The sequence below is a fragment of the Neltuma alba genome, unplaced genomic scaffold (assembly GCF_004799145.2).
Source record: "Neltuma alba isolate B1F8T4 unplaced genomic scaffold, ASM479914v2 tig00010241_pilon, whole genome shotgun sequence".
In the NCBI taxonomy this organism is placed as follows: Eukaryota; Viridiplantae; Streptophyta; class Magnoliopsida; order Fabales; family Fabaceae; genus Neltuma; species Neltuma alba.
The window spans coordinates 1-72,089 of NW_021635170.1; the positions used below are offsets into that span (position 1 = coordinate 1).

At 32.7% G+C, this 72,089-nt stretch overlaps 4 protein-coding genes across 4 annotated transcripts; 1 reads left to right on the forward strand and 3 right to left on the reverse strand.

Moving 5' to 3' along the window:
- Nucleotides 1–14,912: 14,912 nt before the first annotated feature.
- Nucleotides 14,913–18,579, forward strand: LOC114755231 (receptor-like protein EIX2). Its single transcript, XM_028944095.1, has 3 exons — nt 14,913–15,144; nt 16,744–17,572; nt 18,513–18,579. Exons 1-3 carry the CDS (start codon nt 14,913–14,915, stop codon nt 18,577–18,579), a joined length of 1,128 nt encoding a protein of 375 aa, XP_028799928.1.
- A 1,902-nt stretch (nt 18,580–20,481) lies between these two features.
- Nucleotides 20,482–35,382, reverse strand: LOC114755232 (receptor-like protein 34). Its single transcript, XM_028944096.1, has 3 exons — nt 35,204–35,382; nt 32,105–34,174; nt 20,482–20,662 (listed from the first exon to the last, which is right to left on the reverse strand). Exons 1-3 carry the CDS (start codon nt 35,380–35,382, stop codon nt 20,482–20,484), a joined length of 2,430 nt encoding a protein of 809 aa, XP_028799929.1.
- A 5,997-nt stretch (nt 35,383–41,379) lies between these two features.
- On the reverse strand, nt 41,380–44,665 carry LOC114755233 (LRR receptor-like serine/threonine-protein kinase GSO1). Its single transcript, XM_028944097.1, has 2 exons — nt 43,006–44,665; nt 41,380–41,984 (listed from the first exon to the last, which is right to left on the reverse strand). The coding sequence occupies exons 1-2, from the start codon at nt 44,663–44,665 to the stop codon at nt 41,380–41,382; spliced, it is 2,265 nt and encodes a 754-aa protein (XP_028799930.1).
- Nucleotides 44,666–55,783: 11,118 nt separating this feature from the next.
- On the reverse strand, nt 55,784–59,139 carry LOC114755234 (receptor-like protein EIX2). The gene is made up of 2 exons (XM_028944098.1): nt 58,087–59,139; nt 55,784–57,184 (listed from the first exon to the last, which is right to left on the reverse strand). Exons 1-2 carry the CDS (start codon nt 59,137–59,139, stop codon nt 55,784–55,786), a joined length of 2,454 nt encoding a protein of 817 aa, XP_028799931.1.
- Between the last annotated feature and the right edge of the window lie 12,950 nt (nt 59,140–72,089).

Sequence of the window (72,089 nt, forward strand, 5' to 3'; positions counted from 1 at the left end):
TTTATAAAATATAAATCTGAGATGTGAAATGGATAAAAATCGAGGGAAAGGAATGCGGAGAAACCCTTTCCCTTTGCTTCTTGATGTGCTGAACCAGTTCCCCTCATGGATTCGTTGGTTTCACTTTTCAAACTCCTCGTTGATAGCATCCAATAGTAATGGGTAGTCTTTTAAGGGTGTTTGGCTCAATAGAAGGGAAGGAAGGAGAGGAGAGGGATTTTAATAGAAGCAAACACTACAAAAAAAACATGCTTTTAGCCATGGAATTAGTGACGGATTAGCGACGAAAACGGATTAGTGACGGAATTGTTCCGTCGCTAATTCCTTTGTCGCTAATTGATTAGCGACGGAATTGAAATTCCGTTGCTAATCTTGACAAAAATTTCCGTTGCTAATCCGCCGCTAACTTGATTTTTTTAAAAATAAAATAAATACCACATAGTACCTCTACCAATTGTCACGTTATCATTGGGGACCACTTCCACGTGTCGCTGCCACCTCATCTCTACCTGGCACGTGGCGCCACATGTCACTACCACATAATTCCCTCCTCAAAGTGACTTCTCCATGGCTTGAACCCAGGACCTCCTTCGTGCGCACGTGCGGTTTTACCAGTTGAGCTGCAATGAACCTGTTGACTTATTATGTAAAATTAAAGATATATATATTATTTTACACAAATAATTATATAGACATATATATAAAAAACTAAAAATATACTATATGATAATTTTAATCATAACTATTTTAATGAAAAAATAATTTTAAAATTTTTTTTACTATTTTTATAATGTTTTATTTTTTTAAAATATTTTTAATATAATTTTAATTTCTAACGACACTAATTTTGAATTTTAAATCATAAATAATTTTTTATAAATATTTTTTAATTTATTTTTTAATTAATATTGATAAGATAACAATTTAATTATATATATTATATTATATATATTATGTATATGTGTTTATATACTTGAAGAAAATCATTTACAATTAGTCAAAAAAAATCTTGTTATTCAAAAAAAAAACTATTATAATAAAATCTAATAAATTATTCTATATAAAAAATTAAATGATTTAAATAGATTATGATAAATAGTATTCTTCTACTTGTATATATATCCTATGTAATTTATTTTCTTAAAATTTGCAACGGAAACAAATTCCGTCGCTAATTTCTGACGGAATTGGGACGGAAATTCTGTCGCTAATTTTTTTGACGGATTAGCGACGGAATCTTTTTCCGTCAAAAGATTCCATCACTAAATATTTATTGACGGATTTTCTGACAGATTAGTGACGGAATTTAGCGACGGACAAAAATTCGTTGCTAATCCGTCGCTAATATTAGCGATGGAAAAATTCCAACACTAATCCGTCGAAAAAATTAGCGACGGAATTTTTTCCGTCGCAAATTCTGTCGCTAATTAGTGTTTTTTTTATAGTGAAAGGAGATGAAAAAAAAAGGGAGGGATTTTAATATTACCTTATTTGAATTAATACGAGGGGAGGAGAGGGGAGAAATTTTAATGTTACCTTATTTGGTTTTGGAAGGGAGGGGAGGCAACATATTTTGTGTGGACAACTTTACCCTTATATTATTTAAGTTGATTTTTACAAACTTATAGAGTAATTAATAAAATTTAGTATAAATAACATTTTTTTTTTGGTGAAAAGTATAAATAACATTTAATATATGAGATCAACTTTTTATAATTAGCAAAATTAAATAAATATAATGATAATACATAACTAATAGCTACTATATATCCAATATATCCAAAATTTAGTCTAATGAAGTAAATATGTTAAATTGAATATTTTTTCCACCTTTCATTTTTCTCTGTGTTGTTGATACAAGCAGTTAAATAACTTTTTTAAAGACAACATAGATAACTTATTTGTATGTTTTTGTTTTGAATGTTTGATTTGTGTTTGGAAATTAAAATATATTTGATAGCACATAAATAAGGAAAGAGAGGCATGATTGAATCCATAAATAAACCAAATCACATACAATTCGGCAGTAAAAGGTAACATGAGATTATTAGAAAATAATATAAACATATTAGTCAATACAAATCAAAATATTACTATTTCGCTCCAAATTCTCCTAGTTTTGGAGAAAAGGCTTTTGAGGGGAGGGAAGAAAAATGTTAAAAAAATTTCCCTCTCCTCCTAAAATTTTTATCTTTTCAAACAAGAGAAATGATTAAAATTCCTCCTCCTCCTTCTTCTTCCCTCTAAACTCTCGTGCCAAACGCAATACAAGTCATTATGTGCGGATTTCCATTTCCCAGTACAATTCAAAGTCGCCGTTTGTAATATCCCCAGTCTTCATTAAGAGAGGCATCGGTGAATGAGCATGGTTAGTCGACTATATATTCAACTCTTTTTTTCCCTCTAAAATTCAAATTTCAAATCAAGGTGACGACTTTTTTCCCGGCAAATATTAATTTACCGTGAGCCACCCTTTCTCTCCCTCCATTGTTCTCTCCCTCTTCTTTGATGCCTTCCTCACCAAATTTACTTTGCTTGCCATGGACCTTCTATGTTCAGGTCATTAAGGTTGCTCAACTTTTTTTTTGGGAAAAAAAGACAAAAAAAAAAGCTAGAAATTGTAAAATTCAAATTCAGTTAGGTAAAACTTTAAAATCCTAAGAAAAAAAGTGGTGCCTGATATAGTGTTTTGCAATTATAGTTAAATAACTTAAATATCCTTATTTTAAACTTATTACTGCTAATATATTTTTTGTTATTTTTATTTAACACTTGTCATTGTTAGTTTAAAACTTGTTAATAAATAATTTATCATTATTAGTATATTTTTTGTCATTTGCTATTTAACACTTTTATTATTAGTTTATAATCTATCAATAAACTTTTTGAAATAAGGGCATTTTAGTCATTTAATTATATTTACAAATTAAAACACCAGATCAAATACCACTTCCTTCCTGGGATTTTGATGTGCTAGCTATCTAAGTTGGAATTTCACAATTTCCAACTTTTTTTTTTTGGGTCATTTTCCTGTTTTTTTCCAAGTGATTTTGTGTTTGACGTTTTAGAATTCACTAATCATGTTGTTTGATTTATCACGGTTTCATTTGTGGTAAGAAATCTACTTATATTATCGAATCCAGTCTTCCTCAACCGAGTCACTGAAGATGCATCGCAGCCGTTGCTGCTCCACCGCCGCCAGCAAGAAGATGAAGGGCTGAAGTGGCGGCGGCTCCGATCTTGGCTGCGATTCGATTCGAATGGGTTAGAGGGAAGCACGAACTGAACACTGTTTTACGGTAAGTCTTGAAACATCACATTCTTCTATTCTTATTGTAATCTCATGAGCGAGAAAAAGTTCGGGTTTTTAGTAGAGTTTGAATTTGAATATGTGGTGTCTTTTTCCCTGCCCATGAATCTCAAGCGTAGCCTATCGTTGTTTACGGTTGTTGGTTCAGTGCAAGATTTAACAAGTGTGAGAGGAGGGATTTTGTTCATTAATTTTGTATTTTTTTTCATTCTTAAGTGGGGGAAAAAACTTTTGGTTTTTATTAGGGTTTTTTTCCCCTTGTTTAAGAGGACGAAAAATTGGAAAAATTTTCCAAAAATTTCAAAAAAATTGAATGTCTTTACACTAGTGAGAGCATATTTGGGCCTTGTTTTAATCTTTCGGTGTGTTTGATGATGACTTTATAACGTTGTTTTGATTCTTAATTGGGATTATTCATTTTCTTTTAATAAATAGCTAAATGTTGAATCTTTTTTATGCATATGCTGCGCTTATAGCTACTTAATTGCCTGCGAAATTCTTAAGCGCACTACGAGTGCCACCTCACTTGTACATTGACCAATGATATCATGGCATTTTAGGTATTGTTATCCCATGTGTCACTCTTCACTCTCTCTATTATTTGACTTATCTGCTTAGAAATATGTATATTTTAATTAAGGACAAAGTCACAAATTTATCCATTATAATGGTAAAAATAAGTACCAGGCACCATAAAAAAATATTAGATTCAAGAATACCCATAAACTTTTTAAAATAGGGCAAAAATATCAAATTTATTAAATCCAACAGATATCCGTTACTTTTTCTGTTCATGGTGCCCACTTTGTTGGGTGTTAACTTCTAATCTCTTCTCATAGTCAACTCTTTGATCCTTCTTCTCTCTTTGTCTTCTCTCTTCCCTTTTAATATTGCAATGAATAAATTTGATTCTTCTTAATTATTACATTATATTCTCTCTTATTTGTAATTACAAAGTAAAAAAAAATTCATCCTCCGTCTCAATCTCAATCACATACTCGCGCTTCGTCTTTACCTCTCTCCGCCTCTATCTAGTACCCCCACCCGTGCTCTTTCTTGTCCCTTCCTTTCTCCCATTCTCATTATTCTTGTATTCTAAAATTTTCAATTTCTTCTCACCCAAAAAAATTTCAATTTCAATTATTCTTCTTATGTTACATGACATTATAAGTTAATAAAATGTTCTACAAAATATGTTATAATTGAAATGTGAGTATAGTATGTACTTCACCATAAAAGGGGCGCAATATATTTTTTCTATTTTAGAATATCATTTTTCGAAAATATTTTCACTTAAATGTCTTTTAAAAATTTGAAGTTTCACGACGTAATTAGTATTGAGATTTTTATTTTACTTTTATTTACTACAATAACTTCAATTTATTAAACACATTAGCAAGAAGCAAGTTTTTGGCAATAAAATTGATATTTTGATGTTTAATTAGATCTTTTAATCAGTGTTTAAATCTTAATGGACTTCCACTTTCACTTTTTTATATAAGTAAAGACCTCCCTCCTTTTATTTACAATACAAAAGTTTTTTTCTTCCCAACTTAACTTACTCAAAATATAAATACAGTATGATAAAATTTAAAGCATTTGATACTTTGAAATTTTACCCTATTATATAATTAAAATTAAAAAAAACTCATATTTGAAGTAGAAAAATATGTTATGATTCATTTTCACCATGAAACATACACTACAAAATACATCTCATTACTGACAGAATTAACAAAAAAAATTATTTTGTCACTAATTATCAATGAAAATTTTGTCGTTAATATTAATTAGTGATGGATTAGCCATGGAAAATTAGTGAGAAAGGGAGAGAGTGTGTGAGCGTAGATAACATTACTACAAAAGACAATTTTTACTTTTGTTTTAGAGGGCTTTTCACGTCTGTTTCAAGGGGAAATTAAAAGAGGAGACGTAGAAAGTCTACCGGATGTCATCTCTGTTTGTAACAGACGTCTGTTTCAAGGACAATTAATGCTACCTTATCCTTGAATTTTGCTTGCAGGTTCTTGGAAGATTCAAAAAGAAAAAAAAAAGAAAAAAAAAATAAATTAAAAGGAAAAAAAAAATAGGGAAAATGACATTGAGGTCCCACAGAACCAAAAATACAGCAAAAAGGTCCCCTGAAATCCCATAATTTTTCTGAAGTCCCAAAGGGACTTAGATGCAATTTTCAGAATATGGAAATTACCCTCTTGCCCTTGCTTATGAGATTCGAAAATGTTGAAAGGAGATTAGAGCCTCTGTTTTTTGTTTGACCGGAAGAAAACTGAAACCCTGTTGTGCTTTTGTGCTGCTGGAAATCTGGTGAAAACCCATCGCGATGCTCAAATTCCCCTCACAACCCATCGAAAATCGTGAGCCTTCGTGCTGGTTGGTGTGTGTTGTGATTTAAGTTGGGTGTGTAGAATGATAATGGGTGCTCTGTTTTTGGGTTGTTTTTGGGTGGTTTTCCTCTGTTCTGACGTTGGTTTAGTGGCAAAGGAAGAAAAAGATGAAGGTTAGTGAGGGTAGAAACCCTTAGCATGAAATGGGACTGTGTTGTCAATCAGGCCGCGATTGTTGTCAATGTGTGCCGCTACACTTGTCAATGTAGCTCTTTAAGTTGTCAATGACAGTTGCGTGCTTCTTGATGCAGGTTTAAGTTACTGATGGTTTTTCAAAGCTTTTGTTTTTGGTTTAGGATTCAGAAGTTAATGAATGGAAAAGCTGTGTTTTTGGTTGGTGTGTGTTGTGATTTAAGTTGGGTGTGTAGAATGATAATGGATGCTCTGTTTTTGGGTGGTTTTCCTCTGTTTTGAAGTTAGTTTAGTGGCAAAAGAAGAAAAAGATGAAGGTTAGTGAGGCTAGAAACCCTTAGCACGAAATGGGATTGTGTTGTCAATCAGGCCGCGATTGTTGTCAATGTGTGCCGCTACACTTGTCAATGTAGCTCCTTAAGTTGTCAATGACAGTTGCGTGATTCTTGATGCAGGTTTAAGTTACTGATGGCAAGTACGTCTGGAAAACATCTATTTTGCTTTGTTCACATAAGGGGAAAGTTTATAAATGATGGAGAAGATAATATGAGATATGTGGGAGGTAGTGTAAGAACAACCAATGTAAAGGAGGGCACAAGTTATGAAGAATTGAAGGAAATTATATCATCAATTGTTGGAAAAGAAAGCAACTCATTTCTTCTGAAATTCTCAGTTGTGTTTGATAAAAAAACTTTTGTGGAGTTGGTAGATGATGATGGGGTGGAACATTTGATAAAGTTCAATGAAGAAAGTGGTCATGTGTATGTCGAAGAAAATGAAAATGAGGACCACATAGAAGCAACAAGGGATAATATATACAATGGAGGAGCAAGATGTGTAAGTATAGTTGAACAAAACTGTAAATGGGTGTGAAGGGAATTTTTGTAAATGGATACACACCAATAGTTAGTTTCTCGTAATTACATGCAACCCCTGTGTTTTTTTGGAATGGGTTGTGAAATAGGTGTAGTTTCATGTATATGAAGGTGTAAATGAAAGTTGACTATGAATTGGCATGTTAGATTCTGCTGTCATTTAAGTTGTCATACCTGCACTCTGTATTGTCATTAGACCTGTTATGACTTATCAATAGAGCACTGTCACTTGTCAATTAATTTGCTGATGTAAGTTGTCAACAATATGAATTCAAGTTACATAACTTGTTTTAGTAACATATGATATTTTCAATCACTCTGTCATATTATATTTTTGGTTATTTGTCATATATAATCATTATTAATGAAGTGTCAATGGTGGCACTGTGACTTGTCAATGGTGGCATAGTGACTTGTCAATCATGTCCTTAAGACTTGTTAATGGTGGCGCTGTGACTTGTCAATGGTGGCACTGTGACTTGTCGTTGGTGGCACTGTGACTTGTCGTTGGTGGCACTATGACTTGCCAATGGTGGCACACTGACTTGTCGTTGGTGGCACTATGACTTGTCAATGGTGGCACACGGACTTGTCATTGGTGGCAATTTGACTTGTCAATCGTCGCACCGTGACTTATCAATGGTGGCACTGTGACTTGCCACTAGAGCACTGTGACTTGTTACTGGTAGCACTGTGACTTACCAATAGAGCAGAGTGACTTGTTAATTGAACATAACTCTGAGTAACACCTTCTGATTAATTATATTTTAATATAAATATTACTTAACATTACAAATAAATAACACCTTCAGTTGTAAAAATTTTGAATATCAATTGTTAATATCCACATATTCATTTGTTATATCACTTGTCATTAACTCATGTTATATTACTTATTAATATTACATAAATTTGTCGATATCAATAAAGATATAAAACAACAAAAATAAAAATGTGAGTTGTCCCCAAGAAATTGGTATCATAACATCTGATAACAAAGATAATAATATTATAAACATAATTTGATCAGTTTGTTACAAAAGGACCTATTGACCATTAAGCTATTGCCCTCATGGCTCACACCCTTAGGTGCCAATCATCTCATAACACATCCTGGCATAACAGAACAAAAAATTAATGGACTCCTCTATCTCCTCCTCTTGCTCTTGTTGAAATCCAATAGCATTGACATCACATCATCCCTATGTTCATTTTGTGGATGGGTAACCAACCACCACAAACAGCCAACCTTCAACTCTTGCAATTCATCATTGGAGTATCGTGGCATGGTATATCCTGCAGCATCACGAACAGTGCCATCCCACTCTTGTAGCCAAGAGAGGACATGAACTCCACATGAATCACTGCCAAGCAAATTCAATATGTAAGCAGCATGCAATTTTTATTGTGAACAAACACAACATAACACAATCAAACAGAACAACTACACTCACGTATCATTCTGCACATAAACTTTAGCCCATTTCACTTCGTTGCCAATTTTGTCCTCATTGGCAAACAACTCTGGCTTAACAGCACGCAACATCGTATGGAAACAGTTCATCTGCAAAAAAAAAAAACACATAATCAAAAGGTTTTACTAACAACACAGCATCCAGTGACAAGGGACAGAGCATATTGTGATAAGTAACATAGCATCCAGTAACAAAAAACATCATCCACTAACAACTAACAGAGCATCCACTGAGAAATGACAGAGCATCCAGTGAGAAATGACAGAGCATCCAGTGTGAAGTAACAGCATCCAGTGACAAGTAACAGAGCATGCAGTGACAACTAACAGAGCATGCAGTGACAACTAACATAGCATGTAGTGACAACTAACACAGCATCTAGTCAACTAAGCATCCACTGACAACTAACAGAGCATGTGATGACAACTAACACAGCATCCAGTGACAACTAACACCGCATCCAGTGACAACTAACAGAGCATGCAGTGACAACTACGCAGGCTGCTAGTGACAACTATAAGAGTAGTCATTGACAAGTATAACAGCAGCAAATAAATACACACAGTCTGTGTTGCCATAAAGTGTTTGGGATTGAAGTGCCCTTTATTCGTCCTCTTTTTCAGACGCAATCATCAATATGAAATAGAAATCCCCACAAAGGAATATAGTAACCACTACAGAGCATACAATCTTCACAAATACTTTGAACTCCAAGCAAGACATATCAACTATTCAACCTCATTTTTGTAACTTTAACAATCCACCGTGGTGCTCAAAATCCACTCAGTATGCCACCATTGGCAAGTCACAGTGCCACCATTGACAAGTCACATTGCCACCAATGACAAGTCCGTGTGCCATCATTGACAAGTCAAATTGCCACCAATGACAAGTCCGTGTGTCACGATTAACAAGTCATAGTGCCACCAACGACAAGTCAGTGTGCCACCATTGGCAAGTCATAGTGCCACCAACGACAAGTCACAGTGCCACTATTGACAAGTCACAGCGCCACCATTGACAAGTCACTATGCCACCATTGACAAGTCACTATGCCACCATTGACACTTCATTAATAATGATTATATATGACAAATAACCAAAAATATAATATGACAGAGTGATTGAAAATATCATATGTTACTAAAACAAGTTATGTAACTTGAATTCATATTGTTGACAACTTACATCAGCAAATTAATTGACAAGTGACAGTGCTCTATTGATAAGTCATAACAGGTCTAATGACAATACAGAGTGCAGGTATGACAACTTAAATGACAGCAGAATCTAACATGCCAATTCATAGTCAACTTTCATTTACACCTTCATATACATGAAACTACACCTATTTCACAACCCATTCCAAAAAAACACAGGGGTTGCATGTAATTACGAGAAACTAACTATTGGTGTGTATCCATTTACAAAAAATTCCCTTCACACCCATTTACAGTTTTGTTCAACTATACTTACACATCTTGCTCCTCCATTGTATATATTATCCCTTGTTGCTTCTATGTGGTCCTCATTTTCATTTTCTTCGACATACACATGACCACTTTCTTCATTGAACTTTATCAAATGTTCCACCCCATCATCATCTACCAACTCCACAAAAGTTTTTTTATCAAACACAACTGAGAATTTCAGAAGAAATGAGTTGCTTTCTTTTCCAACAATTGATGATATAATTTCCTTCAATTCTTCATAACTTGTGCCCTCCTTTACATTGGTTGTTCTTACACTACCTCTCACATATCTCATATTATCTTCTCCATCATTTATAAACTTTCCCCTTATGTGAACAAAGCAAAATAGATGTTTTCCAGACGTACTTGCCATCAGTAACTTAAACCTGCATCAAGAATCACGCAACTGTCATTGACAACTTAAGGAGCTACATTGACAAGTGTAGCGGCACACATTGACAACAATCGCGGCCTGATTGACAACACAATCCCATTTCGTGCTAAGGGTTTCTAGCCTCACTAACCTTCATCTTTTTCTTCCTTTGCCACTAAACTAACGTCAAAACAGAGGAAAACCACCCAAAAACAGAGCATCCATTATCATTCTACACACCCAACTTAAATCACAACACACACCAACCAAAAACACAGCTTTTCCATTCATTAACTTCTGAATCCTAAACCAAAAACAAAAGCTTTGAAAAACCATCAGTAACTTAAACCTGCATCAAGAAGCACGCAACTGTCATTGACAACTTAAAGAGCTACATTGACAAGTGTAGCGGCACACATTGACAACAATCGCGGCCTGATTGACAACACAGTCCCATTTCGTGCTAAGGGTTTCTACCCTCACTAACCTTCATCTTTTTCTTCCTTTGCCACTAAACCAACGTCAGAACAGAGGAAAACCACCCAAAAACAACCCAAAAACAGAGCACCCATTATCATTCTACACACCCAACTTAAATCACAACACACACCAACCAGCACGAAGGCTCACGATTTTCGACGGGTTGTGAGGGGAATTTGAGCATCGCGATGGGTTTTCACCAGATTTCCAGCAGCACAAAAGCACAACACGGTTTCAGCTTTCTTCCGGTCAAACAAAAAACAGAGGCTCTAATCTCCTTTCAGCATTTTCGAATCTCATAAGCAAGGGTAAGAGGGTAATTTCCAGATTCTGAAAATTGCATCTAAGTTCCTTTGGGACTTCAGAAAAATTATGGGATTTCAGGGGACCTTTTTGCTGTATTTTTGGTTCTGTGGGACCTCAATGTCATTTTCCCAAAAAAATATAATATTAAGTTGGGGGCAAAACGCAACGTTTTGCCCCAACCTAATAACCATCATCAGCTGGCCGAAGACAGGAGGAAAATACACACACACGCGACGCCGAACGAAAGCGAACTGGAGGCGGCGAAGCTGACCAGCGGAAAAACAGAGAAGCACGAACAAGCTGGAGGCGGACGACACACGACGAAAGAAGAGAGTGAGGAGTCGACGGCGAAACCATCCACCTCTTCTTCCTTTGACCGAAAGCCGTCATCATCATCGACTTCGTCTTCTTCCTTTCTCAGCGCGACCATAGCGAAACAGAGGCGGGCAACACACACGACGCTGAAGCGAGCTGGACGGCGGCTGGGAGAGGGAGAAAACGGAGTGACGGCAGACGCAGACCAGGGGAGCTGACGGTTTTCTACACTCTTCCTTCGATATCCTCCATGGAAGTTGCAATAGAGAATTGCTGGTGGCGTCGAATCTCATGGCAAACCGAGGCTAGCTTCACAATTCTCTAATTCAACAATAATGGCAGGAGCTTAGATCATCAAAGGGGAGTTTTAGTTGCTTTAATTTCCTACTCAATAATTGTTTAACAATTCCTAGGTCTTAGGATAGTTTCTCTGATTATTGGGATAATTGTATTGCTTAATCTAATTATATTTGGGGATTATTATGACTGAATTATTGCTTAGTATTTGACATTGGGCTGTTTATAGTTTTGATCTCAATTATAATGTTGTGGTTATGACATTTGTATTGATTTTGGAATTAATATATTGTGATTTTCTAAGGTGGCTTAAAATTTTGGATCATATAGTCTCTTGCTAGCTTTAATTCTGTTATTTTGGATTTAAGAGTTCTAATTAAGCATTGGTTTTTAGCATCCTTAATCCCATTTTACTATTCTGGTTGCAGTTAGTAAGTTGGGATTTTAGGAAAATATTTTGTGGCAATTCGAGGTGGCTCGGTTGTTGGATCAAAAGCTCAATTATAATTCTTAATTCATTGTTTTTAACTCCCACATCTTTTAGAGTGATGATTGCCTGCATTGTTGAATTGGAGGATTGATTTTTATCAGTGTTATTTGTGTGTCTCATTTTCATTTCTTTAATCTCCATTCATTTTAATCACTTTTATATAAAAACAAAAAAAAAGTATTTTAATTTCAATTTAATTCGTAGTATTTAATTAACAGCTTTTCAAAATCAAAAATCTCTTTTTATAGTTTAGGTTACTTGCATTCATTTACTAGGGTTTAATTTCGTTTTCGGCTCCTCAAAGTGAAACGACCCAAGTTGTGCACTATATTGCATTAATTCGGTTAATTTTTGGAGTAACCCCAAAGCGACAATTAAGGGCAGTTCAACTTCATTAACTCCACAGTGCATAAGGCAAGTGAAGAGTATATTGATATTTCAACATATCCAAAAGATTAGAGGAATATAATACATTTCAGTAGATAATTTGATGACAACACATGATGCAACTATGTGCTTGAAAAATAATTGGAAATAATTTGCTTGAGAAATTAGTATACTTTACAGAGATAAAATGATGAAAAGTGATGCTGTTATCAATCAAGCAGAGTAAAAGTGATATTGTTATTATGGAGAGTAAAGAGTATGTTGTACTCTTTCTTTGTTTTTTTTAAAGCCAAGCTTGTGTGTCACATAGTTTTCCTTACAAGGTTTTTTTAATCGAGTAGCTTCAATATATAGTGTGACTCTTTTTTTTTTCACTAGATTTTTGTCCCAATGAGTTTTTTCTAGTAAGGTGCTAATGAAGCATAATATGCGTTATGCACAAGCGAATGTTCATAACCCAACTGTTAGGATTTTTTATCTTTGAATGCCCTAAACCCATAACCTTCTCAATGAATGACTTGGGAGGAGTTTCTCATGTTTAATGTCATTATGTTCTTCTTCACTCCTTTATAACCCTAGTATATTAGACTTTAACGGTTTGAGGACTATAAATAGAGGATTGGTACCGTATGTGAATGAAAAAATAAAATGCTCCTTCGGTCCTTAATATAGGACCTAATTGTTGAGTTGATTTTAGTCTTAAATATAAGACCTATTTCTCATATTCGTTAGTTTTCCCTAAATTACCCTTATGGATCTCCCTGAATCATAATCAAATAGAAGAGGAAGAGAGGATATTAAGGAAGATGATTATAGTGTTTTAGGAAAAACATGTCATATTTCTTATAATTAACTAACTTACCTAACTTCCTTAATCTAATCAAATTAGTTAAATATGTCTTATATTAAGGATTGGAGGAGTACCTTCTTATTTTTTCCCCTCCCTATTCTCGTCTTGCTATTCTCTTCTTTGCTATCTAACTTTATCATTTTGATAACAAAATACAAAGTTTTCCTTGAAGAATAATCAATCGTAAATTAAATAAAGTCATTTAAAAAATAATTAATGTGTGTAAAATAACCTTCCATCCCCGTTATTATGCTTTTGCTCTACAAGAATAATGTGGGTCTAATGACATGAACATTCTCCTATAATCAGAAGATCGTGAGTTTGACTTCACAATAATTTCTTGTTTTCATTTTTCTTTGATGTCTTTTACCATTGACTCTCAACTCTTATACCCCGTCAACAACGCAAACATAGGGCCCAGACTAAGAATAGCCGTCAACTTTTAAAATTTCCACAAAAAAACAGTTTATGCAAGTGACAATATATTTTCCTCATTTGGATCTACATATCACATCAATGATGAAAAACTTAAATATAAAAATGTTGAATCATGATCGAAGAAGGATATCTTCATTATCAGTTTGCCGATTTTAACATGCACAAAAGTTAACAGCTCAATTATGGAAGACTTTTTCCCTTGGGCATTTTTTAGCACTAAATATAGGCATCTTTTTTCAATGGAAATCAATTAGATTATATATAAAACACTTTGCAAGGCTATATTATGACTACAAATTAAAAAATAATTTTCTCTGCATGTTGTAACTAATTATGATATTGTTTATTGGCGTAGAAAAGAATTTAATTTCCACAACGCACCCATTAATTAATACCTTATTTTCTCCATATCTATTTAGTATTCTTGTAGAGAAAAAGCGACACAGCATAAAAAAAAAAATTGTATTGTGACTACTTTCTTCTTGTTTAACACCAATTTGTTTTTAGAAATTGATTGTAAATTTTAAAATTTAAAATATATGCAATATTTGTTATGACACATACACACACACACATATCAAAATGCTTTTCATCAAAATAGATGTTATTTTACTAATAATTGCAAAATTATTAGTTAAATAAAATATAAAAAGTACTTTTACAGTGAGGCAAACAAAGTAAACTTTTTTTATTAAAACACACTAATCAACCATATCATTTGTGTGTGGGACACTCAATTCTGCTTTGTAAGAAGTTGACTGGAGGCGCTTTAAATAACAGCCGCATAGCTCAACAAGTAACATTATAAATTTCAGCACCTGAAACAAAGGATATAAATCTGAGAAAAATAATCCAGCGCTTGATTGTCATCGACGGTTCCTGCAATATTGTTACCAATGTTAGGTTTGTTTTTCTGTGGTTTCTTACCTTTCTAACTGTTGATTTATTCATATACAAAGCATCCTCTAGTATCCTCTGTGTTCCAAGTGAGCGAGATGCTATTCTTAAGCTTAAAGCTTCACCTCCAAGACTCTTCAAACAGGCTCACCTCTTGGTCTGCTGGTGATGGAGAGTGTTGCAACTGGGAATCAGTTGTTTGCAACAACGTAACTGGTAACATTCTTGAGCTTCACCTCGCAACTTCACCTCCTTCACCTCCTTGGTATTATGATGTACGTGAATCTTTTGAGAGATCAAGGTTTAGGGGTTAGATACATCCTTCTTTGCTTGATTTGAAGCATTTAAATTATTTGGACTTGAGTGGTAATGATTTTGGTGGCATGCAAATCCCTACTTTCCTTGACTCAATGATGAACTTAACATACCTTAACCTCTCTCAAGCTGGATTTGGTGGAAGAATTCCCCATCAAATTACCAATCTTTCCAATTTGCTCTACCTTGACATTGGAGGCAATCATTTCATGGGAAGCATACCTCAAGAAATTGGAAACCTCTCCAATCTGATCTATCTTGATCTCAGAGGTTCTTATCAATCTGATGTGGATGGATTTTATGTTGGAAATCTTCAGTGGCTTGGAGGTCTCTATATGCTCCAATGTCTTGACCTAAGTTTCACAAACTTATCCATCACCTCTGATTGGTTGAACATTCTACATTCACTTCCCTCTTTGAGTGTGTTGCACTTGTCATATTGTGATTTTTGTCATTATTTTCAACCATCTACCTTTAACTTTTCATCTCTAGCCATCCTTGACCTTTCCAATTCTTACTTCTTTGGGCCTCCACTAGTTCCAAATTGGATATTCCATTTGAAAAATTTGTTTTATCTTCAGTTATCGAGTAATAATTTCCATGGATCTATCCCTGAAGGTATTCAAAACTTAACTCTCCTTCAACATCTTGATTTATCCAAAAATTTGTTTGGCTCTTTTATTCCTGATTGGTTGTACAGCTTCAATCATTTGAAGTGTCTTTATCTCTTTGGTAATAACTTGGCTGGCACTATTTCTCATAACATTGGAAACTTGACTTCTCTTGATCATCTTGCTTTGTTTGATAATCATCTAGAAGGAAAAATTCCAATCTCTATTGGAAATCTCTGCAACCTGAAAAGATTGTTTATTTCAAATAAAAAGTGCCATCAACAAGTTTCTGAAATTTTACAAGTTTTCTTCAAATGTGGTTCACACAGATTAGAGGTTTTGTATGCTACAAGTTTTCAATTACCTAGCTATTTAACATATCAAATTGGGCGTTTCAAAAATCTTGCTAGGCTTTATCTCTCTAGCAACAATATCCAAGGTGAAATCCCTAAATCACTAGGAAATCTCACATCTTTAATATATCTTGACCTTTCAAATAATCGATTCAGTGGATTTCCTTTCGAAATTCTAGGATCACTTTCTAAATTGCGTTTTCTTTATACCCAAGATAATCTATTCAATGGAATTGTGAAAGAGGCCCACCTTAATCTCTCCCACTTACACCTATTCAATGCATCAAGAAACCAATTCACTTTACAAGTGAGTCCCAATTGGAGTCCTCCTTTTCAAACTTTGGAGTATTTAGGAATGGCTTCCTGGAATCTAGGCCCTGACTTTCCATTGTGGATTCAATCACTAAAGCATCTCTGTGATTTGGATATTTCAAACACACACATATTTGGTCCTATTCCATCTTGGCTTTGGAGCAGATTTGACAATGCTCATAAATTAAACCTCTCTCACAATTACATTGATGGTGAGCTTTCAAATGTATGGGAGAATTCCATTCCTCTCCCAAGTATTGTGGATTTAAGCTCAAATAAGTTAAATGGTCCATTGCCTTACATATCACCTCATATGATTTATATAGACCTCTCAAGCAATCAATTTTCAGGATCCTTAACACATCTTTTGCGTTCTAAACATGATGAGACAAAGAACTTAGAATTTCTTATACTGGCATCAAATAATTTATCAGGAGAAATGCCTGATTATTAGATGATGTGGCCAAAACTTGGTGTAGTGAACTTAGCAAACAATCAATTGACTGGGATCCTACCCTCATCCATTGGATCATTATCCTGGTTGGAAGTGTTGCACCTTCGCAACAATAGTTTCTTTGGAACTTTCCCAACTTTGTTGAAAAATTGCAGCAAACTGATTTCTTTGGATCTAGGGAACAATCAATTTTCAGGAACAATTGCATCATGGGTTGGACAACACTTGCCAAATGTGAAGATTCTTGTTCTTAAATCAAATAAGTTCTCTGGTCAAGTTCCCTTTCAAATATGTTACATGAGGTTATTACAAGTCTTAGACCTTGCACAAAACAAGTTGACAGGACAAATACCCAAATGCATCAACCATTTGAGTGCTATTTCAATAGTAAATAGTAGTTCAGAATCATACATTCTTTGCAATGGAGCAAACAACACAAGGCATCTGGTTCTTGAGGAGCTCCTTTCCCTAAAAGGGAGAGTTGATTATAGAGCTATTCTTGGTCTCATCACAAGTATTGACCTTTCAAGCAACAAATTATCTGGAGAGATACCAATGGAAATCACAAGACTTAAGGGGTTACACTTTCTAAATGTTTCTAATAATTGTTTGAGCGGTCAAATTCCAAAAACTTTTGGGAACTTGGAGTCACTAGAGTCTGTCGATTTCTCAAGGAATCATCTTGTTGGTGAAATCCCACAAAGCATAACCAAGTTAAGCTTCTTGAGCTTTCTGAACTTGTCAAGAAATGATTTGGAGGGAAGAATTCCTACAGGGACAGAGTTGCAAAGCTTTGAAGCATCTAGTTTTGCTGGCAACAACCTTTGTGGTCCTCCTCTCACTAATAACTGCACTTCAAGTGATCCAGATCAAGATGATAAGAATGGTGATCATGGGGAGGGGATTGATTGGTTTTTTGTAAGCATGACATTGGGGTTTGTGGTGGGATTTTGGGTTGTGGTAGGTCCTTTGCTCTACAAGAGATTATGGAGATATGTTTATTTCCAATTTCTAGATGGCATATGGTACAAATTGCAAACCCTTTTTTTTTTTTTTTGGTTAGATCAATAAACTGGGGTGTATCTGCGTTTAGTCTGAAGTGTTATATATTTAAGGGGATTTTTCTGCTAGTGTAGTCTATGATTTTTTTTCCTTTTTCATTGTCAATCAAATGGTGAGGTTTTAATAAGCTATACCAAACTAGTTACACACCCATGGTTTTAAATCAAACTTCAATAATGAAAAGAAAACTAAAAATTGTTATGGAGAGCTGACTCTTACAGATTACTACTGACACATCATTAATATGAAGCCTTTTAATTACATATTATTCGAACATATTAATTACAACATATGCATGATATTTTACAAGAAATTAGACCATATAGCAGAGATTTTACCATATTGGCATGGTTTATATGCTCAAAACATATCATTGCCGTAAGTTTTATATGCCACCAAATTCAGAGATGCGCTTGCAATAAGGGAAGGATGAGGCCAAGGATGGAGGGAGTGCACCTGTGTAGGTAAAAATCATTATTAATGGGAAAGGTCAAAGGATATACCGTAGAAGAATTAGTTATCAATTAGAATGTGCTTTGTTTTAATTAGCAGATAGTAAACTATCAGAATAATCCCCTACAACAAGTTAAATCACTGTCATGAAACATTATTTTGTAATCTATAAAACAATCAGATCATTTAAGTAGAATTAAAATTTAATATTATTTAGTTATCATTAAAATATGGTACTCTAAACATGGGAATAAACAATCCAAATGCTTGATCCTAAACACTGTATCTGACCTTTTGTCTGAAACTTTAATCCAGAATCTCCATACCTATCAGTTTCATTTTGTAACAATTTGTGCTGCAGAGTTTATTTTAGCATACGAAAATAAACTGTAATAGAAAGCAGAAAGGGAGTAAATAACATTGATGCAGCATTATAATATTATTTCGCAGTAAAACTGATAAAGCACCTATTTGCATCGAGGAAGGTAGAAAGCTTGGCGTTGCTGTCAGCACCTGAATGTTTGGAATTGATGGGCTTGAGCAGGGTGATGGTGGAAATAGATTACCATGAGAATTATATAGCAGTCTTCAACGCATAGAAGTTTTGGCAAAACTAGTTAGGAAGTTAATTTTGATTCTAAATATAATGTCATTATGGTGTTTATTATAAGCCACTTATTAGGAAGATTTTTGTTCTTAAATATAAGTTACTTGTAGGGAAAATGACACAAAAATGACATTTAAACTTGAAAATGCCAAAATAGTCACTTGAATTTGCAAAATCTTAATTTAGTCATAAGTAACCGGTTTGACACTTATAAATTTACTGAAATGACATATTGTTCTTTATTTTATTTATTGTTTTTTAAAAAACCAAATGCCCCCACTGGTCGCTGAAGCTCCAGTGCCGACAGTGACTGCCGGAGCTTAGGCTGGAGCTTAGGTGGCTGTTGTTCCCGAAGCTTCAGCGGCCTCTGCCAATCAGTTGCCAGAGCTCCGGTGGCAGCAAATAAGTTCAGTTACAACTTCAGTAAAATAATTAACAAGTTTTGTTACGCTATTAATAAGTTCAGTATAGTGGTTAACAATAGGTTTTTCAGAAAATTCAAAAAGTAGTATTTTTACAACTTCAATAATGCCCTTAACAAGTTGCGCAAATCTTTTAATAACTACGATATAGTTTTTAATAACAGATTTTCTAAAAAATTTAAAAAAATGGCATTTTTACAACTTTAGTGACTACTTTTTTTGAAAATTTTTACAATTTCAGTAAAACGGTTAACAAGTTTTATAATGCTATTAACAAGTTCAGTATAACAGTTAATAATAGATTTTTCAGAAAATTCAAAAAGTAGTATTTTTACAACTTCAGTAATGCTATTAACAAATTTCATGACTCTATTAACAAGTTCGGTATAGCATTGAACAACAGGTTTTTTGGAAAATTCAAAAAGCCACATTTTTACAATTTCAGTAACACGGTTAACAAGTCATTATATGATATTAACAATACGTATGGGAGAACTTTGACAAGAAAATACTGCTGGGAAAATAGAACCATTTTTTTTAATACCACACACTTCGACATCAAGAAGAGTGGCTGTGAAGTAAACAACCAAAATTTATTCCAATAAACTGACCGAAATGAATGCGAGAAGGAGAAGAAAAAAATACCCTGATTCCTATAAGAAGGATCCGTCGCTCTCAACAAAAGCAGGAGCTCCTCTATGAATGGGCAACAAATACTTAATTTCAACAAAATGCAAAGCTACGTCAAAGCACCTTAACAAAATAACGTAACAATTACTAATGTTTTGACAGATATAAATTGGTATATGGTTTCTTACTAGTTTCACTCTTGGCATCAATAGGCTCCTCAAAGGACAAAAGAAATATCAAATATCAAGCACGACCTATATCCAATAGGTGTAAAATGCTAGAAAAAATAAGAAGAGATAGGAGCAGGTAAACAGAACCGCAGAATCACATCTACAGACAAAAGCCAAAGCTTAGTGGACGTGAATCGATATAGAAGTTGAAGATAAATAGACTTCAATTTCAATCATCACAGTATTTTTAACCACGATCCTCATAAATCATACCATGAACCTACAACAAAACCTTTGAACACTATGGTTTTCCAACTACTCTATGCTGTAACTTCAGAGCACATTTAAAGAAAAGGGTACACGCACTTGGGTCAATTTCCCATGGGAGAAAAAATACACTCGGAACTATGAAACACTATAAGCCTACAGCTTCACGATATAATTGACTAAACTTTGTCACCAAATCAAATTACCGAACTCGAAAAACAGCAACCAGGAAACTCAATCTACAAATAGAATGTGACACGAGACTTACGGTAATAAGAGGCAAAATCTTGAGCCCTTCAGTTTTGTTCATATAGAAATATTTCTCACCCAGAAGCTGGGTCCCCTCCAACGCCAATCGATTCGAATGGCTCTAAAACGCAATCAAGATAAGAGGCAACCTTCCTGTTGACACCCTTGCCAACGAACGCATTAACTATTTTCCTACCACCAGTTCCAGTATCCTTCTTAGCCGGCGGAGGCGTAGGAGCTGAGGCTGTGGCACCTCTAGCATACTCAATGGCACAGTTGAGTAAAATAAGAGCCGAAGGTATATATTTCTGAGTCCCAACGTTAAAATTTTTGAAAGACCGACTTCTCAAAATTAACCAACAACTTAACGGCTATTTTTATTCAAATTACTAGAGGAAACAGATCGGCTGAAATCCAATTCTAATTTGATCATTGATCAGATGGGTAATTTAGACTTCAAATTATCGTCTAGGCCATTGAAATAATTGATGGCGAAAGCCTATGTCTGGGAAAAAAGCTGAGAGGTATTGTTAATTTAATTTAAATAATAATACAGTCTCTAAATTATTTTTTTCTTTAATAAAAATAGGTTTTGGTTTGGGGGTGATTATTGCAATTCTATAGTTCATAAATCAGTGGCGAAAGTTAGGCTTGACAATTGATGTGTGGATTGATTCCGACGTATCACAACTAATAATTATTAATTTATTATAGAGGAACCTAATTAATTTTTTTATTTTTAAGAACCGCATATTTCTAATTATCTTAAAACATCCAATTATATTATTCAGGTTGGATTTAAAATTGGTATATATTTTTGAATTATTTCGTTAGTAGAATCGAATTACTTGTAATTAAGATATAAATTTAAAAAAACATTAATATAATTTTTGGTCCTTCAAGTTTATTCTTGTTTTGGTTTTGGTACCTCAAATTTTTTTATTTAAAATATTAATTCCTATAATTTAATAAAAACTTAGATCATTTTATCCCTTATAGTGCTAAATTATATAGTTTGAAATTTGAAGGGCTAAAACCAAATTATGCAAACTTGAAGAACCAAGTATTATATTAACCCATTAAAAAATGTTAATGTGCTTTGCTATCCCTCCGCCGAATTGTGAGGTTAGATTGTAACGGGATGAATGATTGAAATGCTAAATAAATCAAATATTAAATAATTATAAATTCTAATCATTGCTTTTATTCTGGCAAAAAAAAAATAATTGCTTTTATAGAACGGGTAATTTTTTGCTTTTATAGTAATTTCAACTTGAACTTTTATCTAATTGTAAAATCAATCTAATTGTATTTAGATTTCAAATCAGTCCAATCCTATTTAAGTTTAGAACTAATAAATTTTTATTATTAGAAGGGAATATAAAATCTAATTATATTTCAGGTTGAATTTCATTCCCCTCTCCCTCTATATGTTTAAATTATAAGATATAAATTAATTTTTTTCTGAACGGGTACTTCTCTCATTATGAATTTAGATTATAACAAGTATAATTATTCAAATATTAAATACTTCGGACTATTAAATAATTATAAATTCTAATAATTACACAATAATTAAAAGGAAAAATGATATAAAAAGAAGTTGAAAATTGTAATATTATAGTTAAGGCACCTAAGACTTCAAAATCCCAGAGGAGAAAGTGATGCATGATCGGATATTTTGTTCATATAATTAAATGACTAAAATGCCCTTATATCAAAAAATTTATTAACAAGTTGTGAATTGACAATAACAAGTATTAAATAGCAAATGATAAGAAATGTACCAGTAATGACAAGTTATTTATTAATAAGTTGTGAACTGATAATAACAAGTGTTAAATAGCTAATGACAAAAAATTGTACTGGTAATGATAGATTTGATAGTTTTTTTTTTTAATCTAATACAAAGACATTTGAGTCATTTGACTATATTTACAAAATATCCGATCAGGCACTACTTCCTTCTTTGGGATTTTGAATTCTTGGGTGCCTAAGTGAGAATATTATAATTTTTAACTTCTTTTTATGTATTTTCCCTAATTAAAACTTGGATTTGTAAATAATCATAAGAGATAATATTATTTACATGTCAGATTATTCAAATCCCATTTGAATTTGAAAATAAAACCTAATTATTAAAGAAGCAGTGTTCTGTCTTAATTTCTTGGAAAAATGATAGAAAAATAATTCTTAAATTTCAAAATTCCTAAATGGTCATTTAAATGAACAAAATTTCAGTTTAGCTATAAACGACTAAATTGGGATTTGCAAATTTGGTGAAATGACTCTTGCCCTTTATTTAAAAAAAAAAAAACACCATCACCGGCTGGCTGGGTGTTGGAGCTCTAGTGATGGCGGCAGCGGTCGGAGTTTAGGTGGGTTACCATCATCAGAGCTCCAACGAATGGTCATTGGGTAACCTTTTTTTTTTGGAGATTTTTAATGCAGTTAACAAATTTTTTAACACTATTAGTAAGTTCAGTATAGCAGTTAGCTATAAGTTTTTTTAGAAAATTCAAAAAGTAATATTTTTATGACTTTAGTAATGTAATTAATAAGTTCTGTAATACTATTAACAAGTTTGATATAGCAGTTAAATGAGTAGAATTTTAGTTTAGGTATAACTGACTAAATTGGGATTTGCAAATTTGGTGAAATGACCATATTGGTCTTTATTTTTCTTCAAAAAAATTACTAAATACCCTCACTGCTTGACTGGGTGGTGGAGCTCCCGTGATAGTAGCGGCCGTTAGAGTTCAAGTGAGTGCCATCATCGGAGCTTTAGCGGTCGGTCATTTGGCAACTATTTTGTTGGAGATTTTTACAACTGTAATAATGTAGTTAACAATTTTTTTAATGCTATTAACAAGTTCGGTATAGCAGTTAACTATATGTTTTTTAGAAAATTCAAAAAGTAACATTTTTATAATTTTCGTAACGTGGTTAACAAGTTGTGTAACGCTATTAACAAGTTTGATATAGCAGTTGACAGCAAGTTTCCAAGAAATTCAAAAAGATGAATTTCTTTAACTTTAGTAATGCGGTTAACGAGTCATGTAATGATATTAATAACTCTCATAGCACTATTAACAAAATTTCCCTATGAAGATTAATGTTTTTAATATTAGCTCCTTACGGAAGTTGTACATCAAAATTTTTTCCTTTATTAGATAGTCATTATGGTTATGAGAATTGTTAATATCATTATATAACTTGTTGTTAATAGTATTATAAGAGTTGTTAATATTATTACATGACTAGTTATTAAAGTTGTTAATAGTATTATGAATGTTGTTAATATTGTTACATGATTTGTTAGTTAGGAGGTTATTAAAGTCCTAAAAATATCACTTTTTGAATTTTTTTTAAAAAACCTGTTATTAACTGCTTGCTATATTGAACATGCTAATAGCATTATAGAACTTGTTAACCGAGTTATTAGAGTTGTAAAAATACTACTTTTTGAATTTTTTGAAATATTTGTTGTTAACTGCTATATCAAAATTGTTAATAGTGTTAAAGAACTTAACAACTGCCTTGCTGAAGTTGTAAAAATTCTCAAAAAAATAATTGCTGAACGACTGGCTGCTAGAGCTTTGGTGATGACGGCCAACCTGAACTTCCACAGCCACCGTACTGGAGCTCCGGTGACCGGCCAGCCAGTAAAGGTGCTTGGTGTTTTTTTTCCCCCAAAGAAAATAGATGTCAATATGGTCATTTTAGCAAATTTACAAATTCCAATTTAGTCACTTATATCTAAACTGAAATTTTGCTTATTTAAGTAACTATTTGGGAATTTTTAGCTTCAAGAATTATTTTTCGGTCATTATCCCTAATTTCTTCATGTATGATTTTGGAGGATGGGTCAATAAATAGTGTAATGAGAAAAACATTATATGGTAAATTCATCGCTGTTTTTTTAAAAACTGTTAGTCACTTTGCCCAACAAAAACTTACAATGTGATGGTAGTACAAGATTTTGAAATATACAATTAAGAAGAAGATCAATTCGTTTTATTTATAAAGAGTTAATTAAGGCTATTTTTAATTTATATATTAAACTAGTTGTTCGCTTTGAACGGTAGAGTGCTAAAAGGATCCCAGTGAAAGAAATATATATTCCGGATATATTTGGTATATAAATTATAGTTAGAAGAAGAAAATGAAATAAATAATTTACAAATTTTATTAAATAGTTTATTACTCTTTTCTTCATATTGATTACATATCGTTAACGAATAAGGTCAAAAAATATAGGGAGAATTTCACAAAAAAAGAAAGTTAAAATCACTAAATTTCAAATCAAGTTTGGTTTCCACACTTTAATAAGTTTTCACAGCACTTGACTTCATTTGACTTGCAAATAACAATATATTTTTATAAAAGCTCCTTATTTAGAATTTAATAATTTCAAGCTCCTTTTTATGAGATTCTCCCAAAAATGCACTGTTAACGAATATTAACTAAAAGGGCAAAAATATAGTGGGCTAAAAATGAAAGAAACTAATAAAAAATGTGGTTCATTACCGTATCATCTATTGCTTATAACGATCACGCCTTTAGAAACAAGATCTATTATCATTCATGATATGTTTTGAAGACACCAACAATATTTGTTTTTTTCCTTTTCCCATTAGAAAAACTTTTGCTTTGGCTTTAGTTTTTCCCATTATGGTAGTGAGTTTCTCAGTTTCCACCTTCTTATCTCGTTTCTTATTTATTTCTTTTTTTTAAAAAATTCATGTTAAAGCTATGGATTTTGGGGATTAGATTATTCTTCGTTTTTTTAATTTCATATTTTCTGTACTCTGGAATTGAACTTTAACGATGAATAATTACGCAGCAAAGCCTTCCATATTGTTTTACTTCACATCACTATATATTATATTTATATATATATATATATTTGTCCTGGAAACAGGTAATTAAACACGTGATTATTTGAATCTCTATCTAGTAATACTTTCATTGATGATCCTCAATGGTGTGGGGTTAAGTTTTCATATTGGTTAATTGACTTCCTTCGTTAGCGGTGTTCTAAATGCATTAGTAGACTTCATCATGAAACAAATGCTAATCGGTGGTGAAGAAATTGTTTTTAAATGCATTTATAAATAGGCTTTAATTTGAGATTTATATGAAATTAAACAACGAAGATTAAAATGCATATTTATGCGTGATATTATAGTTTGATCTCTATAAGCGTGGACGTTAGATATTTCATGGTAGTCTTTTGAAGATAATTTACGAAATAAATTAAATACACAATCATGTTAATTATTAAAGGAAAAAAAAACAAAAAGAAAAACTCTTTCATCACAACAAATATATTATTATACAGTGGTATCACATTCAAAGTTCAACCACACAATCCTTGTAAATGAGTTTACATATTCATCAATTATATCATTGTTATTGAAAAGCATAATATGATTACCGGAGAGATAAATCACTCATCTCTTCTGAAAATTTATGTATATCTCAATGCTTCGTTTGTGTTCTAGCCTTGGAGTTGGTTTTTATAGAGGGGCAGATTGTTGTGTCCTTGTGTATGATGTTAATGTTATAAGGTCTTTCGATACCCTTGACACATGGCGTGAGGAATTTCTCGAACAGATCCTTTTTCTTTCCCTTTATCCTGTTATTTTCATTGCTTTGGTTCATTTGCATGCTTCGTTCTGCATATTTTCTCATGTGAAATGAAATTTAAAAACAGTAAGCCTCACATTTGAACTGCTTAATTCTCCTAGGTAACTTCTATTGTAGACTTGTGCTTGGTGTTCAGGATGGGAAATTATAGGGAAGAAGAGCGCATAAAATATTTCTTAAATGGGATGGTCCTGGCTGAAGTATGTTTCTCGTGTTTTACACTTTCATCTCTTGGCTTTTATTTCCTTTCATTTGAGAGGTTGTTTAGACGCTTTTCACACTGGAATCTTTATCATGCTTTTGCCTTTAGATTCCTGTTTTACACTTTCATCTGTTGGACCTTAATTCCCTTCATTTGAAAGGGTGTCTTGATTCTTTTCAGTGTCAGTCTTTAGCATGCTTTTGTTTGTAGATAAAAAACTGTGTTATTGCATGATATCTTGATCAAGATCATCACATAACAGTTAGTAGATATGCTATAGGATCATAATCTAAAGGCTTGGAGCTTCCGTTGGATGTTCTGCTCATAGATTGTTTGCGGGAGTTTCACTTGTGGATTTTCAGAGAGATTGAGAATCCTTTTCCAGTTCGACTACATGTTAATAACCCAGTCTCCCAAAAACTTAAGCTCCTACTATTAAGAGAGGCCCAAGATTGATTTTACTAATACATACTTCACACCCTTCACATGGAAACCTTGTGTTGAAACGAATCTAATTAGAAAAATGAGGGCAGAAGGAATTAAAGTCTTGACTGTGACTATGTAATTATCTCACTGATAGCATGTCAAAATCAGTTTTCCCAATGGGTTAAGTTGTTAGGAAAGGTTGAAAACATGTTTATTTTACAGATGGGAAATTTTATAATGGGTTTTTCATAATAAAAAGGAAATCCTTGTTTAAGTGATATTATTAGAAGCTTTAAAGGGTGGGAAGGATGCGTCAATATATATTAGAAAAACTACCTCAGCATTTGCTATTCACAAGTCTAAATATTGCGATTTATTTATTAGACTTTGCATAATACATATACCCTAATATCTAATTTATAATTATAAACAATTGAAATAAATTAATATCTCTATTGACTATTTATATATGTAATAAAATTACAGCAAGTTATTCTATTCATAAATTATAAATAGTGTGACTCATTTTTCAAATGTTAGGGCCTGATATCCGGTTTAAAATGTTACTCTTCCTGATGATTTGGCAGCAGCTTTTGTAGAGAACTTTTAAATCTTTTATGGGTTCTCCATTGTGAAGTATAAAACTGGCATACCTAAACAATAGTGTTTACTTCACATATGAACACACTGCTAATGATTCATTATCCCCCTTGAAAAGAATCCACTTCCACTTCATAATATGCTGCCCAATGCAGAAAAGCTAGAATAAATACTTCTAAACCATTATACTCCTCCGGTCCTTTATAGGATCCAATTGTTGAGTTGGTTTTGGTCCTAAATATAAGACCCATTTCTCATATTTATCAATTTTCTCTACATTACCTCTATGAATACTCCCTCAACCATAATCAAGTAGAAGAGGAAGAGAGGGTATTAAGAAAGATGATTATGGTATTTTAGGAAAAACGTGTCACATTTCTTATAATTGACTAATTTACCTAACTTCCTTAATTTAATCAAATTAATTAAATGGGTCATATATTAAGGACCGGAGGAGTAGCAAATTCAACACTGGATAAAAATTGATTCCTCATTTCTGTTCACATGCTAACAGTGGCCAGTCCTGTTATTTGTTAGCCATTGAAATACAGCCAAAATAAAAACAAAAAGACGAAGAAGAAGAGGTAAACATGAAAGAACTGAACAATTAGGAAAGAACTTTAAAATGATTGTGACTTGAGTCAATTGATTCCTTTTAGCATAATCCACGGACCATGTCTCCAATATATGGAGTCATTTTTATTGATAACTGATAAACTTGTTGTTTAGCTATCAAAATACTAGAATTAAACTCCTATAGTGCAGTGGAGTCAACCCTAGGTCAGTTCTCTTTGATCTCTAGCTTTTAGAATTTCCAATTAATGAAGTTTAATTACAAATTAAGAGAAGAGACAGTGATTTAAATTCTTTATTTCTAATTGTCTAGAACTAATTGTTTTTCTGTATTGTAGTGATTAAGTGGAGGAATGGAATGTGATAGGAGATGATATGTGATTAGCAACTCCTAGAGATAGTGTTCATGCTTGCCTAACTTTTCTCTAGGATATGGAATTTATTTAACTGCTGGTCAGATTGCAAACATCCAAGATGTCACTTGATTCAAGTATAATAGCAACATGAAATCATCCTAATATCACAGAATTAACTTCAGCCACCAGTATATTTTTAATTACCACTTGGTTTTCAGTTGTGAAAAGAAAGCAAATTTGGACAGAGATTACTCTACTAGCAACCTTCCACAATTTAATCACATCTAAAAAACAATATTATGTCTAAAATGCAAATGTATCAAATTAATCTTGAAACCAGAAAGCAGTATGTCTTAATCAAGAGGAGCATCCAGAACTGCAAGCAATCATAAAGGAGATCGTCCTCCTCAAATGACACATTTAATTGAGAGATCATACAAATTCAGAATCACAGTGTCTAATAAACTTAAATCTAAGCTAATTAGAAGTGAGAATCTGAATCTAGAGAAGAAACAAGAAGAACTCCCTTTGTGGCACATCAGTTCCAGCAATCAACACCTCCCTAGGGGTCGAATGGATCAATCATTCATTTCCAGTATGTCTCACATGGAGCCTCACTCACCATGAGGCCTCTAGTTTTAGACTATGTCATCCATCTTGTTATTAAACCTTTTTTTTTTTTGGGAGGAACTTGATTCATAATATCATATTTTCTTGATTATGTGGGTTCCAAAAATTGGCAATTTTGACGCTGCTGTTGCTTTATTACCTTTAATTTTAATTTTTCCCCTATTTTCTTCATTTAGCCCTTTTATCTACACTTGGCATTTTTGTCAGTATCTTATATATAGTGCTTTGATATCGTTTTAACCGAAGTAGAAGATAGCAATGTTTTGATTATGGGAAATATATCCTCTGTACACATGAAGTTATGAGAGTGCACTGCATTGGTTGCTTGTTTCTTTTTATTTGAAGTGATTTGAGTCTACCCATTGTGATGGTGTTGATATTTGTTTGATGAGGATGCATAGCTGGAGTACAGGACTTGATCAAAATTTCTTTTCTTTTGCAATATTTGATTCTGTTACATATTTATACTCGTCATCATTATTATGTCAAAATTTGACAGCCCTTTTCATCCTTTGACTTATGTTTTCTGACTGAAGATGAGCTCCTATTGAGGTAAAAGTTTCATGGAAATTTCTGTTTCTATTGCTTGAAAATGAGGTTGATATTGATGTGGGAGACAGTCGAGCGCTAAGCAGACGGTGATGTGTTTTGAAGTTTTCTTATAGCCTTTTTTTTAATATAAAAATAGTTTTTAAAAAGAAAAATTTTGTAAGAGGAGTAATTGGACTGGGGATCTTTTTCCCAAACTATCGCCCTTCCTACCACCTGAGGAGCCTCATGTGGTTATCTTGAATTCAAGTGTCTAAGAAAAAAGCATTGGAGTGGTGTGCGTTAAAAGGAAATATTCCTTATTTCGAGACATCTGCTAAAGAGGACTACAATATAGATGTTGCTTTTTTGTGTATTGCAAAGACTGCTCTAGCTAATGAGCAAGGGCAGAACATGTAAGTTTTGCTTTGAACTTGTGTGCACATACATATCAAGATATTTACATCCAATATATATATATATATATATTTATATAGCGTGTGTGTGTAAAATGTAGGATATTTGTCTCAACCTTTAGTAAGAATTATGGAACCTTAAGCAACCTAATCATATTTTGAAATTAGCAGAACAATCTTACTAGCTAAACACTCAGTCGTAAATGATAGCAAGTGATCATTGAAAACAGAGCATAAAGGACATATACATGACAGCAAATAATGTTCCATTCTTAATTGCACATACTTTCAAGATATTCCAGACATATACTAATGATTTTCCACTCTTATCGTCTTTCTTGTTATTCAGTCGGTTAGATTGGTTTGTGTTGGGAACTCACATTTGACCTTTGACTTGATTATTTTGTTGATTGTGATGCATTTGTTCAATTGATTTGTCACGAGTTGTTTAAGCTTATGTATTCATGTTCCTTCATAACAAAGTTGTTTAAGCAAAATGTTGTAAATGGCCTTTTATTGACAGTGCCCTTGATGTTAGGCTATTCTATTCTAAAGGACTTTGGTATCACAAAATCTCCTATTCTATTTCTTGGGCAAACAAAGTTCTTTTTTCTTTTCTCTCTGTTTTTATTATTTGGGTTGAACTTGATTATTTCTAGTTACAGGTTTTGTCAAATGGAGTATTGCTTCTCAAAGATAGTGCATTGAATCTTGTTTTTAACAAATTCTAATAGGTGATTAAGCTTTGTATGAAATCAAAACAAGCAAAGCTTGAATAGACTTTTCTGCATGATATTATAATTTGGTCTTTAAAGTGTAGATGTTATGTCTTTAATGGTACTTTTTTGAAGATAATTTATGAAATAGATAGATAATTATGTATTGCTTAATTTTATCTGTAATGCATCTATTAAGACCACAACTATTTCATCACAATAAATATATTACAGCGATATGACATTCAAAGTTGAACTACACAATCCTTGTAAATGAGTTTATTCATCAACAACTTCATCATTATTGAAAAACATAATATGATTACGAGAGAGATAAATCACTTGTCTTTTAAAAACACCAAACTTCCAGATGCAAATTTCTCCTCAGTTTGCTTTCACCAGTAGCAACGGTATTGCAGTTTATACCACATGCGATCAATGAATTGGAAATAAGCATGCCTCCATGAACTACTATAGAGCAAAGGACCCACCACTGCCCAGAACCCCACAATAAATCCAAATGCCATACTCACAAAGAACCAATTGATTCCTTTCACATGATGGACTTCTTCTTTGTTGCTAGAGTTGTTTGACGAACAACTATTGTTGAGTGGAGGACCATATAAGTCGTAATTGCCAACAAAACTTGATGCTTCAAAGCTTTGAATTTGGGTCCCTGTTGGAATTTTTCCTGTCAAATTATTGTAAGACAAGTTTAGCATGCTCAAAAAGCTCAATTTTGACATGCTTGATGGGATTTCACCTGTAAGATGGTTTCTTGAGAAATCCATAGTCTCTAGTGATTCCATATTGCCAATATTTTGAGGAATTTGGCCAATAAATGATTATTTGAAAGGTTCAAAAAATGAAGTCCCTTAAGTCCTGTAAGTTCTGTTGGTATCTCTCCAGATAATTCATTATTTGAGAAGTCGATGCTAGTAATGAGACCAAGGTTGGAGCTGTAATCATAAACCCTTTCTTTCAGTAATAATGGCTCAACTAACAATTGAACAACACTTCCTGGAAAATAAATGTATGACTCTAAACTATTATTTATTACCAGCATGGCACTCAAATGGTTTACACATTTTGGAATATATCCTGTCAACTCGTTATGCGCGAGGTCCAAGATTTGTAAGACACTCATGTGGCAAATTTGATGAGGAATTGGACCAGAAAATTTGTTTGATCTGAGAACAAAAATCTTTAAATTTGATAAACTTCGTCCAACCCAAGATGGAATCATTCCTGAAAATTGATTCTCTCCCAGATCCAAGGAAATCAGGCTGCTTCTGTTCTTCAAAAAACTTGGTAAATTTCCAGAAAAACTATTGTTACGAAGGTTCAACATTTTCAATCGTGGCAAGGATAACATGGATGGCTGTAAAATTCCAGTGAAATGGTTGTTTCCTAAGTTCACTGCCATGAGATATGGCCACCTCGCCCAGCAATCAGGTACTTTACCTGATAAATTATTTGATGCCAAATTAAGAAAACCTAACTCCATCTCCTCTTGTTTATGACACAAAAAGTGAGTAATGGATCCTGAAAACTGGTTGCTTGAGAGGTCTAAGTATTCCGTATTTTGTGATACATACGGTAATTGGCCATATAACTTATTTGAGCTTAGATCAACAATTCCAAAAGAATAGTTTATCAGTGTATTCGAAAGCTCTCCTTCAATATGATTGTGGGAGAGATTCAAATAGTGGAGATTTCCAGCTGTGCCCCAAAATGAAGTTGGAATTGAATCACAAATCTTGTTGTCGGAGATGTCCAAATATCGAAGATGCTTTAGTGATTGAATCCATGATGGAAAGTGAGGACCAAAATTCAAAGAAGCCAAATTTAACTGCTCCAAAAGTTGGAAAGGAGGATCCCAATTAGGGTCGAGCTTTAAATTGAGTTGGTTTTTTTGTACCCCTAATACTTGCAAGTGGGTAAAATTAACAAGGTGGGCTTCTTTGACAACTCCTTGAAAAAGATTATGTCCCAAACTAAGGAAATTCAATTTACAGAGTGATCCTAGAATTTTGAAAGGATTTCCTTCAAGTTGATTTTCATAGAGATCAAGATACATCAAAGATGTTAGATTTCCAAATGATATAGGAATTGCACTTTCAAAAGTGTTGTTCCAAAGATCAAGACATATCAAAGATTTAATGTTTCCTAATGAGTCAGGAAGTGCACCTTTCATGGAATTGCTATATAGATCAAGATATTTTAGAGATGCAAGGTTTTCCAATGAGTTAGGTATTGCACCTTGAATGGAGTTATAAGAAAGATCAAGTTGGACAAGATTCTTAAGAAGACCAATTTGGTCAGTGAGATGGCCAGATAATTGAGAACCACTCATATAAAAAATCTCTAGTGCATGAGAAACACATCTTTCTAAAAGAATTTTTAATATTTGAGAAATTTGTTGGTTGCACTTCATGTTTGAAATATCCAGTTTTTTCAAATTGCAAAGACTTCCCATAGAAGTTGGAATCGATCCTTCTAAAAGATTTCCATATAAATCAAGAGTAACAAGAGAAGTCAAGTTTCCAACATTCATAGAAATTGTGCCAACCAAGTGGTTTTGAGAGAGAATGAGGGACTTTAAATGACTAAAACTGTACAACCAATCAGGAAGAGAAGAGTTGAACTGATTGTCAGATAAATCAAGATGTTGAAGGAGAGTTAAGTTTTGAATACTAACTGGGATGGGACCTTGAAAACCATTACTGTTTAATTGAAGATGAACTAATCTTTTCAGTTGAAATACCCAATTTGGAATCAATGAAGTGCCCAATTCAGAATCAGAAAGATGAAGGATGGCTAAAGATGAAAAGTTTAAGGTTGATGGTTCAAAATGATGGTTCAAATCACATCCTAACAAGTGCAACTCTCTCAGGGAACGAAGTGAATCTAGATCCTGCAACCAGTCAAAGGTGTTGGATAGGTTTAAATCAATCAGCTCAAGATGCTGAAGAGAAGAAAGAGCTGAAACCCATTGGAGGTTTTCAACATGTCCGAGATGAAGATTGATTAGATTTGAAAGGTTTCCAATTTGATGGGGGATGCTTCCACCAAACTGATTATATCTAAGATCAAGATATTGCAAATTGGAGAGATTTCCAATTTGACGAGGAATGCTTCCATTAAATTCATTTTCTCCGAGACCAAGATATTGTAAATTGGAGAGTTTTCCAATTTGATGAGGAATGCTTCCTTCCAAAACATTGCCTCCAAGGTCAAGATAGATCAGATCGGAAAGATTCCAAAACTGAAGAGGAATGCTTCCAGCAAATCCAGCATTAGATAGGTTAAGATATGTCAAGCTTGTCATTGAGCCAAGAAAACCAGGTATTTGCATGCCTCCAAAATCATTACTGCTCAAATCCAAATAATTCAAATGCTTCAAGTCAAGCAAGGAAGAATGTACCTCACCACCAAACATTAATGTCTCATACAAATCATAGCCGCCAAACTGTAAAATAGGTGGATTCGTGAGGTGGAGCTCAAGAATATGGCCTGTGATGTTGTGGCAAGTAACTGCAGCCCAGCTGCAGCAATTTGCATGGAGAGACCAAGAGGTTAGCCTGTTTGAAGGATCTGAGAGATGACTCTTCATCTTAAGTAAGGCATCTCGCTCACTTGGAAGGCACTGAACCTCATAAGATGTTCTGCAAATGCATAAATCAACATTTGATAAGGTAAGTAACCAAAGAAAAACAACCACGACGATATTGCAAGAACCATCCATGACTACTGATAATAGCGCAAAAGGAATTGACCATTATCAACATAGAAGTAGATTAAACCAAAATCCACAACTGATAACCATAGCGTCGTATTGAGACTCATGACTTCGTAGACTGAAGAAGTCAAAATCATGAGCAGCAATTTTTTTTTTCCTCAAAAAGTTGTAGAATAGATTGTGGAGCTGTAAGGAATATTTAAATTAAAATTATTGCCGTGAGATTTGAGATCTTTTATTATATTAAAATTTGTTCTGAAAAAAAAAATAGAACATTTGTTAATGATATAATTATCTCCTAATTGATAGTGCGCTATACTCTTCTAGTCTTATTTATAAAGAAGAGAAAATGATTTTCTTGATCCTATGTATAAATCATCTTATTAAATTTTTAATATGAAGGTAATATTCTATCATTCATTTATTATAATGTAGATTATTATTTTTTTAAAGATATAATATAAACTAAAAATAAAGTTAACATTTTATTATATTTTAAAAGAAAATTAATTCAGTTTAAAATTTTTCTTATATAAAATATACTAAAAATATCACATAAATAGAATCACATCACATCACATTATAATATAAGAAAGTTATAACTCAAGCTGCTTGGAAGAATAATGGCCCATCATCTGATTAATTGATATGGATCGGACGTTCTCTGTTATTTCCTAACTTGCCGTGTGGTTAGGTTCGGAGCCGCGCGTATCGATCGCGTCTAGGTTTGTAGAAAAATCAATCACATAATTAAAGGAAATTTATTTCATCCATCAAGTCCTAACTAAGAGAAATTCTTGTATAGTTTTAGTGCACCACGTAACTCATGCTCTCACTAATTGTAATGCACCAACTCATCTTTATTTTAATCCTATCTGGAATCCACTCATCTCATTCCAGCTTCACCTTTCCACCTCCGATTGCCCTCGTGTCAACCTTGCAAAAATGAAAAAACCTCCCTCCGCCGCCTCCTACCCCTTTCGCCGCCGCACATGAAGGCGGATGGTTCGGGGTTGAGTCCAACATCTTCCCGCCACGGCAATCGCAGTCTTCACTAGCCCTGTTCACAAGAGGAAGAAGGAAGAAGAAGTGGGTTATGTCTTCCCCCCTCCCTCCTTCTCCTTTTCCTCCCATAACTCTCGCCGATCCCACCCCAACCCCACCAACGATTCTGCCTCTCACCTCCTTCTCTGCCACTGGACCCCCATCCCTGCCTCCTCTGCTTCTCCCGCAGACAATAGCTCCACTAATGCCTCCGATGAACCTCCCAGGCGGAAGTTCCGCTTATTTATTTATTTTATTTCTCAAACTGTTTCGATTTTTAGCCTTTCTTTTTTGTGGTTTCTGGATGGACGGTAATCTTTAGTGTGATTGAGGTCCTTTTCAAATGAAGATTGAGGATAATAGTATGAAGCTTGAGGATGAATTGATTTGTGTTTTTTTTTTTATTTCTATGTACGAGCTGAAGCTGAAGAAATTTCTTCGGAACTGCTAGTTTCCAATTTCAAAGTCAGCATAATTCTTTGATTTTTTCTATTCAGCTAGCATCACACTGCTCGCATAGTTTCTTTTTGTTCATGATTTTGACTTCTTCAGTCTACGAAGTCATGAGTCTCAATACGACGCTATGGTTATCAGTTGTGGATTTTGGTTTAATCTACTTCTATGTTGTTAATCAGACTGATGTCATTCATATTGTCAGTATTAATCAGAGACTATGTTGGTCTCAGAGCAAGAGAAATATGTCCACCAGTGGCTTGAGGTTGAGGAGAGGGTTGGATTCACATCCAGTTAATTTGTCCTTCAAATATGATGATGACTCTGGCTATTTTTACATTTACAGAGTTGCAATAGCAGGTCCTCCCCCCCCCCCTTCAAAAAAAAAAAATTGTTTGTGAAGTTTTTACTTATTTTCTTTTTAATTGTTATTTACTTGCAATTATGTTGGAACTGATGGAGACTAAATTCTTGAGCCGAAAAGGAGTGGGCGAGGTAGCAGAAAGGTCCATTTGGAAAAGCAACAAAAATCAAGATATGATCCCTCATAATTGGAACACAGGGAAGCACATTCACAAACCCGTAGACCAACAAATACAATTGCACAAAACAAAAGAAGTTTCAAAGTTGCTGTGATTGGATATTGATGGTAATTGAAGATTGGATATTGCTTTCTCACGATGACATCATGTAGGACGAACACCGAGTGAATTTTGTTTGTTGATATTTTTGGTTAAATGTATTTTGTTGTACTGGTTGTGTTTCAATGGGGTTAAGTTTGCTAGCTATGATGTAAGTTTATATCCCCAGGGTGTGCATATTGCTTATGTAAATTCTGATTTAGTTTGCTATCAAGTTTAGAATGTTGAAAGGAACGAAATCTGTTAAATTATCCATGTTACATTCTCGAACTAGCAATTTGTGAAGCATTTGAAGCAAAAATGTTTGTTTTCACCAGATCTCATCTTCTCGAGAAATTCTTTACAGTTCTAGGATCTGTCTAAAACAAAATTACTTCCCTGGTTGATTATGCCCTCGATCACAAGAATAATAATGAAAAATATCGCTCCGAGTAGTGTGATACTAGCAGAAAAGATTAAATCAGAGAATTATATTGACTTTGAAATCACAGAAATGTTCAAAACTCGCAGTTCCCAAAAAAAATTTCCCCAGCTTCAGTCAGGATTAAGAAAGCCCAAAAAAGCACAAATAAGTTCATCTTCAAATTTCATAATAGTATTCACGATCTTCATTCGACAAGGACCTCAATCTCACTAAAGTTTACGTTGATCCAGAAATCACGGGGAAAAAAAACAAAAGAAGAAGAAGAAATCCATATTGTCTGAGAAATAAAATAAAAAAGAGAATACAAAGTGACGTCCTCCTGGGAGGTTCATCGGAGGAAGGGGTCTAGCAGCAAGGAGGAGGCGAGAGGCAGAATTGTTGGTGGAGTTGGAGTGGGATTGGCGAGACTTATGGGAGGAAACGGAGGAGGAGGGAGGGGGGAAGACGCAACCCACTTCTTCTTCCTTCTTCCTCTTGTGAACAGGGCTAGTGAAGATGGCGAGCACCGTAGCGGGAAGATGTTCGGCTCAACCCAGATCCATCCGCCTCCATGTGCGGCGATGAAGGGCGAAGGAGATAGAAGAGGGAGGTTTTTTAATTTTTGCGAGGTTGACAAAAGGCAGTCGAAGGTGGAAAGGTGAAGCTGGAATGAGATGAGTGGATGCCAGATAGGATTAATTTAACATGAGTTGGTGCGTTACAATTGGTCAGAACACGGATTACGCGGTACACTGAGAGTGTGTAAGAATTTCTCCCTAATTATTTCTTGCTTGAAAATCTTCCAAATATGAATAACAAGTGAATCCTATCTACTTCTCTTATCATATTTATAAGGTAGAAAGGGAATATTTTTCTTAGTGGTAGAGAAAGAATATTTTTCTTAATCCTATTTATAAGTCACTTTATTAGATTTTTAGCATGAATGTATTATTTTGTCCTTTATTTATTATAGTATAAATAGTTTTTTTTTAAATGGTGTATGTATCAAATAAGGATAAAGTTAAAAAGTAGTTATATTTTTTTTTAAAAAAAGTAGTTATATTTTAATAAATAGTTAATACAGTTTAAGATTTTTCTTGATTTGTGTGAAACATGCTGAAAATATCTTATAAATAGGACTAAATGAGTATATTTAAGAAAAGTTATTTGTTCAAGGGATGTTCACATTATTTAGCCATTGATTTTATGTTAAGAATATCGCCAAATTATAAATAATTTCAACATGACATCTAAGTACCTCGCCAACATATAATTCTATTTTGCACTATTATCATAAACACATCACCATTATCAATATTCAATGTAGTAATAACATGTATCAGAGTTGCACTATTTACCAGAAAAAGAAATGAAAAGAAGATGATGGGATTAATGGTGAATATTGAAAATCATTGTCGTGGGCCATTCTATGTACATATTTGTCTCCAAGAAGTTGACTAAGGAGTAATGACTAATTAACAGCCATACAACGTCGGTCCCAACTTTCAAATTTTCCACATTTGAATAGCTAGTGAAAAAGACTATTCACTGTTTGACAGGAGAAAAGTTGTTAAGTGCTCTCACTTTCATTCATAATACAAGTCATTTTAACTAATTTTTAAACCAAAAACTTAATAGTTAATTCATTAAATTTGTTTCAAATTGAATTTTTTTTTTAACTTTATCCATATTAAAAGACGTTGTGAAGGAGAGAAAAAATATAAGAGTTACATTTAAACATTAATTGTAAGGACAACATGGACAAATAAACATATTCATTACTCTTCAGGTAACTTATATTTTAAACCAAACTATTCTTCTAAAAGTGACTTGTATTATGGATTGTAAGGAATATGCGTTTGGAAAATCCTTTTATTATTGTGTGTATTACAAAGATCAAAGTATTTAACTGTTATTCAAGTCTTTCACCATTGACTTTGTACTCTTACACCCGTCAAGAACGCAAAGATAAACATATAATCAAGTCTCTAGGTGAAGGCCAAAAAGATATCAAGTCTCTAGAAAAAAGAAAATAGAATTGATAGGATAATCACAACAAAGTAAATTAATGAGGTCATTTCATAGGTGTTTGTATGTAAGTTGATCATAGATTAACAAACAACCACATTATTCCCAACGTGTGGAATGGGATTCCAACTTTGCTATTATTTTTGACCCAACTTTTAAGTTTTCCACACAAGAATAGTTCATGAAAGAAACTATTCATTATTTGGAGAAAATAAATTTTTAATGTGTTTTGGAAAATTATGTTTTTGTGGTTGTAAACTAACTTTTCATAATTGAATCCTTATTGAGAGATACTTATGTTTTAATGTTTAATATCTGGTCGTACCTCAAATAAAATTACTTTCAATAGAAAAATTTCACCTATAGTTAACAAAAAATCTTTCATAATTTTTCTGAGATAAAAAAGTCTTTTTCTATTAAGTCATATTTTTGTGCATGTTAAAATCGGCAGAGTTACGATCAAGAGCCTTTTTTCTGTCATAATTCAACCTTTTAATCTTTTTAAGTCTTTCGTCATTGACTTATTATCAGCTTTTGTTTCCGTCAACTATGGCAAATAGATATAGATGCAATCATAAAATTCATAAGACGTTCACATCCAAGCATCATGATTTTTCAAATTTTGAAAGAAAAAAACTTTAAAAATTCAAATTAATTTCTCCAAATTCCAAACGCTCAAAAACCTGAATGAATTCTGTTATGATTGGATAAATAATACATGGTCCCAACTATTTTCTTCTAGAAATTTGCCGCTTGGGTTGTGGAGCTTCAAGGAATATTTAAAATTATTACGATCACATTTCTGATCTTTTATTATATTAATTCTCGACTCTAATATAATGCATCCACAAGTTATAATATAAGAAATTTACGACTTAAGCTATTTAGAGTTATCACCTCAGCTCGCAAGACTTAATTCTTAAATGTATGATATGATAAAAGAAAATTAATTAAAACTCACTTCTGGTAGTTACATGGAATTTTACAACTATTATTATTGCTCTTGCTACATCTTAAATATTGGCAAGAAAAAAAAATCCTTGTTGGCTCATAATATATAGAATTTTTTTTATCACCGAATAATATAAATTTCTAAGATACTACTTCCATTTATATTGCTTGTAAACAAGGTTGATATTGATGGGGGAAATAGTCGAGTCGTAAGCAGACGGTGATGTGTTTTGAAGTTTTCTCATAGCCTTTTTTTTAATACAAATATATTTTTCAAAAAGAAAAATCTTGTAGGAGGAGTAATTAAACTCGTGATCTTTTTTTCAAACTATCATCCTTCCTACCACATAAGAAGCCTTATGTGGTTATCAAACTCAGGTATCTGAGAAGAAAGCATTGGATTGGTGTGCGTCAAAAGGAAATATTCCTTACTTCGAGACATCTGCTAAAGAGGACTACAATATAGATGCTGCTTTTCTGTGTAGTGCTAAGACTGCTCTAGCTAATGAGCAAGGGTAGGACATGCAAGTTTTGCTTTAAACTTGCGTGCACATATTCAAAATCATATTGAGATATTTATATAGCGTGTGTGTGTAAAATGTAGGATATTTGTCTCAATGTTCAGTAAGAATGATAGAAACCTTAAGAAACCTAATCATACTGGGAAATTAGCAGGACAATCTTACTAGGTAAACACTTAGTCGTAAATGATAGCAAGTGATCCTATAAAACAGAGCATCAAGGAAATATACATGACAGCAAATAATGTTCCATTCTTAATTAGCAAAGGCGTGGGTATGCATGCTAATGCAAAAAATTCCTACTGAGTTATCTATATACTTGGCCCTTTGACCCACATTTTTTTGGGTCCTGTAATGATTCTCCACCATTCCCGTCTTTCTTGTTATTCAGTCAGTGAGATCATTTTGTTGATTGTGATGCATTTGTTTAATTGATTTGCCATAAGTTGTTTAAGCTTATGTATTCATGCTCCTTCATAACAAAGTTGTTTAAGCAAAATGTTGTAAATGACATTTTATTGACAGTGCCCTTCTAAAGGACTTTGGTATCATAAAATCTCCTATTCTATTTCTTGGACAAACAAAGTTCTTTTTTCTTTTCTCTCTGTTTTTATTATTTGGGTTGAACTTGATTATTGATGGTTACAGGTTTTGGAAGATGGAGTATTGCTTCCTCAAAGACAATGCATTGAATCTAGTTTTTAACAAATGCTAATCAGTGATTAAGCTTTGTATGAAATCAAAACAAGCAAAGATTAAATAGAGTTTTATGCATGATATTATAGTTTGGTCTTTAAAGTGTAGACATTATATCTTTAATGGTACTTTTTTGAAGATAATTAATGAAATAGACAGATAATTACGTATTGCTTAGTTTTATCTGTAATGCATCTATTATGAGCACAACTCTTTCATCATAACAAATATATCATATGTATGACCTTCAAAGTTGAACCACACAATCCTTGTAAATGAGTTTATTCATCAATTACAACATCATTATTGAAAGCATAATATGATTAAAAGAGAGATAAATCACTTATCTTCTACAAACACCAACCTTCCAATGCAAATCTGGCCTAGTTTGCTTTCACCAGCAGCAACGGTATTGCAGTTTATACCACATGCGATCAATGAATTGGAAATAAGCATACTTCCATGAACTACTATAGAGCAAAGGACCCACCACTGCCCAGAACCCCACAATAAATCCAAATGCCATGTTGACAAAGAACCAATTGATTCCTTTCACATGATGGACTTCTTCTTCTTTGTTGCTGGAGCTGTTTGATGAACAATTATTGAGTGGAGGACCACATAAATCATAATTGCCAACAAAACTTGATGCTTCAAAGCTTTGTATTTGGGTCCCTGTTGGAATTTTTCCCATCAAATTATTGTAAGACAAGTTCAGCATGCTCAGAAAGCTCAATTTCAACATGCTTGGCGGGATTTCACCTGTAAGATGGTTTCTTGAGAAGTCCATAGTCTCCAGTGATTTCATATTGCCAATATTTTGAGGAATTTGGCCAACAAAATGATTATTTGAAAGGTTCAAAAAATGAAGTCCCTTAAGTCTTGTAAGTTCTGTTGGTATCTCTCCATATAATTCATTGTTTGACAAGTCGATACTAGTGATGAGACCAAGGTTGGAGCTGTAATCATAAACCCTTTCTTTCAACAATAATGGTTCAACTACCAATTGAAGATAATATACTTCTGTGAGAGAATGTATGACTTTAAACTATTATTTATTACCAACATGGCACTCAAATGGTTGACACATTTTGGAATATATCCTGTCAACTCGTTATGCGCGAGGTCCAAGATTTGTAAGACACTCATGTGGCAAATTTGATGAGGAATTGGACCAAAAAATTTGTTTGATCTCAGAACAAGAATCTTCAAATTTGATAAACTTCGTCCAACCCAAGATGGAATCATTCCTGAAAATTGATTCTCTCCCAGATCCAAGGAAATCAGGCTGCTTCTATTCTTCAAAAAACTTGGTAAATTTCCAGAAAAACTATTGTTGCGAAGGTTCAACATTTTCAATAGTGGCAAGGATAACATGGATGTCTGTAAAATTCCAGTGAAATGGTTGTTTCCTAAGTTCATTGCCACAAGATATGGCCACCTCGCCCAGCAATCAGGTACTTTACCTGATAAATTATTTGATGCCAAATTAAGAAAATGTAACCCTATCTCCTCTTGTTTATGACACAAAAAGTGAGTAATGGATCCTGAAAACTGGTTGCTTGAGAGGTCTAAGAATTGCACATTTTGTGATCCATACGGTAATTGGCCATGTAACTTATTTGAGCTTAGATCAACAAAACTTTCAAAAGAACAGTTTATCAGTGTATTCGAAAGCTCTCCTTCAATATGATTGTGGGAGAGATTCAAATAGCCGAGATTTCCAGTTGTGCCCCAAAACCAAGTTGGAATTGAATCACGAATCTTGTTGTCGGAGATGTCCAAATACGAAAGATGCTTTAGTGATTGAATCCATGATGGAAAGTGAGGACCAAAATTCGAAGAAGCCAAATTTAACTCCTCCAAAAGTTGGAAAGGAGGATCCCAATTAGGGTCCACTTTTAAATTGAGTTGGTTTTTTCGTACCCATAATACTTGCAAGTGGGTAAAATTAACAAGGTGGGCTTCTTTGACAACTCCTTGGAAAAGATTATACCCCAAATAAGGAAATTCAATTTACAGAGTGATCCAAGGATTTTGAAAGGATTTCCTTCAAGTTGATTTTCATTGAGATCAAGATACATCAAAGATGTTAGATTTCCAAATGATATAGGAATTGCACTTTTAAAAGTGTTGTTCCAAAGATCAAGATATATCAAAGACTTAATGTTTCCTAATGAGTCAAGAAGTGCACCTTGAATGGAGTTTTGAGAAAGATCAAGTTGAACAAGATTTTTAAGGAGACCAATTTGGTCAGTGAGATGGCCAGATAATTGAGAATCACTCATATAAAAAATCTCTAGTGCATGAGAAACACATCTTTCTGAAAGAATTTTTAATATTTGAGAAATTTGTTGGTTGCACTTCATGTTTGAAATATCCAGTTTTTTCAGGTTGCAAAGATTTCCCATAGAAGTTGGAATCGATCCTTCTAAAAGATTTCCATTTAAATCAAGAGTAACAAGAGAAGTCAAGTTTCCAACATTCATAGAAATTGCGCCAACCAAGTGGTTTTGAGAGAGAATGAGGGACTTTAAATGACTAAAACTGTACAACCAATCAGGAAGAGAAGAGTTGAACTGATTGTCAGATAAATCAAGATGTTGAAGGAGAGTTAAGTTTTGAATACTAACTGGGATGGGACCTTGAAAACCATTACTGTTTAATTGAAGATGAACTAATCTTTTCAGTTGAAATACCCAATTTGGAATCAATGAAGTGCCCAATTCAGAATCAGAAAGATGAAGGATGGCTAAAGATGAAAAGTTTAAGGTTGATGGTTCAAAATGATGGTTCAAATCACATCCTAACAAGTGCAACTCTCTCAGGGAAGGAAGTGAATGTAGATCCTGCAACCAGTCAAAGGTGTTGGATAGGTTTAAATCAATTAGCTCAAGATGCTGAAGAGAAGAAAGAGCTGAAACCCATTGGAGGTTTTCAACATATCCGAGATGAAGATTGATTAGATTTGAGAGGTTTCCAATTTGATGGGGGGTGCTTCCACCAAACTGATTATCTCCAAGATCAAGATATTGCAAATTGGAGAGATTTCCAATTTGACGAGGAATGCTTAGACTAGATTCAATACCTCCGAGATCAAGATATTGCAAATTGGAGAGCTTTCCAATTTGATGAGGAATGCTTCCTTCCAAATAATTGCCTCCAAGGTCAAGATAGATCAGATTGGAAAGATTCCAAAATTGAAGAGGAATGCTTCCACCAAACCCAGCATGAGATAGGTTAAGATATGTCAAGCTTTTCATTGAGCCAAGAAAACCAGGTATTTGCATGCCTCCAAAATAATTACTGCTCAAATCCAAATAATTCAAATGCTTCAAGTCAAGCAAGGAAGAATGTACCTCACCACCAAACATTAATGTCTCATACAAATCATCGCCGCCAAACTGTAAAGGAGGTGGAGTCGTGAGGTGGAGCTCAAGAACATGGCCTGTGATGTTGTGGCAAACAACTGAAACCCAGCTGCAGCAATTTGCATGGAGAGACCAAGAGGTTAGCCTGTTTGAAGGATCTGAGAGATGACTCTTCATCTTAAGTAAGGCATCTCGCTCACTTGGAAGGCACTGAACCTCATAAGATGTTCTGCAAATGCATAAATCAACATTTGATAAGGTAAGTAACCAAAGAAAAACAACCACGACGATATTGCAAGAACCATCCATGACTACGTCAACCAAAGAGGTTTTTGCTAACAATTTTTTTGTTATTCGATGGACATGCAACTCTCGGAGAAGAGAGTAGCTAGTATTTATAATGTCACTTTCGATTTTTGTTTTAATACATCAAAAAACTTTTCTTTTTAACTTCATTTTTCATCATGTAAGGAGTTTATTTTAAGGATAACTTTTTTATCTGCTATAAAAGACTTTCAAATATCCTTTATTAAACCCTTTTATTTTAAAGGGTGCTAAAATAAAAAGAATTTAATACACATTTAAATAACTTGCTGAAATAATTCTTTTATTCTCTTGTTATTATATGAAGATATTAAAATCATCAATGACAATAAAGGTATGGAGGTAAACGTGCGTGTTCTAAGGTTCAAAGAAAACAAAACAAGAAGGTTCCACAGTTGTCCCTATTTTTTTGGGACCGGTAAGTCTACTCTTGTGCTGGTCAACTACGGTATGTAATTTTTTTTATTTGCAAAAAAAAAGTTTTAAAATAAAAATTACTCAGAGGCTTGAAGAACATGAATTTTATTGCAGAAAGTTGCTGCTTATTTATATATAGTGCCATGACTATTTTCTTGCAGAAAGTTTTTGCTTATTTTTAAAAAAAATAAGAAAATGCGAAAAACTCTAAATAATTGTTTTTGAAGCCACATGATCGTTATTATGTATTAGCGGTTAGAATATTTTTTCCATGAATATTGGTGGTTAGAAAAATGGCCCATCATTTAATTGGGCGATATGAATGGGTCCTTTGTTATTTTCTAACCTGCCTCGTTGTTCAAGTTGGGTTCTACATATAGAATACGTCTTGTAATGCAAAAATTTAGTAATGAATAAGAGAAATAAGGATAAAAATATAAGAAATTTTATTTATATAATTTTGTATGTATTGAAAAGGAAAATTAATTTCATCCATCGAGTCCACATAGTTATTTTTTTCTTGTAAACCTTCTATATGTAAGAGTAACAAATAAATCCTTCACACACACACACACACAAGGTGTTTAATTTTTTTCTTGTTACAAAGGATGATCAAATTATGTAGTCAATCCTTTTATTTTTACAAATGTCAGAATATAAACAATTTCAGCATAACATTTTTTTCTGGGCACAAACATTTTCCTATCGGAAGCAATTATTTTCAAGGTATTGTCAGGTATTAAATATGAATACATCTCTTAAGAGAAATTAGAATCTTACTTCGCCATATCGTAAGAAATTAGCCCCTTCTGCTAAATCTAACCAATATTTAATTAAATCACCAAAAGAATTATTTCGTCAAAAGTGATGGAATTAATGTTGAAGATAGAAAATTATTGTGGGCCATTCTATCCATATTTGTTTGTATGGAGTTGATTAGAGACTAGTCAAGATAAAAGAAAATAAAGTTGACAGGACAATGATGAAAAAGAAAATTAATTAATGTGGTCATTCTATAGGTGTTTGCATATAAGTTGATTATTATAGACTAATAGACAACCACATGATTAGTAGCAACGTGTGGAATGGGATTCCAGCTTCCTTGCTGTTATTTTTGTCCCTAGCTATTATTAATTTAATAATTTTTCCATACAATCACAGTTCATGAAAGAGACTATTGTTCTTTGGAGAAAATAAATTGCTAATGTATGTGCTGTGGAAAATTATGTTTTGTAGTTATAAGTCTTTCATAATTGAATTCACATTGAGAGATATTCACATTTAGTATCTATCATGTTTCAAATAGGAGTATTTCTAGTAAGAAGATACTTATACGTATAAAGTGGAAAAATTTTCGTAATTGAGTTATTATGTTTGTGCGTGTTAAAATCGCAAATTATAGTCGAGATGATTCTTAAATCATAATTTAACCCTTTTTTTTTTTATGTCTTTCATTATTGACTTAATGTTGTTGTCCGTCAACTACGACAAACATATAGATCATAAGGTTACATCCAACCACCATAGTTTTTCAAATTTTGCTATAAAAAAAAACTTTAAAGTTCTAAATTACTCAAAAGGATAAAAACGACTTGAATGAATATTTTTATGTTTGGATAAATAATATGTGCTCCCAACAATTTATTTTCCCTAGAAAGTTGTGGCATAGATTGTGGAGCTACAAGGAATATTTAAATTAAAATTATTGCTGTCGGATTTCAGATATTTTATTATATATATATATTAAAATTTGTTCTGGAGAACCAAAAAAAGAACATTTTCTAATGATATAATTATCTCCCAATTGATAATGCACGCTCAAATTATATAATATACTCCCTCTGATCCATAATATAAGATCCAATTGATTAATTTAGAGAGATTAAGAAAGTTATTCAATTACTTAATTATAGCATATATTACACAATCTCTCTAAAATGTTTACATGTATTATTAGATTATATATATCAATTTATAAGAGTGAAAAAATAGTTTAGAAAAAAAGATAAAGATAAACACTTTAAGGTATTTTTTTTTTAATCTCTTCAAATAAATTAACTAAATTTTATATTAAGAAGTGGAAGATAGTAAAAAAGTTACTCCCTCCGTTTCTTATTATAAGAGACATTTGATACTTATAGCATGCTCTTATATATAAGAGACACTTACAAGTTGTCTCTACTTTTTTGTGTTGATTTACTATTTTACCTATATTTATTATCTCCAACTCACACTCTCTCTCCCTCCCACTTCTCTTTCTTTTAATAATTTAATTGTTCTCTCTCATGCTCTCTCTCCTTATTAATGAGGGCATTTTTGAAAAAAAAATTATACTTTTTACACATTAATTGTTCTTAACTAATTTTAACTGTTTTTTTTATCAACGTACTTCGGTTATTTGTCTCTTATAATAAGGAACGGAGGGAGTATAACCCAAGCGCTGTTTCAAGTTAGAGTAATGGCCCATCATCTCATTAACTGATATGGATGGGACGTTCTCTATTATTTTCTAACTTGCCGTGTTATTAGGTTGGAGAGTGCCTATTGAATACGTCTTGTTTTGTAAAAAAGTAAGTCATCTAATTAATGAACAAGAGAAATTTTTTATCTTGAAAAGGAAATTTAATTTATTTTCATCCATCAAGTCCAAATTATTTCTCGCTTGAAAATCTTCAAGTATGAGTAACAAGCAAACCCTATCTATATTTAAGGAAACTTATGTGTTTGAGGGATGTTCAAATTATTTAATTAATACTTTATGTTCAGAATATCGCCAAAGTATAAATAATTTCAACATGACATCTGAGTACCTCGCCAACATATAATTCTATTTCCACTATTATCATAAGCACATCACAATTATCAATATTCAATGTAGTAATAAAATGTATCAGAATTGCACTCTTTATAAGAAAAAGAAATGAAAAATAAAGTGATAGGAAAATGATGAATATTGAAAATTATTGTCGTGAGCCATTCTATATACATATTGTTTCCAAGAAGTTGACTAGGGGCTAATTAACAGCCATATGTGACTTTGGTCCCAACTTTCAAATTTTCCACATTTGAATAACTAATAAAAGAGACTAGAGAAAAAGTTTTTTTTTTGGCCAAACAGACTAGAGAAAAAGTTGTTATCGTATTTTCTTCGATCCATAGTACAAGTTAATTTAACTACTTCGTTGAAATAAAAGTAATAATAATAGTTAACTCATTAAATTTGTTTCAAATCGAAACTTTTTTTTCAACTTTACCTATGTTAAATGAGATTGTGTGAAGAAGAGAGAAAAATATATAAAAATATTAATCACTCTCGAAGTGATTTATATTTTTGGACCAAACAATTCTTCTATAAGGGACTTATATTATAGATTGGAGAGAGTATGCATGCGGAAAATTCTTTTATTATTGAGCGTATTAAAAAGGGCGATGTATTCACTTTTATTCAAGGCTTTCACCATCGACTTTCTACTCTTATACCCGCCAAGAACGCAAAGATATACATATAATAAAGTCTCTAGAAAAAAGAAAATAGAAGTCATAGGATAACGACAACAAAGAAAATTAATGTGTTCATTTTATAGGTGTTTGGATGTAAGATGATTATAGACTAATAAACAACCACATTATCAGTCTCAACGTGTGGAATGGGATTCCAACTTTTTTGCTACTATTTGTCCCGACTTTTAAATTTTCCACGCAAAGAACAATAGTTCATGAAAGAAACTATTCAATATTATTTGGAGAAAATAAATTGTTAATATGTGTTCTGGAAAATTATGTTTTTGTGGTTATAATCTAGCTTTCCATAATCGAATTCTTACTAAGAGACATGCTCACGTTTAATATTTGGCCATACCCTAAACATAATTACTTCTAATATAAAGATATATACCTATGCATATAACGTAAAAAAAGACAAATTGCAAGGTATGTCCCTTAAGGAGATGCCCTTTATCCCTAATACAAGAGCCAACTCACCTCGGGGACTGGGGTTACAAACTACTTCTTTAGTTTTGTTTATAAGTTAAAAAGAGAAGATTTTTCTTGGTCTTATTTATAAATTACTTCATTAAATCTTTGGTATAGATTTACAATTTTATTCTTCATTTATTACAATATTGACATTTTTTTAAAGGTGTGTGTATTAAATAGAGGTGAAATTAGAAAGTTGTTGTATTTTAATAGAAAATTAATACAGTTTAAAATCTTTCTTGATCTGTATAAAACATACTGAAAATACCGTTAAAATTACAAAGTTACAGCCTAGATGCTTCTTAAGTCACAGTAATTCAAACAATTTTGGTAAGTCTTTCATTATTGATTTATTGCTCCTGTACCCGTCAACTACGGTTAACTTATCATGAGGTTACTAAAAAACTTTAAAGTTCAAATTACTCAAAATCAAAGGATAAAAAACTTGAATGAGTTTTGTTGTGGTTGGATAAATAAATAATATATGCTTCCAACCAATGTTATTAAACTCACAAATCTTAAAAACTCGTGACAGTAAACTCGTAAAAGTTTACTGTTAAGAATAGGTAACTATTAAACGTATATAATAAAATAATTAAAATGTAAAAATGACTACAATTTTATTTGAATATATTTCAAATTCAAATAATTGAAATTAAGTCCATAAATAATAAATATTTATAGTTTGCTATACTTAAGAAAGAAATTTTATAAAGTTCTTATATAAAATCATTAATCATAATCAAATTTTAAAAAATTAATGAGTTTAAGAGTAAATTAGTACGATTTTGTAAGTTAAAAACATAAAAACAATAAATTCCGTGTGTAAATTTGTGAGTTCAGCTAAATTTACAAGTAACATGAATTTAGAGCGAATCGATACGATTTGATAAGGTGAAAATGTAAAACTATTAAATTTAAAGAGTCAACTAACAAATTTAACAACAAATGCTCCCAACAATTTTTTTTTTTACTTAGAAAGTTGTAGAATAGATTGTGGAGCTGTAAGGAATATCTAAATTAAAATTATTGCTGTGGGATTTGAGATCTTTTATTATATTAAAATTTGTTCTGAAAAAAAAAATAGAACATTTGCTAATGATATAATTATCTTCCAATTGATAGTGCGCTATACTCTTTGGAACTGCTAGTTTTCAATTTCAAAGTCAGCATAATTCTCTGATTTTTTCTATTCAGCTAGCATCACACTGCTCGCATAGTTTCTTTTTGTTCATGATTTTGACTTCTCCGGTCTGCGAAGTCATGAGTCTCAATACGACGCTATGGTTATCAGTTGTGGATTTTGGTTTAATCTGTTTCTGTGTTGATAATGGTCGATTCCTTTTGTGCTATTAATAACCATACTGATGTCATTCATATTGTTAGTATTAATCAGAGACTATGTTGGTCTCAGAGCAAGAGAAATATGTCCACCAGTGGCTTGAGGTTGAGGAGAGGGTTGGATTCACATCCAGTTAATTTTGTCCTTCAAATATGATGATGACTCTAGCTATTTTTACATTTTACAGAGTTGCAAAAAAAAAAAACTTGCAATTATGTTGGAACTGATGTAGACTAAATTCTTGAGCAGAAAAGGATTGGGCGAGGTAGCAGAAAGGTCCATTTGGAAAAGCAACAAAAATCAAGATATGATCCCTCATAATGGGAACACAGGGAAGCACCTTCACAAACCCGTAGACCAACAGATACAATTGCACAAAACAAAAGAAGTTTCAAAGTTGCTGTGATTGGATATTGATGGTAATTGAAGATTGGATATTGCTTTCTCACGATGACATTTGGAGGACGAACACCAAGTGAATTTTGTTTGTTGATATTTTTGGTTAAATGTATTTTGTTGTATTGGTTGTGTGTCAATGGGGTTACGCTTGCTAGCTATAATGTAAGTTTATATCCCCAGGGTGTGCATATTGCTTATGTAAATTCTGATTTAGTTTGCTATCAAGTTTAGAATGTTGAGAGGAACGAAATCTGCTAAATTATCCATGTTACATTCTCGAACTGGCAATTTGTAAAGCATTTGAATCAAAAATGTTTGTTGTCACCAGATCTCATCTTCTCAAGAAATTCTTTACAGTTCTAGGATCTGTCTAAAACACAATTACTTCCTTGGTTGATTATGCCCTCGATCATAAGAATAATAATGAAAAAAATCGCTCTGAGCAGTGTGATACTAGCAGAAAAGATTAAATCAGAGAATTATATTGACTTTGAAATCACAGAAATGTTCAAAACTCGCAGTTCCAAAAAAAAAATTTCCCCAGCTTCAGTCAGGATTAAGAAAGTCCAAAAAAGCACAAATAAGTTCATCTTCAAATTTCATACTAGTATTCACGATCTTCATTCGACAAGGACCTCAATCTCACTAAAGTTTAACGTTGATCCAGAAATCACAGAGTAGAAGAAGAAGAAGAAATCCGTATTGTCTAAGAAATAAAATAAAAATAAAAAAGAGAATACAAAGTGACGTCCTCCTGGGAGGTTCATCGGAGGAAGAGGTCTAGCAGCAAGGAGGAGGCAAGGGGCAGAATTGTTGGTGGAGTTGGGTTGGGATTGGCGAGAGTTATGTGGGAGGAGGGGGAGGGGGGAGGGGGGAAGACGCAACCCACTTCTTCCTTCTTCCTCTTGTGAACAGGGCTAGTGAAGATGGCGAGCACCGTAGCGGGAAGATGTTCGGCTCAATCCAGATCCATTCGCCTCCATGTGCGGCGATGAAGGGGGGAGAAGACAGAAGAGGGAGGTTTTTTCATTTTTGCGAGGTTGACAAGAAGGCAGTCGAAGGTGGAAAGGTGAAGCTGGAATGAGATGAGTGGATGCCAGATAGGATTAATTTAACATGAGTTGGTGCATTACAATTGGACAGAACATGTATTACGCGGTACACTGAGAGTATGTAAGAATTTCTCCCTAATTATTTCTTGCTTGAAAATCTTCCAAATATGAAAAACAAGTGAATCCTATCTGCTCCTCTTATCATATTTATAAGGTAGAAAGGGAATATTTTTTCCAGTGGTAGAGACAGAATATTTTTTCCAATGCTATTTATAAGTTACTTTATTAAATTTTTAACATGAATATACTATTTTATCCTTTATTTATTATAGTGTAAATTTTTTTTTAAAATAGTGTATGTGTCAAATAACGATAAAGTTAAAAAATAGTTATATTTTAATGGAGAGTTAATGCAGTTAAAATTTTTTTTTTATTTGTGTGAAACATGCAAGAAGTATCTTATAAATAGGACTAAATGAGTATATTTAATAAAAGTTATTTGTTCAAGGGATGTTCAAATTATTTAGCCATTGATTTTATGTTAAGAATATCGCCAAAGTATAAATAATTTCAACATGACATCTAAGTACCTCGCCAACATATAATTCTATTTTGCACTATTATCATAAACACATCACCATTATCAATATTCAATGTAGTAATAAATGTATCAGAGTTGCACTATTTACCAGAAAAAGAAATGAAAAGAAGATGATAGGATTAATGGTGAATATTGAAAATCATTGTCGTGGGCCATTCTATGTGCATATTTGTCTCCAAGAAGTTGACTAAGGAGTAATGACTAATTAACAGCCATACAACGTCGGTCCCAACTTTCAAATTTTCCACATTTGAATAGCTAGTGAAAAAGACCATTCACTGTTTGACAGGAGAAAATTTGTTAAGTGCTCTCACTTTCATTCATAATACAAGTCATTTTAACTAATTCTTAAAACCAAAAACTAATAGTTAATTCATTAAATTTGTTTCAAATTGAAATTTTTTTTAACTTTATCCATATTAAAAGACGTTGTGAAGGAGAAAAAAAATATAAAGAGTTACATTTAAACATTAATTGTAAGGACAACATGGACAAATAAACATATTCATTACTCTTCAGGTAACTTATATTTTAAACCAAACTATTCTTCTAAAAGTGACTTGTATTATGGATTGTAAGGAATATGCGTTTGGAAAATCCTTTTATTATTGTGTGTATTAAAAAGAGCAAAGTATTTAACTGTTATTCAAGTCTTTCACCATTGACTTTGTACTCTTACACCCGTCAAGAACGCAAAGATAAACATATAATCAAGTCTCTAGATGAAGGCCAAAAAGATATCAAGTCTCTAGAAAAAAGAAAATAGAATTGATAGGATAATCACAACAAAGTAAATTAATGAGGTCATTTCATAGGTGTTGTATGTAAGTTGATCATAGATTAACAAACAACCACATTATTCCCAACGTGTGGAATGGGATTCCAACTTTGCTATTATTTTTGACCCAACTTTTAAGTTTTCCACACAAGAATAGTTCATGAAAGAAACTATTCATTATTTGGAGAAAATAAATTTTTAATGTGTTTTGGAAAATTATGTTTTTGTGGTTGTAAACTAACTTTTCATAATTGAATCCTTATTGAGAGATACTTATGTTTTAATGTTTAATATCTGGTCGTACCTCAAATAAATTACTTTCAATAGAAAAATTTCACCTATAGTTAACAAAAAATCTTTCATAATTTTTCTGAGATAAAAAGTCTTTTTCTATTAAGTCATATTTTTGTGCATGTTAAAATCGGCAGAGTTACGATCAAGAGCCTTTTTCTGTCATAATTCAACTTTTTAATCTTTTTAAGTCTTTCGTCATTGACTTATTATCAGCTTTTGTTTCCGTCAACTATGGCAAATAGATATAGATGCAATCATAAAATTCATAAGACGTTCACATCCAAGCATCATGATTTTTCAAATTTTGAAAGAAAAAAACTTTAAAAATTCAAATTAATTTCTCCAAATTTCAAACGCTCAAAAACCTGAATGAATTCTGTTATGATTGGATAAATAATACATGGTCCCAACTATTTTCTTCTAGAAAGTTGCCGCTTGGGTTGTGGAGCTTCAAGGAATATTTAAAATTATTACGATCACATTTCTGATCTTTTATTATATTAATTCTCGACTCTAATATAATGCATACACAAGTTATAATATAAGAAATTTACGACTTAAGCTATTTAGAGTTATCACCTCAGCTCGCAAGACTTAATTCTTAAATGTATGATATGATAAAAGAAAATTAATTAAAACTCACTTCTGGTAGTTACAATGGAATTTTACAACTATTATTATTGCTCTTGCTAATCTTAAAATATTGGCAAGAAAAAAAAATCCTTGTTGGCTCATAATATATAGAATTTTTTTTTGTCACCGAATAATATAAATTTCTAAGATACTACTTCCATTTATATTGCTTGTAAACAAGGTTGATATTGATGGGGGAAATAGTCGAGTCGTAAGCTGACGGTGATGTGTTTTGAAGTTTTCTCATAGCCTTTTTTTTAATACAAATATATTTTTCAAAAGAAAAATCTTGTAGGAGGAGTAATTAAACTCGTGATCTTTTTTCCAAACTATCATCCTTCCTACCACCTAAGGAGCCTTATGTGGTTATCAAACTCAGGTATCTGAGAAGAAAGCATTGGATTGGTGTGCGTCAAAAGGAAATATTCCTTACTTCGAGACATCTGCTAAAGAGGACTACAATATAGATGCTGCTTTTCTGTGTAGTGCTAAGACTGCTCTAGCTAATGAGCAAGGGTAGGACATGCAAGTTTTGCTTTAAACTTGCGTGCACATATTCAAAATCATATTGAGATATTTATATAGCGTGTGTGTGTAAAATGTAGGATATTTGTCTCAATGTTCAGTAAGAATGATAGAAACCTTAAGAGACCTAATCATACTGGGAAATTAGCAGGACAATCTTACTAGGTAAACACTCAGTCGTAAATGATAGCAAGTGATCCTAGAAAACAGAGCATCAAGGAAATATACATGACAGCAAACAATGTTCCATTCTTAATTAGCAAAGGCGTGGGTATGCATGCTAATGCAAAAAATTCCTACTGAGTTATCTGATATACTTGGCCCTTTGACCCACATTTTTTTGGGTCCTGTAATGATTCTCCACCCTTCCCGTCTTTCTTGTTATTCAGTCAGTTAGATCATTTTGTTGATTGTGATGCATTTGTTTAATTGATTTGCCATAAGTTGTTTAAGCTTATGTATTCATGCTCCTTCATAACAAAGTTGTTTAAGCAAAATGTTGTAAATGACATTTTATTGACAGTGCCCTTCTAAAGGACTTTGGTATCATAAAATCTCCTATTCTATTTCTTGGGCAAACAAAGTTCTTTTTTCTTTTCTCTCTGTTTTTATTATTTGGGTTGAACTTGATTATTGATGGTTACAGGTTTTGGAAGATGGAGTATTGCTTCCTCAAAGACAATGCATTGAATCTAGTTTTTAACAAATGCTAATCAGTGATTAAGCTTTGTATGAAATCAAAACAAGCAAAGATTAAATAGAGTTTTATGCATGATATTATAGTTTGGTCTTTAAAGTGTAGACATTATATCTTTAATGGTACTTTTTTGAAGATAATTAATGAAATAGACAGATAATTACGTATTGCTTAGTTTTATCTGTAATGCATCTATTATGAGCACAACTCTTTCATCATAACAAATATATCATATGTATGACCTTCAAAGTTGAACCACACAATCCTTGTAAATGAGTTTATTCATCAATTACAACATCATTATTGAAAGCATAATATGATTAAAGAGAGATAAATCACTTATCTTCTACAAACACCAACCTTCCAATGCAAATCTGGCCTAGTTTGCTTTCACCAGCAGCAACGGTATTGCAGTTTATACCACATGCGATCAATGAATTGGAAATAAGCATACTTCCATGAACTACTATAGAGCAAAGGACCCACCACTGCCCAGAACCCCACAATAAATCCAAATGCCATGCTGACAAAGAACCAATTGATTCCTTTCACATGATGGACTTCTTCTTCTTTGTTGCTGGAGCTGTTTGATGAACAACTATTGAGTGGAGGACCACATAAATCATAATTGCCAACAAAACTTGATGCTTCAAAGCTTTGTATTTGGGTCCCTGTTGGAATTTTTCCCATCAAATTATTGTAAGACAAGTTCAGCATGCTCAGAAAGCTCAATTTCGACATGCTTGGCGGGATTTCACCTGTAAGATGGTTTCTTGAGAAGTCCATAGTCTCAAGTGATTTCATATTGCCAATATTTTGAGGAATTTGGCCAACAAAATGATTATTTGAAAGGTTCAAAAAATGAAGTCCCTTAAGTCTTGTAAGTTTTGTTGGTATCTCTCCAGATAATTCATTGTTTGACAAGTCGATACTAGTGATGAGACCAAGGTTGGAGCTGTAATCATAAACCCTTTCTTTCAACAATAATGGTTCAACTACCAATTGAAGAGCATATATTTTTGTGAGAGGAATGTATGACTCTAAACTATTATTTATTACCAACATGGCACTCAAATGGTTGACACATTTTGGAATATATCCTGTCAACTCGTTATGCGCGAGGTCCAAGATTTGTAAGACACTCATGTCGCAAATTTGATGAGGAATTGGACCAGAAAATTTGTTTGATCTCAGAACAAGAATCTTCAAATTTGATAAACTTTGTCCAACCCAAGATGGAATCATTCCTGAAAATTGATTCTCTCCCAGATCCAAGGAATCCAGGCTATTTCTGTTCTTCAAAAAACTCGGTAAATTTCCAGAAAAACTATTGTTGCGAAGGTTCAACATTTTCAATAGTGGCAAGGATGACATGGATGTCTGTAAAATTCCAGTGAAATGGTTGTTTCCTAAGTTCACTACCACAAGATATGGCCACCTCGCCCAGCAATCAGGTACTTTACCTGATAAATTATTTGATGCCAAATTAAGAAATCTTAACCCCATCTCCTCTTGTTTATGACACAAAAAGTGAGTAATGGATCCTGAAAACCAGTTGCTTGAGAGGTCTAAGAATGCCACATTTTGTGATACATACGGTAATTGGCCATGTAACTTATTTGAGCTTAGATCAACAACTCTAGAAGAACAGTTTATCAGTGTATTCGAAAGCTCTCCTTCAATATGATTGTGGGAGAGATTCAAATAGTAGAGATTTCCAGCTATGCCCCAAAACCAAGTTGGAATTGAATCACGAATCTTGTTGTCGGAGATGTCCAAATATTGAAGATGCTTTAGTGATTGAATCCATGATGGAAAGTGAGGACCAAAATTCCAAGAAGCCAAATTTAACTCCTCCAAAAGTTGGAAAGGAGGATCCAATTAGGGTCCACTTTTAAATTGAGTTGGTTTTTTCGTACCCATAATTCTTGCAGATGGGTAAAATTAACAAGGTGGGCTTCTTTGACAACTCCTTGGAAAAGATTATACCCCAAATAAAGGAAATTCAATTTACAGAGTGATCCAAGGATTTTGAAAGGATTTCCTTCAAGTTGATTTTTATACAAATCAAGAAACATTAAAGATGTTAGATTTCCAAATGATATAGGAATTGCACTTTTAAAAGTGTTGTTCCAAAGATCAAGACATATCAAAGATTTAATGTTTCCTAATGAGTCAGGAAGTGCACCTTGAATGGAGTTATAAGAAAGATCAAGTTGAACAAGATTCTTAAGAAGACCAATTTGGTCAGTGAGATGGCCAGATAATTGAGAATCACTCATATAAAAAATCTCTAGTGCATGAGAAACACATCTTTCTGAAAGAATTTTTAATATTTGAGAAATTTGTTGGTTGCACTTCATGCTTGAAATATCCAGTTTTTTCAAGTTGCAAAGATTTCCCATAGAAGTTGGAATCGATCCTTCTAAAAGATTTCCATTTAAATCAAGAGTAACAAGAGAAGTCAAGTTTCCAACATTCATAGAAATTGTGCCAACCAAGTGGTTTTGAGAGAGAATGAGGGACTTTAAATGACTAAAACTGTACAACCAATCAGGAAGAGAAGAGTTGAACTGATTGTCAGATAAATCAAGATGTTGAAGGAGAGTTAAGTTTTGAATACTAACTGGGATGGGACCTTGAAAACCATTACTGTTTAATTGAAGATGAACTAATCTTTTCAATTGAAATACCCAATTTGGAATCAATGAAGTGCCCAATTCAGAATCAGAAAGATGAAGGATGGCTAAAGATGAAAAGTTTAAGGTTGATGGTTCAAAATGATGGTTCAAATCACATCCTAACAAGTGCAACTCTCTCAGGGAAGGAAGTGAATCTAGATCCTGCAACCAGCCAAAGGTGTTGGATAGGTTTAAATAACTCAGCTCAAGATGCTGAAGAGAAGAAAGAGCTGAAACCCATTGAAGGTTTTCATCATATCCGAGATGAAGATTGATTAGATTTGAGAGGTTTCCAATTTGATGGGGGATGCTTCCGCCAAACTGATTATATCCAAGATCTAGATATTGCAAATTGGAGAGATTTCCAATTTGACGAGGAATGCTTCCATTAAATTCATTACCTCCAAGACCAAGATATTGTAAATTGGAGAGTTTTCCAATTTGATGAGGAATGCTTCCTTCCAAAACATTGCTGCTGAGATTGAGGCAGATTAGATTGGAGAGATTTCCAATTTGATGAGGAATGCTTCCTTCCAAATAATTGCCTCCAAGGTCAAGATAGATCAGATTGGAAAGATTCCAAAATTGAAGAGGAATGCTTCCACCAAACCCAGCATGAGATAGGTTAAGATACGTCAAGCTTTTCATTGAGCCAAGAAAACCAGGTATTTGCATGCCTCCAAAATAATTACTGCTCAAATCCAAATAATTCAAATGCTTCAAGTCAAGCAAGGAAGAATGTACCTCACCACCAAACATTAATGTCTCATACAAATCATCGCCGCCAAACTGTAAAGGAGGTGGAGTCGTGAGGTGGAGCTCAAGAACATGGCCTGTGATGTTGTGGCAAACAACTGAAACCCAGCTGCAGCAATTTGCATGGAGAGACCAAGAGGTTAGCCTGTTTGAAGGATCTGAGAGATGACTCTTCATCTTAAGTAAGGCATCTCGCTCACTTGGAAGGCACTGAACCTCATAAGATGTTCTGCAAATGCATAAATCAACATTTGATAAGGTAAGTAACCAAAGAAAAACAACCACGACGATATTGCAAGAACCATCCATGACTACGTCAACCAAAGAGGTTTTTGCTAACAATTTTTTTGTGCTTTGATGGACATGCAACTCTCGGAGAAGAGAGTAGCTAGTATTTATAATGTCACTTTCGATTTTTGTTTTAATACATCGAAAAACTTTTCTTTTTAACTTCATTTTTCATCATGTAAGGAGTTTATTTTAAGGATAACTTTTTTATGTGCTATAAAAGATTTTCAAATATCCTTTATTAAACCCTTTTATTTTAAAGAGTGCTAAAATAAAAAGAATTTAATACACATTTAAATAACTTGCTGAAATAATTCTTTTATTCTCTTTTTATTATATGAAGATATTAAAATCATCAATGACAATAAAGGTATTGAGGTAAACGTGCGTGTTCTAAGGTTCAAAGAAAACAAAACAAGAAGGTTCCACAGTTGTCCCCCTTTTTTTGGGACCGGTAAGTCTACTCTTGTGCTGGTCAACTACGGTATGTAATTTTTTTAATTTGCAAAAAAAAAAGTTTTAAAATAAAATTACTCAGAGGCTTAAAGAACATGAATTTTATTGCAGAAAGTTGCTGGTTATTTATATATAGTGCCATGACTATTTTCTTGCAGAAAGTTTTGCTTATTTTTTAAAAAAAATAATGCATAAATTAAGAAAATACGAAAAACTCTAAATAATTGTTTTTGAAGCCACATGATCGTTATTATGTATTAGCGGTTAGAATATTTTTTCCATGAATATTGGTGGTTAGAAAAATGGCCCATCATTTAATTGAGCGATATGAATGGGTCCTTTGTTATTTTCTAACCTGCCGCGTTGTTCAAGTTGGGTTCTACCTATAGAATACGTCTTGTAATGCAAAAATTTAGTAATGAATAAGAGAAATAAAGATAAAAATATAAGAAATTTTATTTATATAATTTTGCATGTATTGAAAAGGAAAATTAATTTCATCCATCGAGTCCACATAGTTATTTTTTTCTTGTAAACCTTCTATATGTAAGAGTAACAAATAAATCCTTCACACACACACACACAAGGTGTTTAATTTTTTCTTGTTACAAAGGATGATCAAATTATGTAGTCAATCCTTTTATTTTTACAAATGTCAGAATATAAACAATTTCAACATAACATTTTTTTCTAGGCACAAACATTTTCCTATCGAAAGCAATTATGTTCAAGGTATTGTCAGGTATTAAATATGAATACATCTCTTAACAGAAATTAGAATCTTAGTTTGCCATATCGTAAGAAACTAGCCCCTTCTGCTAAATCTAACTAATATTTAATTAAATCACCAAAAGAATTATTTTGTCAAAAGTGATGGAATTAATGTTGAAGATAGAAAATTATTGTGGGCCATTCTATCCATATTTGTTTGTATGGAGTTGATTAGAGACTAGTCAAGATAAAAGAAAATAAAATGACAGGATAATGATGAAAAAAAATTAATTAATGTGGTCATTCTATAGGTGTTTGCATATAAGTTGATTGTTATAGACTAATAGACAACCACATGATTAGTAGCAACGTGTGGAATGGGATTCCAACTTCTTGCTATTATTTTTGTCCCTAGCTATTATTAATTTAATAATTTTTCCATACAATAACAGTTCATGAAAGAGACTATTTTTCTTTGGAGAAAATAAATTGCTAATGTATGTGCTGTGGAAAATTATGTTTTGTAGTTATAAGTCTTTCATAATTGAATTCACATTGAGAGATATTCACATTTAGTATCTATCATGTTTCAAATAGGAATGTTTCTAGTAAGAAGATACTTATACGTATAAAGTGGGAAAATTTTCGTAATTGAGTTATTATGTTTGCGCGTGTTAAAATCGCAAATTATAGTCGAGATGATTCTTAAATCATAATTCAACTTTTTTTTTTATGTCTTTCATTATTGACTTAATGTTGTTGTCCGTCAACTACGACAAACATATAGATACAATCATCAAATTCATAAGATTACATCCAACCACCATAGTTTTTCAAATTTTGCTATAAAAAAAACTTTAAAGTTCTAAATTACTCAAAAGGATAAAAATGACTTGAATGAATTTTTTTATGATTGGATAAATAATATGTGCTCCCAACAATTTGTTTTCCCTAGAAAGTTGTGGCATAGATTGTGGAGCTACAAGGAATATTTAAATTAAAATTATTGCTGTCGGATTTCAGATATTTTATTATATATATATATTAAAATTTGTTCTGGAGAACCAAAAAAAGAACATTTTCTAATGATATAATTATCTCCCAATTGATAATGCACGCTCAAGTTATATAATATACTCCCTCTGGTCCATAATATAAGATCCAATTGATTAATTTAGAGAGATTAAGAAAGTTATTCAATTACTTAATTATAGCATATATTACACAATCTCTCTAAAATGTTTACATGTATTATTAGATTATATATATCAATTTATAAGAGTGAAAAAATAGTTTAGAAAAAAAGATAAAGATAAATACTTTAAGATAATTTTTTTTTAATCTCTTCAAATAAGTTAACTAAATTTTATATTAAAAAGTGGAAGATAATAAAAAAGTTATAACCCAAGCTGTTTCAAGTTAGAGTAATGGCCCATCATCTCATTAATTGATATGGATGGGACGTTCTCTATTATTTTCTAACTTGCCGTGTTATTAGGTTGGAGAGTGCCTATTGAATACGTCTTGTTTTGTAAAAAAGTAAGTAATCTAATTAATGAACAAGAGAAATTTTTTATCTTGAAAAGGAAATTTAATTTATTTTCATCCATCAAGTCCAAATATTTCTCGCTTGAAAATCTTCCAAGTATGAGTAACAAGCAAACCCTATCTATATTTAAGGAAACATGTGTTTGAGGGATGTTCAAATTATTTAATTAATACTTTATGTTCAGAATATCGCCAAAGTATAAATAATTTCAACATGACATCTAAGTACCTCGCCAACATATAATTCTATTTCCACTATTATCATAAGCACATTACAATTATCAATATTCAATGTAGTAATAAAATGTATCAGAATTGCACTATTTATAAGAAAAAGAAATGAAAAAGAAAGTGATAGGAAAATGGTGAATATTGAAAATTATTGTCGTGGTCCATCCTATATACATATTGTTTCCAAGAAGTTGACTACGGGCTAATTAACAACCATATGTGACTTTGGTCCCAACTTTCAAATTTTCTACATTTGAATAACTAATAAAAGAGACTATTCATTGTTTGGCCGGAGAAAAAGTTGTTCTAGTATTTTCTTCGGTCCATAATACAAGTCATTTTAACTAATTCGTTAAAATAAAAAAAAATAGTTAACTCATTAAATTTGTTTCAAATTGAATTTTTTTTTTCAACTTTACCTATGTTAAATGAGATTGTGTGAAGAAGAGAGGAAAATATATAAAAAGTTACATTTAAGCATTAATTGTAAGGATAAAATTAACAAATAAGCATATTAATTACTCTCCAAGTGATTTATATTTTTGGACCAAACAATTCTCTACAAGAGACTTATATTGTGGATTGGAGAAAGTATGCATGCGGAAAATTCTTTTATTATTGAGCGTATTAAAAAAGGCAATGTATTCACTTTTATTCAAGTCTTTCACCATCGACTTTATACTCCTATACCCCCCAAGAACGCAAAGATATACATATAATAAAGTCTCTCGAAAAAAGAAAATAGAAGTGATAGGATAAGACAACAAAGAAAATTAATGTGTTCATTTTATAGGTGTTTGGATGTAAGTTGATTATAGACTAATAAACAACCACATTATCAGTCTCAACGTGTGGAATGGGATTCCAACTTTTTTGCTACTATTTGTCCCGACTTTTAAATTTTCCACCCAAGGAATAATAGTTCATGAAAGAAACTATTCAATATTGTTTGGAGAAAATAAATAGTTAATATGTGTTCTGGAAAATTATGTTTTTGTGGTTATAATCTAGCTTTCCATAACCACATTCTTATTAAGAGATATGCTCGTGTTTAATATTTGGCCATACCCAAAACATAATTACTTCCAATAAAAAGATATATACCTGTGCATATAACATAAAAAAAGACAAATTGCAAGGTATGTCCCTTAAGGTTAAGGAGATGCCCTTTATCCCTAATACAGGAGCCAACTCACCTCGGGGACTGGGGTTACAGACTACTTCTCTAGTCTTGTTTATAAGGTAAAAAGAGAAGATTTTTCTTGGTCCTATTTATAAATTACTTCATTCAATCTTTTGTGTGGATTTACAATTTTATCATTCATTTATTAAAATATTGTTTTTTTTTAAAAAGTGTGTGTATTAAATAGGGGTCGAGTTAGAAAGTTGTTGTATTTTAATAGAAAATTAATACAGTTTAAAATCTTTCTTAATCTGCGTAAAATATACTCAAAATACCTTTAAAATTGCAAAGTTACTTCTTAAGTCACAGTAATTCAAACAATTTTGGTAAGTCTTTCATTGTTGATTTATTGCTCTTGTGCCCGTCAACTACGGCTAACTTATCATGAGGTTACTAAAAAGCTTTAAGAGTTCAAATTAGTCAAAATTAAAGGATAAAAAACTTGAATGAGTTTTGTTGTGGTTGGATAAATAAATAATGTATGCTTCCGGCCAATGTTATTAAACTTAAATCTAAAAAACACGTGACGGGAATGTAAACTTGTAAAAATTTACTATTAAGAATAAGTAACTATTAAACGTATATAATAAAATAATTAAAATGTAAAAATGACTACAATTTTATTTGGATATATTTCAAATTCAAATAATTGAAATTAAGTCCATAAATAATAAATATTTTTTACCATACTTAAGAAAAAAAAATTTATAAAGTTCTTATATAAAATCACTAATCATAATCAAATTTTAAAAAATAAATGAGTTTAAGAGTGAATTAATACGATTTTGTAAGTTAAAAACATAAAAACAATAAATTCCGTGAGTAAATTTGTGAGTTCAGCTAAATTTACAAGTAACATGAATTTAGAGCGAATCGATACGATTTGATAAGGTGAAAATGTAAAACTATTAAATTTAAAGAGTCAACTAACAAATTTAACAACAAATGCTAATGATAGATTGTGGAGCTGTAAGGAATATCTAAATTAAAATTATTGCTGTGGGATTTGAGATCTTTTATTATATTAAAATTTGTTCTGAATAAAAAAAACAGAACATTTGCTAATGATATAATTATCTTCCAATTGATAGTGCGCTATACTCTTCTGGTCTTATTTATAAAGAAGAGAAAATGATTTTTTTAATCCTATGTATAAGTCATCTCATTAAATTTTTAATATGAAAGTACTATTCTATCATTCATTTATTATAATGTAGATGATTATTTTTTTAAAGATATAATATCAACTAAAAATAAAGTTAAGAAGTTATTATATTTTAAAAGAAAATTAATTCGGTTTAAAAATTTTTTATATAAAATATGTTGGAAACATCACATAAATAGAATCACATCACATCACATTATAATATAAGAAAGTTATAACTCAAGCTGCTTGGAAGAATAATGGCCCATCATCTGATTAATTGATATGGATCGGACGTTCTCTGGTATTTCCTAACTTGCCGTGTTGTTAGGTCCGGAGCCGCGTGTTGATCGCGTCCAGGTTTGTGGAAAAATCAGTCACATAATTAATGAATAAGAGAAATTATTTTATCTTTTGAAAAGGAAATTTATTTGTATACTCTCAGTGCACCACGTAACTCATGCTCTTACTAATTGTAATGCACCAACTCATCTTTATTTTAATCCTATCTGGCATCCACTCATCTCATTCCAGCTTGACCTTTCCACCTCCGATTGCCTTCCGGTCAACCTTGCAAAAATGAAAAAACCCCCCTCTCCTGCCTCCTACCCCTTTCGCCGCCGCACATGAAGGCGGATGGTTCTGGGTTGAGTCCAACATCTTCCCGCCACGGCGCTCGCAGTCTTCACTAGCCCTGTTCACAAGAGGAAGAAGGAAGAAGAAGAGGGTTACGTCTTTCCCCCCTCCCTCCTTCTCCGTTTCCTCCCATAACTCTAGCCGATCCCACTCCAACTCCACCAACGATTCTGCCACTGGACCCCCATCACTACGTCCTCTGCTTCTCGCGCGGACAATAGCTCCACTAATGGCTCTGATGAACCTCCCAGGCGGAAGTTCCGCTGCACTCCTATATTTATTTATTTTATTTCTCAAACTGTTTCGATTTTTAGCCTTTTTTTTTTTGTGGTTTCTGGATGGACGGTAATCATTAGTGTGATTAGGTCCTTTTCGAATGAAGATTGAGGATAATAGCATGAAGCTTGAGGATGAATTGATTTGTGTCTTTTTTTATTTCTGTATACGGCTGAAGCTGAAGAAATTTCTTCAGAACTGCTAGTTTTCCAATTTCAAAGTCAGCATAATTCTCTGATTTTGCTATTCAGCTAGCATCACACTGCTCGCATAGTTTCTTTTTGTTCATGATTTTGACTTCCTCGGTCTACGAAGTCATGAGTCTCAATACGACGCTATGGTTATCAGTTGTGGATTTTGGTTTAATCACTTCTATGTTGATAATGGTCGATTCCTTTTGTGCTATTATTAACCAGACTGATGTCATTCATATTGTTAGTATTAATCAGAGACTATGTTGGTCTCAGAGCAAGAGAAATATGTCCACCAGTGGCTTGAGGTTGAGGAGAGGGTTGGATTCACATCCAGTTAATTTGACCTTCAAATATGATGATGACTCTAGCTATTTTTACATTTTACAGAGTTGCAATCGCAGGTCCCCCCCGGGGTTTGTGAAGTTTTTACGTATTTTCTTTGTAACTATTATTTACTTGCAATTATGTTGGAACTGATGTAGACCAAATTCTTGAGCCGAAAAGGAGTGGGCAAGGTAGCAAAAAGGTCCATTTGGAAAAGCAACAAAAATCAAGATATGATCCCTCATAATTGGAACACAGGGAAGCACATTCACAAAGCCGTAGACCAAGAAATACAATTGCACAAAACAAAAGAAGTTTCAAAGTTGCAGTGATTGGATATTGATGGTAATTGAAGATTGGATATTGCTTTCTCACGATGACATCTTGGAGGACGAACACCAAGTGAATTTTGTTTGTTGATATTTTTGGTTAAATGTATTTTGTTGTACTGGTTGTGTTTCAATGGGGTTAAGTATGCTAGCTATAATGTAAGTTTATATCCCCAGGGTGTGCATATTGCTTATGTAAATTCTGATTTAGTTTGCTATCAAGTTTAGAATGTTGAGAGGAACGAAATCTGTCAAATTATCCATGTTACATTCTCGAACTGGCAATTTGTAAAGCATCTGAAGCAAAAATGTTTGTTGTCACCGGATCTTATCTTCTCGAGAAATTCTTTACAGTTCTAGGATCTGTGTAAAACAAAATTACTTCCTTGGTTGATTATGCCCTCGATCATAAGAATAATAATGAAAAATATCGCTCCGGGCAGTGTGATACTAGCAGAACAGGTTAAATCAGAGAACTATATTGACTTTGAAATCATAGAAATGTTTAAAACTCGCAATTCAAAAAAAAAAAAGTTCCCCAGCTTCAGTTGGATTAAGAAAGTCCGTAAAAGCACAAATAAGTTCATCTTCAAATTTCATACTAGTATTCACGATCTTCACTCAACAAGGACCTCAATCTCACTAAAGTCTAATGTTGATCCAGAAATCACAGAAAAAAAAAAAACAAGAAGAAGAAGAAGAAATCCATATTGTCTGGGAAATAAAATAAAAAAGAGAATACAAAGTGACGTCCTCCTGGGAGGTTCATCGGAGAAGGGTTCTAGCAGCAAGGAGGAGGCGAGAGGCAGAATTCTTGGTGGAGTTGGAGTGGGATTGGCGAGAGTTATGGGAGGAGACGGAGGAGGAGGAGGGAGGGGGGAAGACGCAACCCACTTCTTCTTCCTTCTTCCTCTTGTGAACAAGGCTAGTGAAGATGGCAAGCACCGTAGCGGGAAGATGTTCGGCTCAATCCAGATCCATCCGCCTCCATGTGCGGCGGTGAAGGGCGGAGGAGACAGAAGAGGGAGGTTTTTTCATTATTGCGAGGTTGACAAAAGGCAGTCGAAGGTGGAAAGGTGAAGCTGGAATGAGATGAGTGGATGCCAGATAGGATTAATTTAACATGAGTTGGTGCATTACAATTGGTCAGAACACGGATTACGCGGTACACTGAGAGTATGTGAGAATTTCTCCCTATTTATTTCTTGCTTGAAAATCTTCCAAATATGAATAACAAGTGAATCCTATCTACTCTTCTTATCATATTTATAAGGTAGAAAGGGAATATTTTTCTTAGTGGTAGAGAGAGAATATTTTTCTTAGTCCTATTTATAAGTCACGTTATTAAATTTTTAGCATAAATGTATTATTTTGTCCTTTATTTATTATAGTATAAATAGTTTTTTTAAATGGTGTATGTATCAAATAAGGATAAAGTTAAAAAGTAGTTATATTTTAATGAAGAGTTAATGCAGTTTAAGATTTTTCTTGATTTGTGTGAAATATGCTGGAAATATCTTATAAATAGGACTAAATGAGTATATTTAAAAAAAGTTATTTGTTCAAGGGATGTTCACATTATTTAGACATTGATCTTATGTTAAGAATATTGCCAAATTATAAATAATTTCAACATGACATCTAAGTACCTCGCCAACATATAATTCTATTTTGCACTATTATCATAAACACATCACCATTATCAATATTCAATGTAGTAATAACATGTATCAGAGGTGCACTATTTACCAGAAAAAGAAATGAAAAGAAGATGATGGGATTGATGGTGAATATTGAAAATCATTGTCGTGGGCCATTCTATGTACATATTTGTCTCCAAGAAGTTGACTAAGGAGTAATGACTAATTAACAGCCATACAATGTCGGTCCCATCTTTCAAATTTTCCACATTTGAATAGCTAGTGAAAAAGACTATTCACTGTTTGACAGGAGAAAATTTGTTAAGGTGCTCTCGCTTTCATTCATAATACAAGTCATTTTAACTAATTCTTAAAACCAAAAACTAATAGTTAATTCATTAAATTTGTTTCAAATTGAAATTTTTTTTTAACTTTATCCATATTAGAAGACGTTGTGAAGGAGAGAAAAAACATAAAGAGTTACATTTAAACATTAATTCTAAGGACAACATGGACAAATAAACATATTCATTACTCTTCAGGTAACTTATATTTTAAACCAAACTATCCTTCTAAAAGTGACTTACATTATGGATTGTAAGGAATATGTGTTTGGAAAATCCTTTTATTATTGCGTGTATTATAAAGAGCAAAGTATTTAACTGTTATTAAGTCTTTCACCATTGACTTTGTACTTTTACAACCCGTCAAGAACGCAAAGATAAACATATAATCAAGTCTCTAGATGAAGGCCAAAAAGATATCAAGTCTCTAGAAAAAAGAAAATAGAATTGATAGGATAATCACAACAAAGTAAATTAATGAGGTCATTTCATAGGTGTTTGTATGTAAGTTGATCATAGATTAACAAACAACCACATTATTCCCAACGTGTGGAATGGGATTCCAACTTTGCTATTATTTTTGACCCAACTTTTAAGTTTTCCACACAAGAATAGTTCATGAAAGAAACTATTCATTATTTGGAGAAAATAAATTTTTAATGTGTTTTGGAAAATTATGTTTTTGTGGTTGTAAACTAACTTTTTATAATTGAATCCTTATTGAGAGATACTTATGTTTTAATGTTTAATATCTGGTCGTACCTCAAATAAAATTACTTTCAATAGAAAAATACTCACGTATGGTTAACAAAAAATCTTTCATAATTTTTCTAAGATAAAAAGTCTTTTTCTATTAAGTCATATTTTTGTGCATGTTAAAATCGGTAGAGTTACGATCAAGAGCCTTTTTCTGTCATAATTCAACCTTTCAATCTTTTAAGGGTCCGTTTGGTAGGGCTTTTAGAGAGTTTAAAAGCAGTATAAGCCTGATTGGTCTAATGATCCTATTTGGTTGGGCTTAAAAAAAAAAGTAGCTTATGGAATTTAAGCTAATGAACGCATGTTCTGGCCCAAGCTATCTTTTGTGGCTTATTGGATCAGTGTAATGGCTTATTTTTTTACCGTTGAGATATCTGTCAGCCAGTCCCTCATTTCTTCCTGAAGTCTTCGAAGTCCCTCATTTCTTTTTTCTTCCTGAAGTCTTCTTTCTTTTTTTCTTTCGTGTCTGCTCTCCATTCTCCGCGACCCGCGAGCCCTCATCCTGCCTCCTCCGTCGCGTCATCGCCAGAACCACAGAGAGTTGCCGTGACCTCCGTCGCGTCTCCTCCGTGAGGTCATCGTGTTGGGTGTGGCTTCGAGTGACCGAGAGCTTGGTCCTTCACGCGAGCTTGGAGGAGGTAGTGTTGATTGACTAGGTGAGGGGCTTGTACGTGAATGGGAGTGTAGTCGACGCGGTGGATGCAAGGATTAAGGGTGAGTACGATGAGGGAGACATGGAGATGATTTTGAAGCTTGGTTTAGCTTGTTGTCACCCTGATCCGCAGAGAAGGCCAACCATGAGGGAGGTCGATGTGCTTCTGTTGGGCGAGGAACTCGGGACGGTGCCGGTGGAATCGTTGTCTGAGTTAGCTCATGGTGAGAGCAGCCCCGTGAATGGTGACGGCGGGGGACCACGCATGCGGTTTAACTCTGTTATTTTGTCTTGTGCTCTGTTTTGCTTTTAATCAGTAAATATTGTAATTAATGATTTATTACGGGGTAATGGATTCGTTAAACTTTTTATGAAGATTCCCAAGTCTGCCGGGGAAAAAAGTTTTGTAATTGTTGTTGTGATTAATTAATTTTTTAAATTTGTAACTTATCTTTTTTTTATATAGATTTTTTATGGCAATCGTTTTAAGGTTATAGTCCAAAAATTATTTTGTTTCTATTTACTACATATATTAAATAATTAAAACTTGAATTTAAACGGTTTTAGTCAAACCAGCTTCTGCCCGGGGATAAAAATTAGACGGTGCAATGGTAAGTACAATGCAAGGATATGTTCTGTATGTTCAATGTTAGCATTCAAGGTAGAGAGGTTGGCGAGGACACATTTGAGAATGGAGTAAAGAAACTTGTACTTCAAATATTGGGAGTTGGAATCTTGGAAAGAATATCTTTAGAGAAAGATCTACTTAATCACTAATCAAGACCCTAATCCAAATTAGACGTACAAATCATTCATAGTTTATCAATTAATTAATTATGTAATATTATTTTGTTTTACTTTGTCAATTGGAGTTCAAAATTTTGTTATCCATTTAAATTATGTTTAGTTTTCAAAACTTTGTAATATAACAATCTTTTTTTTCATTTCTCTGAGGCTTTCAAATTTAATTCACTCAATCAATTTCACTTCTTCGTATTAAATTAATTTAAATTTATTGTATTATGTTAATATATTTTTTTTATCATGTTGCACTTCATTTCTTACATATTTTTTTATGATTTCTCTAAAGTTCTTAATTCTAATTCACTCATTAAATTTTACTTCTTTATTATATCATCTCAATTCAATTTTTTTCTTCTTTCACTTTATATTTAAAATAATTTTTTTCATTTCTCTAAAATTTTAATATTTAATTCACTTATTCATATTAAATTATTTTAATTCCATTCTATTATGTCAAATTATTTTTTTCCATTTTTTATTATTTATTAAAACTCATGTCCATTTTGGTCATTTTACAACCAAACTTACTTTTACTCAACCATAATTCAAACAACTTTTTACCAATCTCACTTTTGCAAACGAGTTTTTCTGAATTCCAATCCAAACACAATTCAGCTTATCCAATTTAGCTTTTACCCTACTTCACTTATTCATAAGCTGCTTTTTCAATAAGCAGCTTTTCCAATTGCTCGGGCACATTTGGATGAGCGATTGGAAAAGCAGCTTATAGGAAAAGTAACTTATGGAAAAGTGAAGTTGGTAAAAGCTAAATTAGATAAGCTGAATTGTGTTTGGATTGGAGTTCAGAAAAGCTAATTTGCAGAAGTGAGATTGGTAAAAAGTTGTTTGAATTATAGTTGAGTAAAAGTAATTTTGGTTATAAAATGACCAAAATGGGTATAAGTGTTAATAAATAATGAAATATGATAAAAAAAATGGTTTGACATAATACAATGAAATTAAAATAATTTATTATGAAGAAGTCAAATTAATGAGTGAATTAAATTTTAAAATTTCAAAAAAATCATAACAAATATTTTAAATATAATCTGAAACATGAAAAAAAATGAATTGATATAATACAGTGAATTATTGTTAATTTAATATGAAGAAGTGAAATTGATCGAGGGAATTAAATTTGAAAACATAAGAGAAATGGAAAAAAATTGCAAATATAAAACGAAACATAATTTGAATGGGTAAACATGTTTTTAACTCCAATTTGCAGTATTGCAACAAAGTGAAACTAAATAATATTACATAATTAATCAATAGATAAGCTATGGATAATTTGGTCTCTGATTGCATCACGGACGCGATTCATATGCAATGAAGACTGTGATGTAACATTTGAAGATGATGGTTGACTAGCTTCAGCCTGATCATATTCGCCCACATTATTACCATTTTCAGCTTGTTCAAAAAAGAAGTCGGAGCTCGAATGTCTCCTTATAAGGTTATGAATAGCCATTGTTGCACAAACCAGATACACTTGTGTTTGGAAGTCGTAACTGCGCATATTTCGTAGGACTTGAAATCTATTCTTTCAAACATCGAATGTTCTTTCTATTGTGCACTTTAAACTGGAATGATAATAATTGAAGGCTTCGTTACTATTTCGGAATCCTACTTGTTGTTGGAAGTCTGGAAGGTGGTAGTGCTCAGATCTGTATGGACCTAGATATCCATTTGGTGTTGGATATCCCACATCAACCAAGTAATATTTCCCTAATGATTCAT

Coding starts and splice junctions, on each gene's coding strand:
- LOC114755231 (XM_028944095.1), top strand. CDS start 14,913: ATGATGAACTTAACATACCTTAACCTCTCTCAAGCTGGATTTGGTGGA. Junction 15,145..16,743: donor AAATCTTCAGTGGCTTGGAG/GTCTCTATATGC, acceptor ATCAATTTTCAG/GAACAATTGCATCATGGGTT. Junction 17,573..18,512: donor CAATTTCTAGATGGCATATG/GTACAAATTGCA, acceptor ATTATTTCGCAG/TAAAACTGATAAAGCACCTA.
- LOC114755232 (XM_028944096.1), bottom strand. CDS start 35,382: ATGGGAGGAAAAGGAGAAGGAGGGAGGGGGGAAGACATAACCCACTTC. Junction 34,175..35,203: donor GTAGGAGGCGGCGGAGGGAG/GTTTTTTCATTT, acceptor ATGCATTTGCAG/AACATCTTATGAGGTTCAGT. Junction 20,663..32,104: donor AAGTTATATGGCCAATTACC/GTATGTATCACA, acceptor TGAGTATGCTAG/AGGTGCCACAGCCTCAGCTC.
- LOC114755233 (XM_028944097.1), bottom strand. CDS start 44,665: ATGGATGGTTCTTGCAATATCGTCGTGGTTGTTTTTCTTTGGTTACTT. Junction 41,985..43,005: donor CAAAATCCTTGGATCACTCT/GTAAATTGAATT, acceptor TTCAATTGGTAG/TTGAACCATTATTGTTGAAA.
- LOC114755234 (XM_028944098.1), bottom strand. CDS start 59,139: ATGGATGGTTCTTGCAATATCGTCGTGGTTGTTTTTCTTTGGTTACTT. Junction 57,185..58,086: donor CTTCATTGATTCCAAATTGG/GTATTTCAATTG, acceptor CAATCACTAAAG/CATCTTCAATATTTGGACAT.